Source organism: Triticum aestivum, chromosome 7A (assembly GCF_018294505.1).
Source record: "Triticum aestivum cultivar Chinese Spring chromosome 7A, IWGSC CS RefSeq v2.1, whole genome shotgun sequence".
In the NCBI taxonomy this organism is placed as follows: Eukaryota; Viridiplantae; Streptophyta; class Magnoliopsida; order Poales; family Poaceae; genus Triticum; species Triticum aestivum.
Genome location: NC_057812.1, coordinates 606,814,134 through 606,886,222, shown reverse-complemented (window position 1 = coordinate 606,886,222; position 72,089 = coordinate 606,814,134). Strand labels below are relative to the sequence as shown.

Below are 72,089 nucleotides of genomic sequence, written 5' to 3'. Positions count from 1 at the left end.
GACTTTTGGAGAAGCCTGTATTTACAAGAAAGTGAGTGGGAGCTTTGTAGCATTTCTAATATTATATGTAGATGACATATTGTTGATTGGAAATGATATTGAATTTCTGGGTAGCATAAAAGGATACTTGAATAAGAGTTTTTCAATGAAAGACCTCGGTGAAGCTGCTTACATATTGGACATCAAGATCTATAGTGATAGATCAAAATGCTTAATTGGACTTTCACAAAGCACATACCTTGACAAAGTTTTGAAGAAGTTCAAAATGGATCAGGCAATGAAAGGATTCTTGCTTGTGTTACAAGGTGTGAAGTTGAGTAAGACTCAATGCCCGACCACTGCAGAAGATAGAGAGAAAATGAAAGATGTTCCCTATGCTTCAGCCATAGGCTCTATCATGTATGCAATGATGTGTACCAGACCTGATGTGTGCCTTGCTATTAGTTTAGCAGGGATGTACCAAAGTAATCCAGGAGTGGATCACTGGACAGCGGTCAAGAACATCCTGAAATACGTGAAAAGGACTAAGGATATGTTTCTCGTTTATGGAGGTGACAAAGAGCTCATCGTAAATGGTTAATTGATGCAAGCTTTGACACTGATCCGGACGATTCTAAATCGCAAACCGGATATGTGTTTATATTGAACGGTGGAGCTGTCAGTTGGAGCAGTTCTAAACAAAGCGTCGTGGCGGGATCTACGTGTAAAGCAGAGTACATTGTTGTTTTGGAAGCAGCAAATGAAGGAGTCTGGATGAAGGAGTTCATATCCGATTTAGGTGTCATACCTAGTGCATCGGGTCCAATGAAAATCTTTTGTGACAATACTGGTGCAATTGCCTTGGCAAAGGAATCCAGATTTCACAAGAGAACCAAGCACATCAAGAGACGCTTCAATTCCATCCGCGGTCAAGTCCAGGTGGGAGACATAGAGATTTGCAAGATACATACGGATCTGAATGTTGCAGACTCGTTGACTAAGCCTCTCTCACGAGCAAAACATGATCAGCACCAAGACTCCATGGGTGTTAGAATCATTACTATTTAATCTAGATTATTGACTCTAGTGCAAGTGGGAGACTGAAGGAAATATGCCCTAGAGGCAATAATGAAGTTATTATTTATTTCCTTATATCATGATAAATGTTTATTATTGATGCTAGAATTGTATTAACCGGAAACATGATACATGTGTAAATACATAGACAAACGGAGTGTCACTAGTATGCCTCTACTTGACTAGCTCATTGATCAAAGATGGTTATGTTTCCTGACCATAGACATGAGTTATCATTTGGTAAACAGGATCACATCATTAGGAGAATGATGTGATTGACTTGACCCATTTCTCCAGCTTAGCACTTGATCATTTTAGTTTATTGCTATTTCTTTCTTCATGACTTATACATGTTCCTATGACTATGAGATTATGTAACTCCCGATTACCGGAGGAACACTTTGTGTGCTACCAAACGTCACAACGTAACTGGGTGATTATAAAGGTGCTCTACAGGTGTCTCCGGTGGTACTTGTTGAGTTGACATAGATCAAGATTAGGATTTGTCACTCCGATTGTCGGAGAGGTATCTCGAGACCCACTTGGTAATGCACATCACTATAAGCCTTGCAAGCATTGTAACTAATGAGTTAGTTGTGGGATGACGCATTACAGAACGAGTAAAGAGACTTGCCGGTAACGAGATTGAACTAGGTATTGAGATACCGACGATCAAATCCCGGGCAAGTAACATACTGATGACAAAGGGAACAACGTATGTTGTTATGCGGTTTAACCGATAAAGATCTTCGTAGAATATGTGGGAGCCAATATGAATACCCAGGTTCCGCTATTGGTTATTGACCGGAGACGTGTCTTGGTCATGTCTACATAGTTCTCAAACCCGTAGGGTCCGCACGCTTAAAGTTCGGTGATGATTGGTATTATGAGATTTTGTGTTTTGATGTACCGAAGGTAGTTCGGAGTCCCGGATATGATCACGGACATGACGAGGGGTCTCAGAATAGTCGATACGTAAAGATCGATATATTGGACGACTATATTCGGACACCGGAAGTGTTCCGGGTGATTTCGAAGAAAAGCGAAGTGCCAGAGGGTTACCGGACCCCCCCCCCCCGGGAGAAATAATAGGGCCTTATGGGCCTTAGTGTAGAGAGAGGGCTGGCCTAGGGAAGGTCGCGCGCCCCTCCCCCTCTGGTCCGAATTGGACTAGGAGAGGGGGCGGCGCCCCCCTTTCCTTCTCCCTCTCCCCCTTCCTTTCCCCCTTCTAGTAGGAGTAGGAAAGAGGGGAGTCCTACTCCTACTAGGATGAGGACTCCTCCTGGTGCACCATAGAGGGCCGGACGGCCTCCCCCCTTGCTCATTTATATACGGGGGCAGGGGGCACCTCTAGACACACAAGTTGATCATTGATCCCTTAGCCGTGTGCGGTGCCCCCCTCCACCATAATCCACCTCGATCATATCGTAGCAGTGCTTAGGCGAAGCCCTGCGTCGGTAGCAATATCATCACCATTAACACGCCGTCGTGCTGACGGAACTCTCCCGTGAAGCTCTGCTGGATCAGAGTTCATGGGACGTCATCGAGCTGAACGTGTGCTGAACTCGGAGATGCCGTGCGTTCGGTACTTGGATCGGTCGGATCGTGAAGACATTCGACTACATCAACCTTGTTCCCATAACGCTTCCGCTTACGGTCTATGAGGGTACGTGGACGATACTCTTCCCTCTCGTTGCTATGCATCACCATGATCTTGCGTGTGTGTAGGAATTTTTTTGAAATTATTACGTTCCCCAACAGGCCTCCGCTGATGGCATCAGCTCCTCTGCATCCTCTGTGCGTCTCCTCACCAACCCATATGTGTAATCTGTTAGTTCAGGTCGCTGCACGCCTCCAGGCTAGCTTGTTCAAGTCTGTTTCAGTTATCTGCATCTTCATGTTGGCTGGTTATGTTAGTCCTTGTCAGGTTGCTAGTCTCTTCCGGGAGTTTGTAGTGGTAGTTCATGTTGTATCAGGGTCGGTAGGCTTGTTCCTGCCTTGTTCGGTCTCAGTGTGTACCAGGTCTGCTATCATGTGTTTCAGCCCCCCCCCCCCAATGTTGTTTCTTTTTTGCATTGCTCTGTGCATGCATATGCATTTACCTCCTTGTTACTCCTATCTGGGCCGTGTGCTCTCTTTTACATCATGAAGATTCTAAATTGGAACGTCCGTGGCCTTGGCGATGATGACAAGTGCTCGTTGGTTCGTGATGTTATAACCTCTTGCTGCCCCAGCATTGTTTGACTGCCGGAAACCAAGCTGCCCTTCCTCTCCCACTACAAGTTGAGATCCTTCCTGCCTGCAAGTTTCAAAGACCATGTCGCCACGCCATCAAATGGAGCTGCTTGGGGGAATTCTGGTCACTTGGGATACCAACTGCGTCCTAGGTCAAGTTCTTGCAACACATCAATACCATGTCACCCTCCGGATGTCCTAAACAATATCTGACAGCTCCTTCATGCTAACCCCTGTTTATGCACCATGCTTAAAGTCTGCGAGGTCTGCCTTCTTTGAGTCTGTCACTGGTTTTGCTGCAGAAATGGACACCCCATAGGTGGTTTTGGGTGATTTCAACATGTATCGCTTCGCGCATGAAAAATCCCGTGGCAACATCAATTGGAATCTTATGAAGATGTTCAACTCTTGGATCAGAGAATATGGGCTGGATGATATTCCAATCGACAACAGGTTGTTCACCTGGACCAATAAGAGATCATCCCCTACTCTGGTATGACTGGACCGTGTGCTGGTGAAGACTGATTGGAGCTTAAAGTTCCTGCAGTCGACTGCTTCGCGTGTGTATGCCATTACATCCGATGACACACCACTTCTAGTGCAGTTTCAAAAAGATGCGATCAGAAACAGATTGTTCAGAATGGAGAACTTTTGGCTTGAAGTGTAGGAAGTTAGAGATATCATTCAGGAATGCTGGTCCAGGGGCACCAGGTCCTTCCAATCCTCTGCTTCACTCATCAATTTTAAGATGAGAAGGGTCTGAGCAGCCCTAAGGCAATGGTGTCGGCGCAAGTCCAGTCTCAAGTTGCTTATTGACAATAACAAGCATGTTGTGAACTATCTGAATGTAGTTGAGGAGAAAAGACAGTTGCCAGTGCTGGAGTTGGTCCTCCATGAGTTTGCCGCAGCCAAGGCTGAGCAGCTCATTTTGTGGCAGACTGCTATATGGCGTCGGAGGGCCAAGCTACGCCGGTGTGTAAACGAGAACTGCAAGTTTTTCCATGCGGCTGCCAACTTACAGGCACGCCGTAACAATGTCAGGGTTCTTGTTCATGAAGGAGTGAAGCATTTTCAAAACAGTCAGAAGCTTAGCATTGCAACTAGATACTTCACCGACATTATGAGCCAGCCTGCTCCCTCCTTGCCTACGGTTCTGCTTAACATCTTATTCACCCTAACCGATCTCTCTGAGCTTGCTGATGAGTTTTCATGGGCAAAGGTTGTCCAGGCCATTGATAAATCACCAGCCAACATAAGCCCTGGTCCTGACGGTTTCACGAATGAATTCTACAAGGTTTTCAAGCACCTGCTTAAGGACGACCTCCTCAAGTTCTTCACTGACTTTCATGGTAACAAGGTGGCTCTGGATGGCATCAACACAACTTTCATCACGCTGCTATCGAAGAAGGATACACCCTTGAAGATGCGTGACTTTTGACCCATCTCTTTGGTTCATAGTGCACCCAAGCTTGCGTCTAAGGTTCTGATGAACAGACTACAAAGACAGATTCCCACCTTGGTGCACTCATTGCAATCCGGTTTCTTGCGAGGGCGCTCGATCATTGAAATTTTGCTCTGGCTGCTGAAATGGTTCAAGCTGTACTAAAAGGGAATTGCCGGTGATAGCCTTAAAACTGGACTTTAAAAAGGTCTTTGATTCTGTTACTTGGGCCTGCCTCACCCAAGTTCTCAAAGCTAGGGGTTTCCCATCACGGTGGATACAATGGGTTCATGCGCTCCTCTCCACGGGTCGATCAAGAGTGCTCCTTAATGGGGAGCTGGGTGATCCCATCCTTGCCAAGAGAGGCTTCCAACAGGGGGATTCGCTGTCTCCATACCTCTTCATTCTTGTTGCTGATGTGCTCCAACGGTTCTTCTGTATGCACTTTCGAAATGGCACCTTGCTACACCCTCTCGGCTCGGATGATTTCTTCCCAGTCTTGCAGTATGCAGATGATACATTGATTATTTTCATAGGTGAGTTACAGTAGGCCATCACGATCAAGGACATTTTGACCGCTTTCTCCGAGTTCTCGGGGCTGAGCATCAATTTTCATAAGAGCACTTTGGTACCTGTCTGTGTGGAGCCGGATCTCACCTCTGCGATTGCTCTTGCGCTCGGCTGCCTGGTTTCCTCCTTTCCTTGCACCTACCTGGGGCTGCCGCTGTCCTTGCACAAGATCAAACATGGCATGCTTCTACCGGTCATTCACAAGGTTGATCGCCGTCTATCAGGTTGGCTGGCCACTTTTCTCTCTTTGGGGGGGGGAGGTTGACACTCATCAATTCAGTCCTGGCAGGCATACCTAGCTACTTCATGTCCTTCTTTCCTGGCCCAAGGAATCCCTGGGTAAGCTGAACGAAATACTCAGAGCGTTCTTCTGGCAGGGCAAAAGCAAGGTTAAGGGAGGTCATTGCCTTGTTGCTTGGGATACAGTCACCCTACCACGCTGCAATGGTGGTTTGGGGGTCCGGAATATGGAGGCTCATAACCAGGCTATGCTTTGCAAGTTCGCGGCCAAGGTTCTTCAGCCTTCTGATATCCTCCGTTGGTTTGCGTCACAGTACTGTCAGGGTTCTCTACCACATGGGGTTGGTTACAAGGACACATCCATGTGGAAGGGTTTCAAGGGCTGCCCCCCTTTGGTCATCTCCTCCTCACACTGTTCTGTGGGGGCTGGCTCCCATGTCTTCTTTTGGCATGATCAATGGTTGGGCGCTGGAAGCTTAAGACATAAGTTCCCGATCTTGTGTTCGTTCGCCGTCAACTAGTTCCGATCTGTTCGGTCTCAATTCACTGAAGGAAGCTGGAATGTGCGGCTACGAACAAATTTATCCCGCATGGCTGCCCAGGAACTCTTGGAGCTCAATCAGCTGCTTACTAATGTGACTCCTAACAGCCAGCACTCGGATGCCCGTGTTCCCTCGCTTGCCAGCAAGAAGCTTAGCACAAGTTACTTCTATCAGTTGCTTATGTTCTGGGGTGTGCGTTGGGCTTTTGAGTCATGGATTTGGGACCCCATTATTCCCATTAAACACAAGTTTTTTCTATGGTTGTTCTTCTGGGGCCGCCTGAACACAAAGGATAACATGGTCAAAAAAGGCTGGACCATGGCTGCTCCAAATGCTGGATGTGATCTCTGCCCGGGCATGGAATGAGCTCATCACTTGCTGCTCCACTGCCGCCCTGTCAATACTCTTTGGGAGAAGCTTCTGTTGGCTCCTCTGGCGTGTGACTCGCCTGATGTTAAGCATTTTGTATATCATGCTGCTGCTCAGCTCGCTCACAAGCGTAAGTGGAATGTTGCGTTCACGTCTTGCGCTGGAACTCTTTGGCACGCTAGAAACGATCGAGTCTTCAACAAAAAATGCTGGATGAAGCCTTACTTTAGGTTCTATGCTGCTGGTTTGATTCGTCTTTGGTGCAACAGAGCCGCAAAGCAGCAGGATACGGAGAATTTGCATTCTTGGGCTAATATGATCGACAGCTAGTTGTTTTCTTCTTCCATCCCTCCTTCCTGTCCATCTCCCTTTCTCTGACTCTGGGCTGCTTGTGACCTTTGCACCTGGGTGCACAACGCAAGCACATGTACTTGTACCTTTTCCAGGCTCGCGCCTATTTTGAAATATAAGGTAGGCCTCGAGCTACCTTTTATCTTCAAAAAACAGGATCGCGTGAGCGCCGCTTGGATAAATGGCGCAGAAGGTGCTGCATAGGAGCTCTCTGCTGGAAATGAGACATATCCCATCCATGATCAACTGCGAGTTGCGGACATGAGAAGTCAGATGTAGCTGCACAGGCGTCCGACTCTAGGCCCTGAAGCTCCTGGTCGTTTTAGATAGAGTGACTACTATCGCTCAAAAACAGATAGAATGACCGCCTTTTGGGCACGAATGTTGTGCATCGCTTATAGCAAGCAATAGGATACTACTCGCTAACAGTGATCACTAGTGGGTTGTGCCGACAAATTAAGGTAGAGCTTCATGAGCGAGCAGTTTACACAAGGATAGATTACTTCTTCCCGGGTTTCTTTTTTTTTCTTCATTTTTTATTTTTACCGTTTCTCATTTTTATTTTAAATTTATAAACCTTTTAAAAATCATGAACAATTTTAAAATTTATGAACTTTTTTAGGAACTACTTGCAAAACCACAAACTTCTTTGTAACTTGCGAACTTTTTTGAATTTGCAAACATTTTCTGAATTGATGAAGAATATTTCTGAAATTTACAAACATTTGTTGGAATTCATGAACAATTTTTGTTTTCATATATTTAAATTTTGAGATTTTTTTTGGATTCACAAACTTTGGATTTCATGAACATTTTTAAAAATCCAGAATAGTTTTGGAATTCATTATTTTTTGAATTTGTGATATTTTGTGAAATCCCTCAAGGTTTTAAATTTTTTAAACTTTATTATAATTCATCGTCAAGAACCTCTTAAAACTTTCTGAATTTTTAAATTCATTAAAACAATTTAAATTAATCAAAAATTCAAATTGGTGAAATTCTAAAATTAGAAATAAGAGTTGCCAAAATAAAAACAAGAAGTGAAAAATGTCCAATGCTTCCCTCTCTCACTGCCTCTGTTGTCGGTCCCTCTGCGCGACGTTCTCCGGCTTGCAGGACGAAGCCGAGGAAGGGACACCAATGAACGACGTGGACGCAACCTCTATCGCGACGGTTGGGGATGGGCTAGACGACATCTAGGGAGGCAGATCAAGGCCGACGTCGAGGATGGGGAGCAAGGCCGATGGGCGGCAAGGGCTCGGACGTGAGAAAGGTTGGAGGGGCGGGAGGAGGGGGAAGGGGGTTAGTGGATTTGGTGCAATTTGTGGCGGGGTAGGCCTGTCGGGTTCGACGTGGCGGACACGCTCGGGCGTGCCCGGACCTCCCCATATCCGTCCCATATTTATATGAGGGGTGCTAGTCAGCCTAGGCGTTTGAGGCCTATTTGAGACACCCATCTGGATCTATTTTTTTAAGTAGTTAGTGACCGGGCCAGACGATCGAGCATTTGAAGCTAGTTTGGAGCGCCGATTGTAGATGATCTTGGTGGTCATAGAGATCACACCAAATGGCATTGCCATGACTACCAATAAATAACAGGCTTCGTTGCCCCATTTGTCAACGAAAGTTGACTCTGGTACCGTTCAAAAAAGAAAAGTTGACTCTGGTAGGCAGTTGGCAGCTCAACCACTGGAAGCCTCAAGATGGTGATGTACCTGCGATCTGCCAGCCGCTGCAGAGTCTGTACCAACTACCAAGTAGTCAGAATACAGAAGTTGCAGCTTGGTGGGTTTGCAACTTGTCAGTGATCTGCACAAAGATAGCTCGGTTTAACCGAAGAAAGATCGGCAGCAGATCTTGTAGCTAGCATGCTGCACGTGCTGACACTACTTGACAAGTGACAGAGTTTAGAAGCTGACTAATTCGAAAGCCACGACCCACGAGGTTCAGTCTAAATTTGTAAAATTTGATCAAGCACGTAGAAAAAGTTACCAATATTTAAAATACCAAATCAATATCATCGGATTCATCATAAAATATATATTTTATATTAGTGTTTAATTAGTATTACCTCGTTCTTACAATATAAGACGTTTTTGTAGGCTAGTATTACGTCTCATATTTTGAGACTGAGGTAGTATTTTTTTTATAAACTTTGTAAAACCTTGACACGGGACAAGCACTATGTTTTGGCACTAGGAAGTACTTCTAATAAGCAATTGTGCAGTGAGCTCGCTCCCGTGCGGCTCTCGGGCCACACCGGGGGCGCCCCCATTCCGACAGCATAGGGCCCCTCCTCGTCCTCCCCTCCCTCACCGTTGACTGAGGGCGTCGCCGGGCAAAGCCCGGGCAGCGTTGATGGTGGTGGGGCCTTTTGGTGGCGCGGTGGGAGCAGATCTAGCTCCCCTTATTGCTGGGTGACGGGTGGTGGTCCTCGAGCTGCACGCGCCGACAACAGGTTGCCGACGACCGGAGGAGGCAGCCTCGTCCCGTGGCGGTGCGAAGTGGTGGAGGCGCCGCGTGAGTTGTTGGGGGCATGGCCAGTGGCTCTTGGCCTGCAGCGGTCATCCATGGCGGGCGACGGCGGGTCTTCGGGCCTGCATCGGTGGCGCGCTGGTGCGCGGTGGATGTGAGGGTTCTGCAGTCGGACGGATCCAGGGCTGCCGGCCAGATGTAGGCTCGGTGGTGCAGCGCCATGATGATGGAGAAAGATTGCCATGCGAGGAGGCGATAGAGGGTGGTGAGGAGGTGCTGGGAGAGGGTCGGGTGCGCCGTGGGCATCCGGCTTTGCGGAAGGACGGACGATGTCCTGTGCAAGAGGCGCGGCAAGGGTGCACAAGGGGCTGGGCAGCACAGTTCTGCGCCGGTGGTCACGTGTTGGGCGAGGCACAGGCGAGTTGGGTGCTGCTCTCGCGGATCTGGCGAGGCGCGCACGGCACAAGGGACCAGACGTGAGGTTGTTGCTCGGGCGGCGCGGCGGTCCGAGATGAAGTGGCTCATAGTGATGGAGCAGATCGCACCTGTGGCTATTAGATCTCTCGCGTTTTCCCGCGGGCGTGCGTGGTGCGTGTGCACGTGGAAGCTTGGTCACAGCTGGGAACCGAAGTGGTTCCTGGCCTCGGGCGGCATTTCTCTGGCCCTTGTCAGCGTGGTGCTCGCCAGGCATTGGTGGTTTGTGTTGCATCATTTTTGTTTGGCGGTTGGCGGATCTAGGTACGATTGGCTACTCCGACGAGAGGCTTCTTCAACTAAGAGCTAGCTCGGTGGTGGTTCTAGGTGTGGGGTCGTTGTGAGATGATGTGCGGATGAGATGGTGTCAGGAGCTTGGGTGAAAACCTTGTCTCGGTTGTGGCCGTGACCAGCGATGGTGGCGGCGGCTATCGACTACCTTCTTGGGGGCATCCCTATATTGCTGCCGCAATACTCCCGCGTGGATCACTGCTGCACCTGGAAACCCCTGGTCTTGTTTGATCAGACAATGGCGGCGCTTTGGTGTTGTATTCCTCCCTGGGGGGGGGGGGGGGGGGGGGGGGGGGGGGGTCGTCTTTGGAGTTGGGTACTGGTGAGTGGGAGTAGTGGAAGACGATGGTGTTGGCGTCGAGGCTTCCGTGGCAACGATGATGAGAGGAGCAATATTGAAGACATGACTATAGTTGTGGTAGTCGGCTCTTCTCGAGCATGTTCGCGGGATTGTCTCGACTGGTTTTGTTGCTGCGAAGTCGAAGCTGTGGTGGCGGGGCCCCGTTGGTGTACGATGACGGGCAACAGGCGGTTTCGTTCGATGATCTTCTGTTGCGCCAGCCGTGCCTAGTCTCTCCTTCGTGATTCTTCGACAGAGTCGGAGCTGCGCTGTCTGGTCGTAGGTGGCTGAGTCTAGCGTGGATCTTCATGCATCTCCATTCGGCCGCTACAACGTGGGTCTGGTTGACAATCGTCTACGGCGAAGTCAGAATCATTTGCACAGGGTTTAGGGATAATAATGAGGCCTCTAGGGAAAGAGTGATGACGATGACACATGTGTGGTATCTCGGCGAGACTCTCTTTGGAGTGGTGTGTGTGAGATATTGTTTGTGTCTCGTTCACTGGTTGTGATGATTTTTGCTTGGTTCTTCGTAATTAACTGGGCACTGCGGTTTTCGTTTGGTTTTTCTTAATTAACCAAGTAACTCTTTATTTTAATGAATGCAGGAATCGTGCCATTTCGGAAACATAAAGTGTGCAGTGCCGCGTGGAATGTTGGTTGAGTTCTTCGGGGTTCAGACTTTCCAGAGAAATTTAAGGGCGATGTTCATGACTGAAGAGGAGAACATGTCGGCCTGTATCTTCATGGCCTATGACTAAAATATGATACGTTTGGAAGATCTGGACAAAGACAACCTTCCGACAAACAAATACATCAACAGCCCAACCTAATATCACTACAAGTCAAGTGAATAAATGCTTAGAATCTGGGCACACTTGCTTTGACTTTTGAGTTTTGAACTTCTGAACTGCTCTCCTAGCCCCATGGCGTAAGGTGTATTGACGAAAATACTGATACAGTACATTATTTTTTTGTTTCACGAATCGCTGTCTATGAAAATGAACCGTAACTTGCAACTCCCTCTGTATCAAATATAAGATGTTTTTAATCACTATGAGAGTGTCAAAAAACGTCTTATATTTTGATATAGGGGGAGTATCATCGTAGCTGGCGTTCCCCACCTTTAACACTATGGCGTTCAATGATGTAAAGAAACTACTTCCTCCGTCCGAAATAAGATGACTCTCAAATGAATCTAGACATATTTCAATATTAGATAAATTCGTTTAAGCATCAACTAATGTACTGTCTGACTCTGAACTCGTTTTTCGTGTGTGTCAATCTTTCTATTCCCCACCTTTTCGTTTGACGACTAAGATACTGAGCGAACTATGGGAGGCACAAAGTACAAAAGTCTGAGTTGCAGACATCAACAAAAAGGACAGGGATTCTGACTTGTGAGAGGTGAACAATTCAAAAGAATACGACGCCTGTCAAATCAAGGAACCTTCTTCAAATTTGGTACTGTGAAAGACGTTGGGGAAGAGAAGGCAAGTCAACTGAAGCCCTGCAGCGTGCACGGTTGGTGTGAATATGATCTAGAGCATAATTGTCTGCCTGGCTTAAGATGGTCACAATCAGGGATGCAAGTGGGATACATACTTGTATACGTGAAAGATGATAATTGACGTTATATGGCTTTTATTGGATTATTAAGTCTTCTGGGCAGTATGTATAGAGCACACGGTGACTTTTTAAGGTCCGAATGAACTGACGTTCGTTGGAAGAACCACCCAGCGCGAACCAACTGCCCCATCAGGCGTTTTTACGGGCCTCCTCCAATTTTTATTTTGTTTTACACAAAAAAAACAGTAAGAAAAAATAAACAGAAAACCCTTGCAAGCAAACAAAAAAAATCCGATATGCCTTGATCTATAGAAAGAATTTGCCCATTGTCTAAAAAACACATATATTATAAAACTACTAGCGTGTTCATAAGGAACAGATAAAAAATGCCTTAAAAATGAAATTTGCAATGGCTTAAAAATTCAAACAACCAGCTAGCTGCATATATGTTTGAACATAAGTTTGCCATACCAAAGTGCAATACATCAAAATTTATAAATTGCCAAGCATGAGAAACTAAATCTGCCATATCTTAAAAACAAACAAGAAAACTTAAACAATTTTCCATGGTACAGAAAATAAATTGATGTATACTGTGGTACAGAAAATAAATTGATGCATAGAAGAATGTGCGCAAAAAAGAACATATTGTGGTTTGTTCAACAAATGCCATGTTCCAAAAAATAATTGACCATGTCTCAAAATTATCGACCATAGTCAATTTTCCATGGTACAGAAAATAAATTTGGCGTGGTCCAAATATAAATTTTTCGTAGTTGAAATATAAAACAATTCTATGGTACAAAAATAAATTTTCCATGGTCGAGAAAAATAAATTTGTCATGGTAGTGAGCGAAAAACAATATACCATGGATTGTTAAGTAATTTGCTATGATCCAAAAAAGAAACTTTTCCATGGTCCAAACGAAATAATTATTTCATGGTCCAAAGAATAAATTCTGCCATGGTCCAAAAAATCATGGCAAAATACCTTTGTAGTCCATGGTATAATCAATGCAAAATGTTCTATTGAGTAAGTTTGATGAAAAACCATGGTAATTGCTAAAAATAAAATTGTCATAGTCCATAAAGTAAATTTGCCATGGTCCATAAAGTAAGTTTATCGTGTCCATAAAGATTTCTTTTTACACAATTTGATATGAGTTGGAAATGATTTTTGTTAGAAAGGTGCAAAAAATATGTAAAATTTCCATGTGGGGAAGTACAATTTTTTACATAATAATAGAAATATAAGAATTTTGTTTCTTTTGGAAAATATGGCAAATTTAGGAAGTTGCCATGGGCACAAGGCAAAATTTAAGAATTTTGTTTTCAAAAATGGATTTATTTTAGAACATTGTTCTAGAAAATCAAGGCAAAAATATGGATTTGCCAAAGCTGCAGAAGATAAATTTGCCACATGTTCAATAATTGTCGTGCTATCTACAATAAAAATGCCATGTTAGAGAGAATTTGTCATGATAATAAAAATAAAAATGACATGGTCCATTCGAAAATAGAATCCTACAAAACTTGGAAATGGTGTATTTTTCTATTGATATGGAATTGCAAAGGATAAACTATATGAGTTGTCCTGAAAAACATGGCTTCAGAAAAATTATAAAAAAAGTCTCAAAGTTGCCATCCTTGCAATGTACAGTAAATAGCCACATAGAGAGTGTCGTAGGCGAGATGCTCTACCTAGATCAGTCCCCTCCGAGCTCACTTGCAGAGTATGATTTTCAAACATTGCCATGTGTTTGTACAAAATAAGTTCACAAGGTATTATTATGATCATGAAAAAATGTACAAAAATTTGGACACATGGTAATCAATAAAATATTGTTGTTTCGTAAGAAAAAACATGGCAATTTCGTAGTGGGAACGCATATGATCTTGCCACCTATTATGATCATGGTAAGTGTACAAACAATTGTAGTGGACACATGCAATGAATCCAAATCTGTTGTTTCATAAGCAAAAAATTAGGGATCCTGTTCTTTGAAAAAGATGGAAAATTGAGGCATTATGTTCTTTGAAAAGGATAGGAAACTTAGGAATTTTGCATGTGCACAGGACAAATTTAGGAAATTTGTTCTCCAAAAAATATGACAACTTTTGAAAAAACAGCAAACTTTGAAGTGGTACAGTAATAATATTTTTTAAATAAAAGGCACAAGTGCGCCTGACATTAGAGTAATAAGGACAACAAAGGCCATGAGACATACAAGGTCTTAGATAAGTTTAATACAGGTTTGAAATCGTCTCAACAAGTGTGCAAAATAGAAACAAAACAAAATATGGCGCCAACTTAAGGTAGATAGTTGTTGGCAGTGCTCCTGTTGCTTGCATGGACTTGCTTGATGAGTTGAGTCATTACTTCAGCAACATCCGCGCCCTGCCTTTCCCTATAAGGCTCATTGGTGCATAAAGAGATACCATTCAAAATGTAGTCAATCGGGTATTTTGGGAACCTGTTCTCGAATGCAAGCTTTTTATGGCAGGTCCATAACGTCCATGCCTTGACTGCAAAAGTTCGTCGGGCTAGCATACGGTGCAGGCCCATGGCAGAACCAAGATGTTGAAGAAGCTTGAGGTATGGGTGAGTGCCCCAAGTACATCATAAACCTTGTCGGACGCAGCTCCATAAGCCGACAGCCAAGGGACACTTGAAAAGGATGTGGGCAGCGTCTTCAGTCACATTGTACAGAGCACATTTGTCGTTCCCTGGGCCATGTCTTAAGGATATTATCAGCTGAGGGAAGAAGGCCTATCCTTACTGGTTTTCCAGAGAAGTAGTCATGGCCCATAGTGGTTCGACAAAAGGTACCCGAGGCCCCCGGATAAGCTTATAGTAGGTTGACTTGACAATGAAGAATAACTTGGGGTTGAGAGACCAAACCACCTTATCTGGCTCATTGGGTACATGGACTTGCGGAGCATAGACGAGGATGAATCCCTTGCCGTCCTTTGATGATGGTTTAGGTTTCTTAAGTAAGAAATGTTGATCTAGTCGTTGGCGAGAACATCTTGCATGAGGATGTTAGGACCAAAGGCAATGCCAATCAAGATCATGTGGGATACAGTGGCATGTTGGAGATCCATTTGGCTAGCCAAAATTTAGTGTACGCCCCATTCCCTACCTGCAGGCGGGCTCCTAGTAGGAAAACCTCTCGATAGTTCCATAGCCCATTCCAGATTTGCGAGCCCTGACCCAAGGAATAAAGAACGAGGAGTTTGGGAAATAGTTTTCTTTTAGAATCTTTACCCATAGGGTTGTAGGTTGTTGGGATAGCTTCCAAATCCATTTGGTGATGATGTCTAGGTTCATAGTTTGGAATTGGCAATGCCTGCGACCCCTTGGCTTTTAGGCTTGCAAAGATCCTCCCATCGGATCATGTGGTATTTCTTTCTAAGGCCATCATCCTCCTAGAAGAACCTAAAGCGTAGTGTGAAGTTGGTCATGGATACCTTCCCCAAGAAGGAACAGACCCATAGAAAACGAGGGAATCACAGAAAGACAAGCGTTGGTGAGGGAAATATATGCTCTTGACAGCACGAGTTTGCCTTGCTAGGGCACCACTCTCTTTCCCGCCTTCCCCACCACGGGAGCCCAGTCAATGTTGGTTAGTTCTTTGTCGGATGCCGAGAGGCCAAGGTAAATAATTAGGAAGTCTAGAAGTTTACATTTGAGAAAATTGGATATATATATATATATATGTATATATATATATATATATATATATATATATATATATATATATATATATATATATATATATATTCGGGTTCCTTCCGCTCAATCCATCCACATGGCTACAACTTCACTTTTAGAGGGTTAATCTTAAGGCGTAACATGATTCTGAAATAGATAAGGAGAGTTTCAAAATAGATGGGGAGAGGTTCCCCCCTCCTGTCCTTGGCCTATATGGCTCCCGGAGGGGCGAGAGCCCCTCCGAGATTGGATCTCCACTCACTCTTTCTGTTTCTCTCTGTTTCAATATTGTTTTTAGGCCGAGCATCATTTCTTTAATATTCGGAGATCCGTAATTCTGATTGGACTGATATTTTTAACATGATTTTTTTCCACAATATTAGCTTTCCTGCGGCGAAAGTAGGGCCCCAACAGACATAAGAGGTATCCACGCAGGCACCCCATGCAGGTAGAGGGGTGGGCGCGCCAGCTACCCTTGTGGAGCCTCCATCTTCTAGCTATGAGTGTCTTTAATTCCAAAAAAATCCACCTCACTCTGGCTCCGTGAATTTTTGACCTATATTTCCAAAACACTAGAAAATAGGAACCGCCCTTTGGCATTGGATTGATAGGTTAGTTGTAATGCCCTCGATGCGGCTATATCTCCCACATGTCGAAGCACGACTTAGAGGCATAACCGCACTGAAAGCAATGTCGCAAGAGAGGTAATCTTCACACAACCCATGTAATACATAAGGGAAAAAGATACATGGTTGGCTTACAATCGCCACTGCACACAATACATGAATAAAGCATTACATCATCCAGATACAATCAAGGTCCGACTACGGAACCAAAATAAAAGAAGAACCCCAAATGCGACAAAGGTCCCCGATCGACCCCAACTGGGCTCCACTACTGAACAACTAGAACGAAACAACACAAAGGACAAGATCTTCATCAAGCTCCTTCTTGAGCTTGGTTGCGACACCTGCTCTGTAACATCGGCACCTGCAAACTGGTTTTGGAAGTATCTGTGAGCCACAGGGACTCAACAATCTCGCACCCTCGCGATCAAGACTATTTAAGCTTATGGGTAAGGTAAAAGGTATAAGGTGGAGTTGCAGCAAACGACTAGCATATATGGTGGCTAAACATACGCAAATGAGAGTGATAAGAGAAGGCAAAGCACGCTCGATAAAAGTATGATCAAGAAGTGATCCTATAGCAACCTACGTCAAGCATAACTCCAACAACCGTGTTCACTTCCCGGACTCCGCCGGAAAGAGACCATCACGATTACACACGCGATTGATTCATTTTAATTAAGTTAAGGTTCAAGTTATCTACAACCGGACTTTAACAAATTCTCATCTGCCCATAACCGCGGGCACGGCTTTCGAAAGTTCAAATCCCTGCAGGGGTGTCCCAACTTAGCCCATGACAAGCTCTCACGGTTAACGAAGGAATAGACCTCCTCCCGAGACGTTCCGATCAGACTCGGTATCCCGGTACAACAAGACATTTCGACAGGGTAAAACTAAACCAGCAACACCGCCCGAATGTGCCGACAAATCCCGATAGGAGTTGCACATATCTCTTTCTCAGGGCACATTCAGATTGTCTTAGGTACGGGTAGGCCAGCACAGAGTTGCCCCTGGTGGCCACCGGCAGCTGACAGGTTGGACCAACACTCAGAGGAGCACTGGCCCGGGGGGTAAAATAATGATGACCCTCAGGAGCGCGACTCCCAAGGGAAAAGAAAAGGCTAGGTGGCAAATGGTAAAATCAATGTTGGGCATTGCTGGAAAAGCTTTACTTAAGGCGAACTGTCAAGGGGTTCCCATAATAGCCCAACCGCGTAAGGGACGCAAAACCCGGGAACATAACACCGATATGACGGAAACTAGGGCGGCAAGAGTGAAACAAAACACCAGGCAAGAGGCCGAGCCTTCCACCCTTTACCAAGTATATAGATGCATTAATATAACATGACAATATAATGATATCCCAACAAGTATATTAATGTTCCAACAAGGAACGGTCTCCAATCTTCACCTGCAACTAGCAACGCTATAAGAGGGGCTGAGCAAAGCGGTAACATAGCCAATCAACGGTTTGCTAGGACATGGTGGGTTAGAGGTTTGATATGGCAATTTGGGAGTCTTGAAAGCAAGTGGAAGGCATCGTAGCATTGGCATAGCAAAAGAGCGAGCATCTAGCAAAGAAAAGATAGTAGTGATTTCGAAGGTATGATCATCTTGCCTGAAATCCCGCAAGGAAGAAGAACGAGTCCATGAAGAAGACTAACTGACGTAGTCGAACGGTTCCTCACAAACGCGACGTTACCGGAACCAACCCGAAGAAGCAAACACCGGAAAAAGCACACAACATATTAAACAACCACCACATAGTCATGGCATGATGCGCAAACAAGTATGATGCATGTCCGGTTTAATGAGGCATGGCATGGCAAAGTGCACAAGCAATCCTACAAATTAAATGGAGCTCAATATGCAACTCCGTTGCACATTGACGAAACACCACATTCAAGTTATTTAGATCGATCTCGGTTAGGTACCCAACAATATTAAATGTTGTTAAACATGGCAAGAGGTGAGGCATAACAAAACTACATCATCTAAACAATTTAATTGGGGCCAGATATAACAAATAACGAATCTGGTAAATCCACATATGCCTATTTAAGGTTTGTTACTGTTCTGCCCTAAACCATATTTTATAGTTATTAAACATGCAAGATGATGCCACCAAGTTAAACTAGGCAAAATTCTACCCCATTTACATATAAAGTTTGTTAGATTCGGAGCTACGGTTAATTAGTTATGAATTAAATCATTTTAACATGGCATAGGAGCAAATTTATCTAACAACATTTTAAGCATTTTAAACATAGATGAAAGTTGGATATTATTAATCTACACAAAATTCTAAGCAACTTTCATGTATAATTCATTTTAAACCGATGCACCAATTGTGAGTTATTATATGCATGTAGCACAAGGGGTTTTCTGTAAAACATGCAAACACTGGATAAATAGACAAATCGCAGAATGGAAAAAAACATGACATGGGCCGAATCTGGCTGGCCCAACCGCACGGAGGTCTGAAGGGGGGGGGTTCTCACCATGGGCTTGGCCCAGATCTGTGGAGGAGGCGGCCTAGCAGGGCACGCTGGCCTTGGACGGGGTCGGCCCACACGCACGCAAGGAAAGTGGCCCTGGGGGCGGATCTGGGCAGGTGAGGCCGGCCCGTGCTAGCGAAACAGGGAGCGATGCGGTCAACGGGGCGGGCGAGGCGCTCGTCTCACGCGAGCGAGCAGGAACAGGGGAAGCGGGCGCCTGATGAACGTGCCTCTGCTCGTTGCAGAGGAAGCGGAGGCGGGCGACCAGGACGCGGGCTGGCGACGGCAGAGCTTGGCGCGACGACAGCAACCGGATCAAGGTGGAAGGAGTCGGTCCCGGAGCGAAGTAGGCGACGCAAGGCGCTGGAGAGACGCTGTCGACGGCAGAGGAGTTCCACGGGCGGCGGCGATGTTCAGTTCCTGCAGGGAGGCGAGGACGACGCCGATGTGCTCAATGGCCACGACGGACGCGGGACTTGAGGAGCTCAGCACGAGAGGCGAAACAAGGGACGGATCCGAGGTGCGGACGAGGTTGCAGGACCCGGGCGCGGGACAGCAGCGTCTTGGAGCTTCGGGGCAGCCATGGCGTCCTGCGAGGCACACAGAGAGAGAGTTGAGAGTGCAGGAGAAAGAAAGAAGAGAAGGAGGGACCAAGGGAGAGGGCTCGGGGTCGGCCTGGAGCTACAGCGTGGAGCCTTCAAGCGGGAGGGCCTATGGGCGCGGAGGAGCTCCACTCCTCTGGATCGAACAGGGAGGAGGAGGTTGTTTACGGATTTGGAGGGGATCGAGGGATACTCGAAGGAGCTAACTAGTTGGGTGAGAAGGGGATCTAGGATGATCCCGATGAGAGAGTGGCGGCGGGTGAGGAAAAAGAGGGAGTTGGTCTAGGGTTAGGCTAATATATATAGCGAGTAGGATAGGTTAGGGGCTATCTCGTCCCTCCAATCGTAATCAGACGGCCGAAAAAAAATAGATAGGGAGTCCAAACAAGAAAACGGTGACGTTTTGTAGATGTTTGGGGATGATCCGGACACAACGTTGATGACTCCTCGGGTCGGTTCGGGACAACTTTCGGACGCACGCGAGGGGGGCTGCGGGCTGACAAGAGAGGTTAGGTTGGACCTGGCGGTAGGTAGTGAGTTGTGTAGACGGTCTCGAGCTGAGAGAAGGGAAGAGAGGAAGGCCCGGCGACTGTTTTCCGGTGACCGAAAACGTCTGACGTTAGACCGGCTATATTGCCGCTATAATTTAACGGTTAGGCTATCAAACGAGCTTCGAATGCGATGAAACTTGGCAGGCGACCTACTAACAACATAACAACACCACATGCCAACTTTCACCCCATTCCGAGAACATTTTCCGGCCACTTATAAAATAATATTTCGGACATGCCGCGGGCGCGTGCAAGTGTGTCTGGGCTCAGAACGGACAACGGACGGAACGAGGAGACCGAGACAGATACATGTTTTGAAAACATGATGATGCAATGCACATGATGACATGATGAAATGCAACACGCAAGCAAATGACCTGGCAATAGCAGCGAATAACTCGAAGACACCTGGCACAACGGTCTCGGGGCGTCACAACACTCCACCTCTACGAGTGGATCTCGGCCCGAGATCTAGAATGGCACCGGAGGGCAAACGGAAGAGAAAGAGGAGAGGTAAAACTAAGTTGCTTCTTTGACAATTGAGTGAAACCAAAGAACCTTGTGAGGTTGTACACATTGAAAGAAAGAATACAACGGAGATGAACAAAGTTGAAAACACTCCGTTAGAAAAGAGGGACAAGGAAGAACAAATTCGGACAACACTCCGGTAGAATGAGATATGAAACTTGATAAGACGAAAAGAACTTGAGCAGAGGACACAACGCTCCAGTTAAATGGATAGGCATGAAAAGAACATGATCTTTGACAAAATGGGATGATGGGTTGAAAAGAGCAACATGACAATGCCTCCGGAACAAAAGAATAGAAGATAGATAATTGAAATAGGAGAATGGAGAAGAAAATGCCAACATCTACCACAAACGAGTTTAAAAAGGCATCTTTAGGAGAAGGGTCGAACGGAGTTGTTGGAAAAACAACAACAAAAAGAATAAGTTTGATATGGTCTTATGGAATACATCTCAAATTATGAGGTGACAACATGCCACTCACGGAAAAAAATTGGATTGGAATGAACAAGGAGACGAGAAAATATTTCACCGGGAGGTTAAAAGAAGAACTTGGGTCACTTATGAGCACCATAGATAGCAACAATGCTTAGGGAAAGCTTTAGGTGACATATAACCCAAGATAATTCAATGACGAGATTGATGGATTTAAAATATCTCATTCTTAATAATATGTGAATCATGAAACATGAACTCAAATTATCAAGAATGACATAATACCACCTCAAAAGATAAGGAAGAACAATTGCACTCCAGATTACAAAATGAAGAATGATTGAGCTCCTTAGAAAAGAATGTTGATGAATGCTTCGAGAAGGAAAAAAAACCTCGATGAACCATCATGTAGAACATCCATGAGGAACTCCGGTAAACAAAATGATGATAAAAGCAAGAGAAGTTGAAAACACAAGGTGAATCCTTGTAATGATTTAGATGAATCTCCGTGGTGATATAATTGCGAGAGGTAGGAACTCCGGGACAAAGATAAGATGAACAATTGAGATCAAGAATTTTGATGAACCTTCGGAATAGGGAATTAAATCACTTGGATGAAACAAAGAATAAGAATTACGTTGTGCGCATCCTTCAACAATTTAATTGCTGACAAGCAATGGATTTGGCCTACTACTTATCCTCGAAGAAAGATTAAGATATATATAGTGCAAACTTGAGAAAGTCTTCAACGATCCACCGGTAGAATTTGAAAAGCACGAATGCATAGATATGATACACAAAGGAAGAAAACTCTTGAACGAACCACCGTAAGAATTGAAAAAGAACGAATAAAACATAACGAAACACCGGGAAGAATGAACAAATGAACGAAGATGCTTGGAAGTATTTAGATCCATGAGAACGAAGAGATCACGAGCCGATTAAAGATCACTTGCATGAAGCACCGGTAAAATTTGGAGAATGATAGCTGAAAGGTGAGAATGAATAAACCTGCATTGATGGACTCCGGATGAACAAACTGAAAGGCTCCTGAATTTCTCTGGATGGATAAAAAGAATTTTCACAATCGAACAATTATGAGAGGATGGCAACAAGCTAGAATCACGAATCTTGAGGAGAGTGGAGCAAAATATAGAGGTAAAAGTCTTCTTTGGTCTTCAAATCTCCGAGAATGACGACGAGAAACACCACCATGAATTATTTAGAAACTCCGGAAGAATGAAAACGAAGAGGTTGAGCCAACGATGAAAAGAATTGTGAAAGATCTAGGAGATGGCATTTGACTGATGATAACTCATTCTTACGTCAAACTTTAAAAGGAATTTAGGATAGCTCCGGGAAAATAAGAAGAGTCAGGTAAGATCCTGGGAAAAGACCTGTGGGTTAGGGCCCACTCAAAAGATACACCGTTGAAAAGATTGCTTGAAAAGGAGAATGCACCGGTTGAATTAAATGGCTTGAATGAGATAACAGACTCGAGATATCTTGAACACACCGGAAAAATGAATAGTGAAGAGTGGATGATTATGAGGTGCACCGGTATGATAAAAGCATTTGAAATACAGAAAAGAATATGATCAACACCGAAAGCTTGAATTAGATCCATCGGAGAAGAAAAATAATGAATAATGGTGAACTAGAAACTTCGTTAAAATCTTCATGAGCATCACCGGATAAGAACATTGAAGGAAAAGAATGGAGAGGCTTCACATCAATAAGATGGATACTCGATTAAGAAATCTGAGTCCTTGAAGAAAACAAGGGAGGGAGGGCGGGAAAACAAAGACAACTTGGGATGGATGAACGAACACCGTTGAGAAAGCTGAGATTGGATCTTGCGGATGTTGAAATGTTCGGATCCACTTGAAGAGAAACACACCGGTGAAAAGGATTGACATGACAATCTCGATTATCATGAAGGATTGGTATTCACATCGGAGTATGAAAACACCATTTGGGGAAGGTATGGAATCAACATTTGACTTCGAAGCAACTCAAATACCACAACTCAAAAACAAAACAAAGGATTGGCTTGCAAAATAAGCCAGAACAAACATATGACTGAGATTTCGTCCGAAGTTTTCGTGGTGGGGCCTACACGGGCTCGATCATACAGCACCATCATGTACAAGGCAGTGCACATGACATATGAAGCGTCCCCGAGTCGGCATAGCCAAGGACTCTTTATGACACAACGAGACCACTGTAAAACCGACCGTGAATAGGCGGACCACTAGACGTCGAACCCCAATTTCATATCATACATATGTCGGAAAGATATCCTAAGAGCTACATGAATTCCCACTTATAAACTCCCGAAACTTTTCGGTTATCCAATCAGGTGTTGGGGATACAGGGGAAGCATAATATCTCACCCAAAACTAACAAATCCTACATCCAGTTGTATCCATCCTTCAACACATAACCAAGAAACCTTCGAAAATCATCTACCTCAACCTTCGAAAAGCATCCGTTATACAAGCTATGGCAATACTCCCGAACTCCCGCCCCAGTACTAGGTGGCGTCGAGGTTATCTCACCAACGAACTGCATAAAAGAGATTTTCGATGTCGGCGTACTAAACTCTGGTATTCCAGAATTGCAACGATAAAATTATGACGACAACACCTCAGAGCTCAACTCCCCGGGACACTTCCACAAAACCCCTGACAGGAGGCACCAAGACAATGTTCTCATCATAAAACCATCGGAACGATTCCAAGATACCCGTGTGATCCTAAATTTTTTTAGTGAAATTTGAGAAGAGAAGAGAAGAGTCAAAACTCTACGTCAGGATGCCTTACCAGAGCGATGAGGAGACTGGGGAGTAAAAAGAATTCCTAAACTCTTCGATATATAATTCCTAAATGACTCAAAACATTTTTCTAGACACAACTCGGCCGCTAAAAACGATCAAGCAATGGGGCTCCTAAGGTCGGGGAAGGCTCTGATTACCAACTTGTAACGCCCTCGATGCGGCTATATCTCCCACGTGTCGAAGCATGACTTAGAGGCATAACCGCACTGAAAGCAATGTCGCAAGAGAGGTAATCTTCACACAACCCATGTAATACATAAGGGAAAAAGATACATGGTTGGCTTACAATCGCAACTGCACACAATACATGAATAAAGCATTACATCATCCAGATACAATCAAGGTCCGACTACGGAACCAAAATAAAAGAAGAACCCCAAATGCGACAAAGGTCCCCGATCGACCCCAACTGGGCTCCACTACTGAACAACTAGAACGAAACAACACAAAGGACAAGATCTTCATCGAGCTCCTTCTTGAGCTTGGTTGCGACACCTGCTCTGTAACATCGGCACCTGCAAACTGGTTTTGGAAGTATCTGTGAGCCACATGGACTCAGCAATCTCGCACCCTCGCGATCAAGACTATTTAAGCTTATGGGTAAGGTAAAAGGTATGAGGTGGAGCTGCAGCAAGCGACTAGTATATATGGTGGCTAAACATACGCAAATGAGAGTGATAAGAGAAGGCAAAGCACGCTCGATAAAAGTATGATCAAGAAGTGATCCTATAGCAACCTACGTCAAGCATAACTCCAACAACCGTGTTCACTTCCCGGACTCCGCTGGAAAGAGACCATCACGATTACACACGCGATTGATTCATTTTAATTAAGTTAAGGTTCAAGTTATCTACAACCGGACTTTAACAAATTCCCATCTGCCCATAACCGCGGGCACGGCTTTCGAAAGTTCAAATCCCTGCAGGGGTGTCCCAACTTAGCCCATGACAAGCTCTCACGGTTAACGAAGGAATAGACCTCCTCCCGAGACGTTCCGATCAGACTCGGTATCCCGGTACAACAAGACATTTCGACAGGGTAAAACTAAACCAGCAACACCGCCCGAATGTGCCGACAAATCCCGATAGGAGTTGCACATATCTCTTTCTCAGGGCACACTTAGATTGTCTTAGGTACGGGTAGGCCAGCACAGAGTTGCCCCTGGTGGCCACCGGCAGCTGACAGGTTGGACTAACACTCAGAGGAGCACTGGCCCGGGGGGGTAAAATAATGATGACCCTCAGGAGCGTGACTCCCAAGGGAAAAGAAAAGGAAATGGTAAAACCAATGTTGGGCATTGTTGGAAAAGCTTTACTTAAGGCGAACTGTCAAGGGGTTCCCATAATAGCCCAACCACGTAAGGGACGCAAAATCCGGGAACATAACACCGATATGATGGAAACTAGGGCGGCAAGAGTGAAACAAAACACCAGGCAAGAGGCCGAGCCTTCCACCCTTTACCAAGTATATAGATGCATTAAGATAACATGACAATATAATGATATCCCAACAAGTATATTAATGTTCCAACAAGGAACGGTCTCCAATCTTCACGTGCAACTAGCAACGCTATAAGAGGGGCTGAGCAAAGCGGTAACATAGCCAATCAATGGTTTGCTAGGACATGGTGGGTTAGAGGTTTGACATGGCAATTTGGGAGTCTTGAAAGCAAGTGGAAGGCATCGTAGCATTGGCATAGCAAAAGAGCGAGCATCTAGCAAAGCAAAGATAGTAGTGATTTCGAGGGTATGATCATCTTGCCTGAAATCCCGCAAGGAAGAAGAACGAGTCCATGAAGAAGACCAACTGACGTAGTCGAACGGTTCCTCACAAACGCGACGTTACCGGAACCAACCCGAAGAAGCAAACACCGGAAAAAGCACACAACATAGTAAACAACCACCACATAGTCATGGCATGATGCGCAAACAAGTATGATGCATGTCCGGTTTAATGAGGCATGGCATGGCAAAGTGCACAAGCAATCCTACAAATTAAATGGAGCTCAATATGCAACTCCGTTGCACATTGACGAAACACCACATTCAAGTTATTTAGATCGATCTCGGTTAGGTACCCAACAATATTAAATGTTGTTAAACATGGCAAGAGGTGAGGCATAACAAAACTACATCATCTAAACAATTTAAATGGGGCCGGATATAACAAATAACGAATCCGGTAAATCCCCATATGCCTATTTAAGGTTTGTTACTGTTCTGCCCTAAACCATATTTTATAGTTATTAAACATGGAAGATGATGCCACCAAGTTAAACTAGGCAAAATTCTACCCCATTTACATATAAAGTTTGTTAGATTCGGAGCTACGGTTAATTAGTTATGAATTAAATCATTTTAACATGGCATAGGAGCAAATTTAACCAAACAACATTTTAAGCATTTTAAACATAGATGAAAGTTGGATATTATTAATCTACACAAAATTCTACGCAACTTTCATGTATAATTCATTTTAAACCGATGCACCAATTGTGAGTTATTATATGCATGTAGCACAAGGGGTTTTCTGTAAAATAGGCAAACACTGGATAAATAGACAAATCGCAGAACGGAAAAAAACGTGACATGGGCCGAATCTGGCTGGCCCAACCGCACAGAGGTCTGAAGGGGGGGGGGGGTTCTCACCATGGGCTTGGCCCAGATCTGTGGAGGAGGCGGCCTAGCAGGGCACGCTGGCCATGGACGGGGTCGGCCCACACGCACGCAAGGAAAGTGGCCCAGGGGGCGGATCTGGGTAGGCGAGGCCGGCCCGTGCTAGCGAAACAGGGAGCGATGCGGTCAACGGGGCGGGCGAGGCGCTTGTCTCACGCGAGCGAGCAGGAACAGGGGAAGCGGGCGCCTGACGAACGTGCCTCTGCTCGTTGCAGAGGAAGCGGAGGCGGGCGACCAGGACGCGGGCTGGCGACGGTGGAGCTTGGCGCGACGACATCAACCGGATCGAGGTGGAAGGAGTCGGTCCCGGAGCGAAGTAGGCGACGCAAGGCGCTGGAGAGACGCTGTCGATGGCGGAGGAGTTCCATGGGCGGCGGCGATGTTCAGTTCCTGCAGGGAGGCGAGGACGACGCCGATGTGCTCGATGGCCACGACGGACGCGGGACTTGAGGAGCTCAGCATGGGAGGCGAAACAAGGGACGGATCCGAGGTGCGGACGAGGTTGCAGGACCCGGGCGCGGGACAACAGCGTCTTGGAGCTTCGGGGGCAGCCATGGCGTCCTGCGAGGCACACAGAGAGAGAGTTGAGAGTGCAGGAGAAAGAAAGAAGAGAAGGAGGGACCGAGGGAGAGGGCTCGGGGTCGGCCTGGAGCTACAGCGTGGAGCCTTCAAGCGGGAGGGCCTATGGGCGCGGAGGAGCTCCACTCCTTTGGATCGAACAGGGAGGAGGAGGTTGTTTGCGGATTTGGAGGGGATCGAGGGATACTCGAAGGAGCTAGCTAGTTGGGTGAGAAGGGGATCTGGGATGATCCCGATGAGAGAGTGGCGGCGGGTGAGGAAAAAGAGGGAGTTGGTCTAGGGTTAGGCTAATATATATAGCGAGTAGGATAGGTTAGGGGCTATCTCGTCCCTCCGATCATAATCAGACGGCCAGAAAAAAAATAGATAGGGAGTCCAAACAAGAAAACGGTGACGTTTTGTACTCCCTCCGTCCTAAAATACTTGTCGGGGAAATGGATAAAATTGGATGTATATATAACTAAAATACGTCTAGGTTCATCCATTTCTCCGACAAGTATTTTAGGACGGAGGGAGTAGATGTTTGGGGATGATCCGGACACAACGGTGATGACTCCCCGGGTCGGTTCGGGACAACTTTCGGACGCGCGCGAGGGGGGCTGCGGACTGACAAGAGAGGTTAGGTTGGACCTCGCGGTAGGTAGTGAGTTGTGTAGACGGTCTCGAGCTGAGAGAAGAGAAGAGAGGAAGGCCCGGCGACTGTTTTCCGGTGACCGAAAACGTTTGACGTTAGACCGGCTATATTGCCGCTATAATTTAACGGTTAGGCTATCAAATGAGCTTCGAATGCGATGAAACTTGGCAGGTGACCTACTAACAACATAACAACACCACATGCCAACTTTCACCCCATTCCGACAACATTTTCCTGCCACTTATAAAATAATATTTCGGACATGCCGCGGGCGCGTGCAAGTGTGTTTGGGCTCAGAACGGACAACGGACGGAACGAGGAGACCGGGACGGATGCAAGTTTTGAAAACATGATGATGCAATGCACATGATGACATGATGAAATGCAACACGCAAGCAAATGACCTGGCAACAGCAGCGAATAACTCGAAGACACCTGGCACAACGGTCTCGGGGCGTCACATTAGTCCAAATAAAAATTATATAAATTGTTACCAAAAGTATGTAAAAGTGGTATGATAATAACATGAAGCAAGCAAAAATTATATATATGTTTGAGACATGTCAGTCCTCGATCTAAACTGAAGGATTCGTCAAATTATCATATTTCTCAATATTGATGACCTTGAAGCTCATCTGGAACTGGTGAGTCATCACCCCATCCAAAAAATAGGGCAGATACATTGCAGGTGGATCACCTCAGTCCTAGGCGGTGTTGATGGCATGCCGCGGATCGTAGATACCCACATCTTCATTTTTAGAGTAAGTATGTTGGTATTTTTAATTTTTTTCCATCTAGGTTTGTCGTCTTGCCTGCTCACTGAACGTTTGTGGGTGACGCCCGGACTGGTATATTGTCTAAGGAGGTAGGTCCTCGGCGGAGGCCGACGCTTATCCTTGGTGTGATAACTAGAGTTCGGTCTTAGGCTACTCATATTTTCAGAGGGAGCAACACATGTATGTCGGTGATGCGGCACCTTGTGAGTGTGTGCACCGGTATCGTTCCTTCGTCTGCCTTAACGGTGAGGCCACTCTTCTGCAATCTTACACAGGTCTTTTGCCCACTGGTAAATGGAAATTGTGTTGTGGTCAACAGCAACGTCCAAATCCTTTAGTAGTTTCTTGCGATAGCTTGGTGGCGCTTTATTTGTCGTCGCACGCTCCATCTTGGTTCTGAGCTCTTGTTCCGCCTGGAAGAGCTCATTCCAGTGATCCTCGAGGTATTGCACATACTCACGAACGCGTTGCTTCTTGCTGGTCAATTTTCTGGCAATCTCGACCAACCTCAACTGCAACAGGTCATGATTTGGGCTTCCAAGCGACTCATTCAAGATGTCATGGTCTGCGAGACTGGGATTGCTTTGAGGCTCGCTTGCGTTGTCTTCAAGGTTGCTATTGTCTCCATTGTTGTTGTTGTCCTCACCTCCCCTTTTGTTATTTCTGTTGTCATTGCCACCTCCCCCGTTGTTCCAATCGGGGGTGCCTACCATATAGATAGCGTAGGTCGAGGTCGCCGTCCACTTGTCCGAGGGCATGGTGGCTGCTCATGGACTGTCCGAAGACTCGCCGATCTCTTCTTCCATTTCTTCAACTTCATCGAAGGCGCTTTCGAGAACTTGACGTTAGCAACGAGATGGGTGGTGGGCGGGTTAAAAAATCTAGCTTTCGCAGGGACTCTTAGATCCAATCATACACCAAGACCGGGTTGTACGTGTTGGGATCTATGGTAGGGTGCATCAACTGCAAATTAAAATTTCCTACACGCAGAACAACCAAGAACATGCTACGGGAGATGGATCACAGTTCGTTACCACTAGACGCGCAGTGCCGTGCAGCGGAAGAAGAGTTGGGGCAGCGCGTCCGCGTGGATCATCTCCTCCTCGTCCGATCTCCCTCGTACAACCGGTGGTCGGTTCCCACGTACAGGTTCACCGGAGTGGCGCAAGTGCACCGCCTATAACGGTATCCGCGCGTGCAGGAGGAACGTCATGCAGTGGACTCCTAGGTCCGATCACACAACCGTCGGCAAGTGGAGGTGTCTATTTGCAACACATGCAAAACCCTAGTGACAGCGCCGAAGCCATCAACCGTGTGAGTGTGCGGCACCTCCACTATATATATAGGCGTCCGTCACGGGCTCAACACTTGGGCCTCGCACGGACCCTAAAGCCCATAAGTCTACTCGGCCACAATCCGAATACAGTTCGGATCATGTCCAACCAGTGTCCTCGGATCCGACCTCGTAGGTTCCTTCCCTTAAGCACGCGACCCCTTAGGTTCAAGTCGGCTTGGTTGCAGTTCGGATCACCTCCGAACTGCATGGTTGGTAGCGGCCTCTAGCAAGGCATGCCGAACACCAAGCAGACTATGAAGCTGGTTAGCGAACCTGTACATCACACTTCCATTTCTTTTGCCACACGATATATGTTGTCGAGCTCAAGGCGAGTCTGTCATCCTTGTGCTAGCCCGACCTCTTTCTCGTTCCAGTGATGCCGACCACAAACCGGATTATCTCATAATCCTTGTTGCATGGCCATGCTTATCCTGGTCGGATCACATGAGGGGCCCAGAGTATATCTCTCCTGATCGGAGGGGCAAATCCCTTCTTGCTCAACCACGTCTCGCAGCATGGTTCTGGACAAACCCGAAACCTACCTTTATAACTACCCAGTTACGGAGTAGTGTTTGGTCAGCCCAAAGCAAGTCTGTCACCATCCCGAGTACATGCGTCAGCTTAGGTCTTAGGACATAGAACATATGTTGTACTAGAGACTCACAGATGACATATCGTTGCGTCTCATAGTTGGGTCTGTCCAACTTGGATCCGACTACGTCGAATCCAACCAGATCCTTCCTAGTCCATATTATCCGGTTAGCATCCAATGCTCCATGGCTAGTGAGACCAAGCCATTGACCATGTCATATGCTAGTCTAGTTGGCTACGCGTCCACACAACCCTTTCGACTAGGGACCTTTTAGGATAGTCGTCATACAATGCATAGTTCCACAAACAAGTCACGTACTTGCTGATACACATCATTGATAATGTCCAGGGACCATCTTTATTCATAAACACATAGGAAATATCATCATACATGATTGCCTCTAGGGCATATCTCCAACAGTCTCTTACTTTCGCTAGAGTCAATCAAATAGACATCGAATGCCCATAGCTCTAACGTGCCCCTCATGCTTGGGTTGTGGAAGCGGCTTAGTCAACGGATCCGCAACATTTGCATCCGTGTGAATTTTGCATAACTCTACATCACCACTCTTTGCGATCGTTCGTATCAGGTGATATTTCCGATCTATGTGTCTGACCTTGTGGTGATTCCTCGGCTCCTTGGCTTGTGCGATGGCACCAGAATTATCACAATAAAGGTCCAACAGTTTTACCGAGGCTGGGAAAATACCAAGATCATCCAGAAAGTTCCGGATCCAAACACCTTCCTTTGCAGCTTCACAAGCCGCAATCTATTCGGCTTTTGTAGTAGAATCGGCCACCGTATCTTTCTTGGAACTCATCCAGCTCACTTGTGACGCCCCCGATTTGACCGTACACTAATCATACACACAAACGTGTACGATCAAGATCAGGGACTCACGGGAAGATATCACAACACAACTCTACAAATAAAAATTAAGTCATACAAGCATCATATTACAAGCCAGGGGCCTCGTAGGCTCGAATACAAGAGCTCGATCATAGACGAGTCAACGGAAGCAACAATATCTGAGTACAGACATAAGTTAAACAAGTTTGCCTTAAGAAGGCTAGCACAAACTGGGATACAGATCGAAAGAGGCGCAGGCCTCCTGCCTAGGATCCTCCTAAACTACTCCTGGTCGTCGTCAGTGGGCTGCACGTAGTAGTAGGCACCTCCCAAGTAGTAGTAGTCGTCGTCGATGGTGGCATCTGGCTCCTGGGCTCCAACGTTTGGTCGCAGCAATCGGGTATAGAAAGGGGAAAAGAGGGAGCAAAGCAACCGTGAGTACTCATCCAAAGTACTCGCAAGCAAGGAGCTACACTACATATGTAAGCATTGGTATCAAAATGGAATAAGGGTATCATATGTGGACTGAACTGTAGAATGCCGGAATAAGAGGGGGATAGCTAGTCCTATCGAAGACTACGCTTCTGGCCACCTCCATCTTGCAGAATGTAGAAGAGAGTAGATGGTAAGTTCACCAAGTAGCATCATGTAGCATAATCCTAACCGATGATCCTCCCCTCGTTGCCCTATGAGAGAGCGATCACTGGTTGTATCTGGCCCTTGGAAGGGTGTGTTTTATTAAGTATCCAGTTCTAGTTGTCATAAGGTCAAGGTACAACTCCAAGTCGTCCTGTTACCGAAGATCACGGCTATTCGAATAGATTAACTTCCCTGCAGGGGCGCACCACATTTCCCAACACGCTCGATTCCCTTTGTCCGGACACACTTTTCTGGGTCATGCCTGGCCTCGGAAGATCAACACGTCACAGTCCTACCTAGGAACAATAGAGAGGTCAGCATGCTGGTCTAAATCCTATGGCGCAGGGGTCTGGGCCCATCGCCCTTTGCACACCTGCACGTTGCGAACGCGGCCGGAAGCAGAACTAGCCCCCTTAATACAAGAGCAGGCTTACGGTCCAATCCAGCGCGCGCCGCTCAGTCGCTGACGTCACGAAGGCTTCGGCTGATACCACGACGTCGAGTGCCCTTAACTGTTTCCGCGTAGATGGTTAGTGCATATAGGCCAGTGGCCAAACTCAGATCAAATACCAAGATCTCGTTAAACGCGTTATCTTGAAATAACCGCGAACTCGACCAAGGCCAGGACCACTTCTCTCCTAGGTGGTCTCAACCTGCCCTGTCGCTTCGCCACAAAGATCCACACAAAGTGCCTTCGGGAAAGTATGTCCTTCCAGCCCCCAATTCGTGAATCAACCGCGGGTACTCCTCGAGCCAACCCGACTTTAGTCATCACATGCCTCGATGATTTGTGTTATCAACGGTAACTTTATTGCCCTCCCTCCAACACAAACTTGTTCGTGTTTGGTGTAGTACATTGATTTCCTTTTTATCTAGCTTGTGATATGTTCTCCCTTGGAGTAATACCATCTTTTATGTCGAGGATGTTGTGAGGATTGCTCCACCTCTTAAGAATTCTTGGTATAGTGATACTGCTCACCATCGCCATTCTTTCTCACGTTGTTTCTAACTGAAATGCCGACAAATGGTCTGTGATGTGTAAAATTCAAAAATTCTAGCAACCTTATTGCTTTGACATTAATGGTCGATGGCTTCATTCTAAGTCTATTGCTTATTTGAATCTATTCGAATAGCCATGATATTCGGTAACAGGACGACTTGGAGTTGTACCTTGACCTTATGACAACTAGAACCGGACACTTAATAAAACACACCCTTCCAAGGGCTAGATACAACCGGTGATCGTTCTCTCACAGGGCGATGAGGGGAGGATCATCGGTTAGGATTATGCTACATGATGCTACTTGGTGAACTTACCATCTACTCTCTTCTACATTCTGCAAGATGGAGGTGGCCAGAAGCGTAGTCTTTGATAGGACTAGCTATCCCCCTCTTATTCTGGCATTCTGCAGTTCAGTCCACATATGATACCCTTATTCCATTTGATACCAATTCATACATATGTAGTGTAGCTCCTTGATTGCGAGTACTTTGGATGAGTACTCACGGTTGCTTTGCTCCCTCTTTTTTCCCCTTTCTATACCCGATTGCTGCGACTAGACGTTGGAGTCCAGGAGCCAGACGCCACCATCGACGATGACTACTACTACTCGGGAGGTGCCTACTACTACGTGCAGCCCGCTGGCGATGACCAGGAGTAGTTTAGGAGGATCCCAGGCAGGAGGCCTGCGCCTCTTTCGATCTGTATCCCAGTTTGTGCTAGCCTTCTTAAGGCAAACTTGTTTAACTTATGTCTGTACTCAGATATTGTTGCTTCCGCTGACTCGTCTATGATCGAGCTCTTGTATTCGAGCCTACGAGGCCCTTGGCTTGTAATATGATGCTTGTATGACTTATTTTTATTTGTAGAGTTGTGTTGTGATATCTTCCCGTGAGTCCCTGATCTTGATCGTACACGTTTGTGTGTATGATTAGTGTACGGTCAAATCAGGGGCGTCACATCACTGCTCCTTCGTTCATGACGTACACGAATCCGGACTGTGATCGACAATCATCTCTGTCGGTTTGGAAACTAGCATCGGCGTAACCCCTTACGACGAGCTCTTCCTCACCTCCATAAACTAGGAACATCTCTTTATCCTTTTCAGGTACTTCAAAATAGTCTTTACCGCTGCCCAGTGACTCTCACCTGGGTTAGCCTGGTATCTACTTGTTAGGCTTATTGCAAAAGCAACATCGGGCCGCGTACATATCATGGCATACATGATGGATCCGATTGCCGAGGTATATGGAATCCTACTCATCCTGCTTCGCTCATTAGATGTCGAAGGACTCTGAGTCTCGCTTAGCCTTATACCATGTGAGAGTGGCAAGAACCCTTTCTTTGCCTCACTCACGTTGAACCGCTTCAACACTTTATCTATGTACGTGCTCTGGCTTAAGCCGAGCAGCCTCCTTGATCTATCTCTATAGATCTTAATGCCTAAAATGTACATTGCCTCACCAAGGTCCTTCACCGGAAACTTGCCATTTAATGACTCCTTGACCGAGTTCAGCATCGAAATATCATTTCCGATCAGTAGTATGTCATCCACATACAAGATCAAAAACACTATCGAGCTCCCACTTAACTTCTTGTATAAACAAGAGTCCTCTTCGCTTTTGATGAAGCTGAAACCAGTGACGACCTCATCAAAATGAATGTTCCAGCTCCGAGATGCTTGCCTCAACCCATAAATGGATCTCTTGAGCTTGCATACCTTACTAGTGCTAGTCAGATCGACAAAACCCTCGGGCTGTATCATATACACGTCCTCGGTTAAATTTCCATGAAGGAAAGCCGCCTTGACATCCATCTGTCATATCTCTGAAGGAAATATGCCCTAGAGGCAATAATAAAGTTATTATTTATTTCCTTATATCATGATAAAAGTTTGTTATTCATGCTAGAATTGTATTAACCGGAAACATAATACATGTGTGAATACATAGACAAACAGAGTGTCACTAGTATGCCTCTACTTGACTAGCTCGTTAATCAAAGATGGTTATGTTTCCTAACCATGGACAAAGAGTTGTTATTTGATTAACGGGATCACATCATTAGTTGAATGATCTGATTAACATGACCCATTCCATTAGCTTAGCACCCGATCATTTAGTATGTTGCTATTGCTTTCTTCATGACTTATACATGTTCCTATGACTATGAGATTATGCAACTCCCGTTTGCCGGAGGAACACTTTGTGTGCTACCAAACGTCACAACGTAACTAGGTGATTATAAAGGTGCTCTACAGGTGTCTCCAAAGGTACATGTTGGGTTGGCGTATTTCGAGATTAGGATTTGTCACTCCGATTGTCGGAGAGGTATCTCTGGGCCCTCTCGGTAATGCACATCACTGAAGCCTTGCAAGCATTGCAACTAATGAGTTAGTTGCGGGATGATGTATTACGGAACAAGTAAAGAGACTTGCCGGTAACAAGATTGAACTAGGTATGGGATACCGACGATCGAATCTCGGGCAAGTAACATACCGATGACAAAGGGAACAACGTATGTTGTTATGCGGTCTGACTGATAAAGATCTTCGTAGAATATGTAGGATCCAATATGAGCATCCAGGTTCCGCTATTGGTTATTGACCGGCGACATGTCTCAGTCATGTCTACATTGTTCTCGAACCCGTAGTGTCCGCACGCTTAAGGTTTCGATGACAGTTATATTATGAGTTTATGAGTTTTTATGTACCGAAGTTAGTTCGGAGTCCCGGATGTGATCACGGACATGACGAGGAGTCTCGAAATGGCCGAGACATAAAGATTGATATATTGGACGGCTATATTCGGACACCGGAAGTGTTCCGGGGAAGTTTCGGATAAAACCGGAGCACCGGGGGGTTACCGGAACCCCCCCCCCCCCGGGGGGGTTAATGGGCCTCATGGGCCTAAAGTGGAGAAGAGGAAGGGATGCTAGGGCAGGCTGCGCGCCCCCTCTCCCCCTAGTCTGAATTGGACAAGGAGGGAGGGGCGGCGCGCCCCCTTTTCCTTCTCTCCTTCCCCCTCTCCTACTTGGACAAGGAAAGGGAGGGGAGTCCTACTCCCGGTAGGAGTAGGACTCCTCCTGCGCGCCTCCTACTAGGGCCGGCCGCACCCCCCCTTGGATCCTTTATATACGGAGGCAAGGGGCACCCCTAGAGACACAAGTTGATCCACGTGATCATATTCTTAGCCGTGTGCGGTGCCCCCTTCCACCATAGTCCTCGATAATATTGTAGCGGTGCTTAGGCGAAGCCCTGCGACGGTAGTACATCAAGATCGTCACCACGCTGTCATGCTGGCGGAACTCTTCCCTGACACTTTGCTGGATCGGAGTCCGGGGATCGTCATCGAGCTGAACGTGTGCTAGAACTCGGAGGTGTCGTAGTTTCCGTGCTTGATCGGTCGGGCCGTGAAGACGTACGACTACATCAACCAAGTTAACGCTTCCGTTGTCGATCTACAAGGGTACGTAGATCACACTCTCCCCCTCTCGTTGCTATGCATCACCATGATCTTGTGTGTGCGTAGGATTTTTTTTGAAATTACTACGTTCCCCAACAATCTCGTAATCGAAATATGCAGCTATAGCTAGTACGATCCTCACCGACTTCGGCATCGCTACCGGCGAGTAAGTCTCGTCGTAGTCAATTCCTTGAACTTGTCCATAACCCTTAGCGACAAGCCGAGCTTTGTGGATCTGAACATTTCCATCCACATCGGTTTTCTTCTTAAAGATCCATTTGCAACCAATGGCCGTTACGCCAGGTGGCGGATCAACCAAGTCCCAAACTTGATTCTCATCCATGGACTTTAACTCGGATCTCATGGCCTCCAGCCATGCCTCGGAATCTGGTCTCACCATCGCTTCCGCATATGTGGTCGGCTCGTCGCTTTCTAGCAACAATACATCGCGCACTCTGCACAATCTTTCCGACCTCCGTGGTTCCGGTGCCGCTTCCACTACGGGTTCCCTGACTGACTCCGGTATGATCTCATCACTAGCTGAGCCGTCCCCGAGTGGTCCTCGAATTTCTTCGAGTCGGACCGTCCTCCCACTGGCCTCCCGACTGAGAAACTCTTTATCAAGGAAAACCCCGTTCCGAGCAACAAACACTTTATTCTCTTCCCGGTTGTAGAAGTTATATCCCAAAGTTTCCCTCAGATATCCCACGAATATGCATTTATCCGACTTGGGTGTAAGCTTGTCTGACATAAGTTTCTTGACAAATGCTTCACAACCCCGAATCTTTAGAAAAGACAAACTGGGACTCTTCCCGGTCCACATCCCATGTGGCGTCTTGTCTACGGATTTTGATGGTACCCTGTTAAGTGTGAAAGCTGTCGTTTCTAGAGCATATCCCCAGAATGACAAGGGTAAATCCGACTTGCTCATCATAGATCGAACCATGTCCAACAAGGTGCGATTCCTCCGTTCTGATACACCATTTCTCTGTGGCGTACCTGAAGGTGTGAGCTGAGGTACTATACCTCTGCTTTTCAGATGATCATCAAACTCCTGGCTCATGTACTCACCTCCACGATCAGATCGCAGAAGTTTTATAGTCTTGACGAGCTGATTCTCCACCTCGTTTTGAAACTCTTTGAACTTTTCAAAAGTCTCTGACTTGTGCCTCATCAAAAAGATATATCCGTATATACTCAAGTCGTCGGTAAAAATCACGAAGTACTGATAGCCACCTCTAGCAGTTGTGCTCATTGGTCCACACACATCACTGTGTATCAGTTCCAACAGCTCAGATGCCCTCTCGCAACTCTTTGCGAAAGAAGACTTAGTCATCTTGCCGAGCAAGCATGGTTCGCATGTCTCGAACGACCCAAAGTCGGTCGAAGTTAGGAGTCCATCATCATGGAGCTTCTTCATGCGTTTCAGACTAATGTGTCCAAGCCGACAATGCTAGAAGTATGTCTTATCTCATTGGGCTTATGCCTCTTGACATTCACGTTATAGACCAGTTCCTCTTCTAGATTCAATATAAATAACCCATCAACAATAGGTGCATAGCCGTGGAACATACAATTCAAATAAATCGAACAACCATTGTCCTTTAAATTGAATTCATAACTCTGACTCATCAAGCATGAGGCAGAAATAATGTTCCGACTAAGTGCAGGAATGTAATAACAATTATTTCCAAAATAAATCCAGAAGGAAGCTGGAGCTGCATCGTGCCGACCTCCAACGTAGCAACTCTTGCTTTGTTGCCGACCCTGATGTCAATCTCCCCTTGTGCCACACGCCTAGTTCTTACCAGCCCCTGCATTGAGTTGCAAATATGAACAACCGATCCGGTATCAAATACCCAAGAGCTACTAGGTATGTCAGCAAGGTAAATGTCTATAACATATGCAACAAGTGTACCTTTGCCTGAAGCAGCATTCCCGGCCTTCTTGCCATGCTCTGCAAGCCACTTGCTACAGTTCCTCTTCCAGTGACCAGTTTCCTTGCAATGATAGCAAATGGTCTTTGAGTCCGGTCCAGACTTCGGCGCAGCGGCAAAGGTTACCATCTCCGTGCCCTTTGCCTTAGCCTTCTTCTTAGACCAACTCTTCTTGAACTTAGCCGATTTCTGCACCATCAACACTTGATGCGTGCCTTTCTTAATATCCTGCTCTGCCACTTTGAGCATCCCATGCAATTCAGTGAGCTTCTTATCCATGCCATGCATATGATAGTTCGAGATGAACGTCCCATAGCTGGGCGGAAGAGAACCCAGAACTGCATCAGTAGCCAGCTCATCCAAGAGCGGGAAGCCCAACCGATCCAAAGCTTGCACATATCCGATCATCTTGATCACATGCGGGCTCAGTGGATCACCTTCCTTCAGCTTACAATCCATCAAGGATCGCCAGACGTTGAACCTTTCGGTCCTAGCCTGCACCTGAAACATGCTCTTGAGACTCTCGATCATATCGAAAGCCCCAACGTCTTCGAAATGCTGCTGCAAATCGGGCTCCATACAAGCCAGCATGAGGCAGCTGATCTCGTTTGATTCATCAACGAGTTTCTGGTAGGCATTCTTGGTTGTGGTACTAGCATTATCGGCAGGTTCCTCTGGAAGCGGATCCTCTAGAACATGTTCCTTTTTATCATGCTTGAGAACAATTCTCAAATTTCTATACCAGGTAGTAAAGTTTGTTCCATTCAGTTTATCCTTTTCCAGAATTGATTTCAATGCAAAGTTGGGTTGAGCAGGTGGTGCCATTGATCTACAACAGAAAAATATGCAATCACTAAGCAATGTGTTTATGTAGAGTAATTCTAGCCTTAAACAGAAATACTCCCACTGAAGTCAGCATCCCTCCGCAAACTCTCAGTGATTCAGGATCCGACTAGCACATGCGACTAGTGAGCTTTAGCATCACTGCTAGACAACATGCCTATCCGGTAAGCAACTCCTTGCTAATCGTATCTCTATACGACTCCTGTCGGTCGGGTAGGTATCTCATACCCCGGCTCCCGACCTCTTTTGCCACAAGGCCCAAAACCGTTTTGATAGCCTTGTCAAGTCAACCTAATGCAGTGCATGTCCGTGTCCGACACGAACCCTTCAGTTCAAGGACACCTAGCAGCACCCCAATTTTATGAGCCCACTACTAGACGTACTTGACGTGCGAAGGTGCAACATCGGGGATGGCAATTCGCTTGATATTCATGAGGGATCTTTCTATCATTCTAACATGCATAGAAAACAAGAAAGCATAACAATCACAAATAAACACATATTGTGAAATAGTATGGCTCCTTCATGGATGTTCTTCCAGGTCGGCTCCGACTCCGATGACCATCTAGAAACTCCATCTTGTTTGTCACGCCGGGACGCCAAGCCACCAACCTGATCTCTATTATCCAACTACTACAACTAGTAATGAATTTTACATAGAGTCACAAGTCAACACGCAGGTCGTTATACAATATAATAACAGCACTTTGGCTCCTGCCGGCTGACAAACATGACACGCAGGCCATGTATAATTTACACACATGCATCACATACACATGAGCCATACTATTCACATCAAACCCTGCAAAAAAAGTTATGCATAGAATCGTATTCTACCGGTTTGAGTGATCGTGTATGAAATACAAGGCACTACGCACACGGCAGTCCCCGATGGCAGATAACCGACCGGTAGGGGTAGATCGTGTCACGACCTCATCGATCCCAATCAACAGAAAATATAACCACATCGATCCACATGTGCAGTTGATCTCATCAACCGTGCACACAGCCAATCTTATCAATGACAACAGATCTCATCTATTGCCTCCTCATATCTAATATGCATATGATCTGAATCTAAATCCTATAACCTGGCTCTGATACCACTGTTGGGATCTACGGTAGGGTGCATCGACTGCAAATTAAAATTTCCTACGCGCAGAACAACCAAGAACATGCTACGGGAGATGGATCACAGTTCGTTACCACTAGACGTGTAGTGTCGTGCAGCAGAAGAAGAGTTGGGGCAGCGCGTCCGCGTGGATCGTCTCCTCCTCGTCCGATCTCCCTCGTACAACCGGTGGTCGGTTCCCACGTACAGGTTTGCCGGAGCGGCGCAAGCGCACCGCCTCTAACGGTATCCCGCGTGCAGGAGGAACGTCATGCGGCGGACTGCTAGGTCCGATCACACAACAGTCGACGAGTGGAGGTGTCTATTCGCAACACATGCTAACGCTAGTGACAACGCCGAAGCCATCAACCGCGTGAGTGTGCGGCACCTCCACTATATATATAGGCGTCCGTCACGGGCTCAACACTTGGGCCTCGCACGGACCCTAAAGCCCATAAGTCTACTCGGCCACAATTCGAATACAGTTCTGATCACATCCGACCAGTGTCCTCGGATCCGACCTCGTAGGTTCCTTCCCTTAAGCGCACGACCCCTTAGGTTCAAGTTGGCTTGATCGCACTTCGGATCACCTCCAAACTGCACAGTTGGTAGCGGCCTCTAGCAAGGCATGCCGAGCACCAAGCAGACTATGAAGCTGGTTAGCGAACATGTACATCACACTTCCATTCCTTTTGCCACACGATATATGTTATCGAGCTCAAGGCGAGTCTGTCATCCTTGTGCTAGCCCGACCTCTTTCTCGTTCCAGTGATACCGACCACAAACCGGATTATCTCATAATCCTTGTCGCATGGCCATGCTTATCCTGGTCGGATCACACGAGGGGCCCAGAGTATATATCTCCTGATCGGAGGGGCAAATCCCTTCTTGCTCAACCACGTCTCGCAGCATGGTTCTGGATAAACCCGAAACCTACCTTTATAACTACCCAGTTACGGAGTAGTGTTTGGTCGGCCCAAAGCAAGTCTGTCACCATCCCGAGTACATGCGTCAGCTCAGGTCTTAGGACATAGAACATATGTTGTACTAGAGACTCATAGATGACATATCGCCGCGTCTCATAGTTGGGGCTGTCCGACTCGGACCTTATCTCGACTCGGATCCGACTACGTCGAATCCGACCAGATCCTTCCAAGTCCATATTATCCGGTTAGCATCCAACGCTCCATGGCTAGTGAGACCAAGCCATCGACCGTGTCATATGTTAGTCTAGTTGGCTGCGCGTCCACACAGCCCTTTCGACTAGGGACCTTTTAGGACAGTCATCATACAATGCATAGTCCCACAAACAAGTCACGTACTTGCTGATACACATCATTGATAATGTCCAAGGACTATCTTTATTCATAAACACATAGGAAATATCATCATACATGATTGCCTCTAGGGCATATCTCCAACAGTACAAAATCGTGAGCTTCTAAATTTGATCTACCATCTCATTTAGAAGAAGTTTATGATGCTCTTCTTGGGCATGATCTGACACCAAGACAAGAGGACGCTTCTCCAAGATCCGATCTGACATGGATCTCAGTTCTTTACTTTCCACTATGGCCTGATCTAATATTCAGACCATAGGGAACTATTTTGGAACTGAGGGATCATAGCGTGATCTTCATATTTACCCTGCAACTAGAACCCATGTCTCATTGGGTCATAGGTTCTTCCCTTAAAAAGGTTCAGAAGAACACAAGTTGTAAAGTTTGAACATCTTAAAATGTACTCCCTCTGTCTGTAAAGAAATACTTCCTCAGTTCCACAATGTAGTATGTATAATTAATCAGAAAAATCAAAGTTTACAAATTTTGACCAAGTTTCTAGAGAAACACGTATACATATAGAATATCAATACATATCACTAGATATATGACAAGACGTATTTTCATATTGTATATAGCTGGTATTGTAGTTATAAACGTTTTTCTCTGCAAACTTAGTCAAAGTTTGTAAAATTTAACTTTTCAGAAAATTCATATGCACTACATTACGAAACTGATGGAGTATAAGAGTGTTTAGATCACTTCACAGAGGGAGTAGTACCTGGAGTGAAAGAAAATGGAGACCGGCCTGGCTTCATGACCGAGCAAGTAGATCAACCTTCTGTGCTCGCGACTCAGATTACTGCATTCGGCATCACAAGTGATACCAGATCTGTTCAGAAACCAACGGGGGCCAGTTGTGCACTTTCTGAACTTGCATCTGGAGAAGATATTGCTGCCCGCCTCGCATGGGCTGATCCACCCTGACCCAGCTCACACTTTCCAACAGCAAGTCGGCAATACAAAATTGCATCTAAAGGTAAGGCACGGGCAACTATCCACCGAGAGTGTGCTCATCTGATCGTTGACCCAACCTCCCTATCCCACCCACTCTTTTATGGCTTCACTTTCGCAGCCAGGACATTGCTGATCATGGACATTGCACTAGCAGATAAATATTCCCGGCGCTTGTCTTCTCCTGCTCCAACCCAATCCCAAATTCGCATTGGCTTCTTCTTCTTCCATATACAACTCTACTCTGTGCTCTTCACTCTGTCTACTTCCATTTTCAAGAATTCATACTCAGATCCTGAGTCTCTGAGCAGAAGTATCACTGGAGGGAGCTAGCGAGCTAGCTAGCCGCACGATGGCGATGGCAGGTGGGCGTATTGTGACGATGTGCATGGCGGCTGCGGCGCTGCTGGTCTCTTTGACCGGCGGCGCGGGCGTGGCGGCGGCCTCAGCGAAGGAGCTACGGCAAGGCTTCTCGGCCGCCCACGACACGTCCTACTCGCACTTCCAGCCGGTGCTCACCGACCCCACCGGCGTCTTCGCCCTCGGCTTCCTCCGCGTCAACTCCACCACGCTCGACCTCGCCGTCCTCCACCTCCCTTCCGCTTTCCCCCTCTGGCGAGCCATGCCGGACCGCCCCGCGCCGTGGTCCGCGGCCGCGTCCCTCTCCTTCAACGGCAGCCTGGTGCTCACAGACGGCGCCACCAACCAAGTGATCTGGTCCACCGCCGCGGCGGCCGGCGACCGCGCCGTTCTCCTCAACACGTCCAACCTTCAGATTCAGAGCAGCGGTTCGCCCGTTGCCGTGTGGCAAAGCTTCGACTACCCTTCGGACACCATTGTCCAGGGCCAGAACCTCACCTCATCGGCGGCGCTTCACTCCATCGACCAGCGATTCGCCATGCGGCTCGGGAGCAACTACTTCGCGCTCTACGTGGAGCCGCCACCGTTGTCGTCGGGCAGCGTCGCCGCCGCCATGTACTCCAAGCACACGGCTCTGGAGGCCAAGGCCCGGATCGTGGCCGGCGGCGGCCCGATATACGTGCGCGTGGAGCCTGACGGTTACCTCGGCATGTACCAGAAGGAGGGAGCCCCCGCCGACGTCATGTCCTTCGACACCTTCAACCACGGCGTCCGCGCTCTCCGCCGCATGACTCTCGAGCCCGACGGCAACCTCCGCGCCTACTACTGGGACGGGTCCCGGTGGGTGCTCGACTACACCACCATCACCGACTCGTGCGAGCTGCCCACCACCTGCGGCGCCTACAGCGTCTGCGTGCCGCCCAGCGGCCGGTGCGCGTGCCTGGCCAACGCCACCGACGGCCCGGGCTGCGCCGCCCCCTCCGTCGGGAGCGGGCTGTGCGGCACCACGGGCGGCGAGGTTGGCGGGCTGTACTCGGAGGTGCGGAGACACGGCGTGGAGCCGGCGAACAAGGAGCTGCTGGGGTTCGAGCACGCGCCGTCCGCGGGAGACTGCGAGGCGCTGTGCGCGCGCAACTGCAGCTGCTGGGGCGCGGTGTACAGCAACGGGACGGGCTACTGCTACCTCATGGACTACCCGGCGCAGCTGATGGTGGCCGCCGACGAGAAGAAGCTGGGCTACTTCAAGGTGAGGAGCGTGGGAGAGGCGGCTGCGCGCGGCGGGAGGGCGACCGGCGTCAAGGCGGCGCTGCTTGCGGTCGGCGTCGCGGTGGTGGCTGCCGCCGCTGCGTTCGGGGCGTACAGGGTGTGGGACAGGAGGCGCCGTGCGGCAGCGGAGACGCGGCAGCATTTGGGCGCCGACGGTGATGGGCTCTCGCCGGGTCCCTACAAGAATCTGGGATCCTTTAGCTCCGTCGAGCTCTCCAGCAGCTTCAACTCCTTGCGGAGGTAGCCAGCCAGGATGGTGAGATCCAGCAACCAGATCGGCACGACGTACGGGAAAGATACACGGCAGCACGGGTGAGGGAAGTAGGCTCGACGGCGCCCGCTGATCGGTGAAGAAAACTAATCCGACACGGTCGGCGGTGTCTGGGCGAGAAAAAACTGCCAATCTGGTCAGGGCGGCATCTGCTGGAGGCGAACGTTTGGTCTATGGAGACATATGTCCTTGTTATCAAATCCGTCAATAAGTGCATCGCGATTGACAGATAAAGTAGCGGTTCAGCATATACGATGTGAAGGACAAGTTCGAAAAGGGAATATACAGCAGAAGAACAGTGCTGTACTAGGCCGGGAACAGGTCTGCACAGGATCTGATAGCAGGCAAGACGCGTTTTCCATCCTGCATGCATAAATGTTGTACGGCTAGAACAATTCACCTTTTTGGAGAACCGAGATCGTTGTCAGAGACCTGTAGTCAAGGTAGCTTGGTTAGTGGCGATAGGAAAGTAACTAAATTGTCAAGTTTAGCAGCGATAGGTAGGAAATGGAAATAAGTAAGATAGTTGTGAATAGTAAGTGAAATTATATACGGAATGAATAACATTATTTTACTGAGGAGATTTTAGAAAACATATTCAGAGTTACTAACATGATGTTAAATGAAAAAAAAACTGATGGTTTGTGAAACGACTAGCATAAAATCATTGAAAAAGTAAGAGTAATGGTTAGCAGGTTTACAAAAGAAGATAAGGCTGGTCACAATGGGGAGGAACTTAGGAGTAACATCACACACTCCAATACAACTTTGCTTATGTGTCACATATTTAATGAAGAGAGATGTGCTTGTGGTAACTAGCTAAGTTACCGGAACATCACACACTCCAAGAAAGAATGAGTCTATAACCTAATAAATACATTGTTGCATGACACTACATAGATGTTTCTACCCACTGTGGAGGTAGTAACATAGTCTAGGGAAGTGTGTAAGTTGTACTAGACTATGTTCTTGCCCATTGTGACCAGTCTAATTATAATGGATTTTTTAACTGCAGTTGATAAATCTAACATTTTGGAAAAAGGGAAGGTATGTCAATTAAGTGGACTTGCATTTATTTAAAGATATTCCCAATGTGTATGATATTCTAGCAGTGACAGCGTGTTTGTATAATATGCATTCAAAAGTAGGTAGTTGGCTATCACTGAAGTAATGTTGGGGCAGTAAATATTGGTTGTTGGCTGGTGGTGAACCTTTTACCGTATCGTCGGTGCAACTGTTGGGGTAAAAGCTAGAGCCAGCATTCAGTCTATCCATTTTTTCTGAAGAGCCACCTCCTCCCAAGTGAAGCGAAGAACAGCTCTGTGCCTAAAGGAGAGGGAGAAATATCAAGGTGATGGATGGAATGGACGGACTCACTTCATCTATGGTAACATATTCTCCATCTATATGTTAGATATTGTTAGACATGTAGGCCGGTCTCATGAGTAATCTGTCGAAAACTACCGTTCAGTTTGCGCTAGCAACTGGCAGAGATGACGAAGAAGCTGATGAGAAAGAGATATTCCGTGAAGATGTTTTGAGTAGTACTAGCCCGGTAGATCTTACTAAGGACTCCTCCGCATTAGAAGAGTGTGGAAGCAGAAAAGGAGCGTTCGTTGGTGCTTTGAACAAGTCCAAGGGGCATGTCAGATTCGGACCATCGGATCTGCAAAAATTGTATCTTGCACTATCTCCAGAGCAGCAGGGAATAAAAAAATAGGAATTGAAGGAGTAGAGTGGATTAACAAGATGGTGCACACAGATCTTAATCATTCAGCTTGGTTAATGCTTAATGTCATGCCTGATGACTGTGCTCTAAGAATTGGCGTAGATGATTGTGACACGGTTCATATTACAGAAGCTGCGGCAGCAAACATAACGGGTAACAGAACGGGTGGTTCAATAACTATTCCAATTTCTGAAGGTGCCCCAATGCATAGTGAAATAAAAGTTGTGCGAACCATACTGAAGCTTGCTGATGTAACTGAAGAAATAACAGTTTCTGAACTTGTTGCACTTTTGTTGGGAGAAAGTAAGAAGGGGGGGGGGGGGGGGGGTGAATTAGATGAAGAAGGTGCATCACGCACAGAGAGAGCATTTGCAATGCTGTACCTTTCTGTACACTTGTTCCGGTGGAGAAAAAATGCTGTGTCAACAGGAGGAGTTCTTATATGATGGTGATACTCTATCTGGATTTGAAAGATGTCAATTGGGGAAAATATGCTATTGATGAGATAATAAGCGGTGCAAGGAAACTGAACAGGGATAATCCACTTCTTAACATCACACTACATGGGTGCCCTGCTCTGCTTGAGGTAATTTAATAATTCAATAGGTAGACTAGGTTGCTATCTTCAAATTGTGGATGTACTGACAGGATTCTGTATAACAGATTCGTTATTTCGACTCGGTGGACACTGGTTTCATTCAACTAGATCCAAAAGCTTTACCAAGGATCAAGCACTACAATAAACAAATTCTAAGTGCACTGGTGAAGGCAAACAGCAGAGTAGATGGCGGGCGTATTACATTTGGAATAATGAAGATATATGTTTCAGTATGAATAATTAATAACTTTTGTATGAACATTCTGGAAATGAACTTTTATAAAAATGATAGATATCTAGGTTTACATAAATGAACATTTCGTAGCAGCTAACATAAAAAAGCATGCTGACAGGTAAAAGGATCGATCAAGCATGCTGAGAACTTACCTTACGATTTAACAAAAGATTCATGCATGAAGGTAAAAATACTAAACCAGATTTAAGTTTATGAAATGGATTTATTATGGTATACTGAATGTTCAGAATGTGTATATAGGGGAGGAATTGGATATTTGAAGAACTAGCACAGCGGGCTGAAGGTAGGATCGATAGATCAATGAAGTTACATGCATATCTCGTGAATGAAACCAGTCTGACTGAGGAAAGGAAGAAAAAACTATTTCAGACACATAGATCAGTAGAGAAATTGATGTTGACAGTTGGAACAGTTAAGATTCTGCGTTATATTCAGAAAAACGAGGTAGAGGGGGGTGGTTTGGTAAATGAAACTGTTTCTTGTCTGGACAATGTTTTGGCTGGTAAGTAATTATCTAATTACATGTAATGTGAAATTCAATGTCATACGCACGACGGTGCTAAAATACTAAATTTGTAATCAGGGTCCGTGAAAACTTTGCGAAGAGTACCAAGAGGAAGGCAAGTCCAAGTTTAGATGAGGGGGCAGAGAAAGATAAAGGTATAGCAAATCGTTACTCTTTTCTTTGTAAGGAACCTGAATGCACTAAATTGTGTTGGCAGGGGCTATGGTGCCAAACTTGAACATGCCGTTGATGGGTAGCACAGAATGTGTTAAAGGGAAGGAAGTTCTTTCAGAAGGGGGGGGGGGGCATGTTCAATCAAGGGATGCAGGTGCTTTACAATCCAAATGATGATCTGCATTGCGAAGCTGAACAATTACACACGAAAAAGATTCATCTAGAAAGCAATTTGAAGAAGGTGGCATTACCGATAATCAGAGCATCATGTCCTTGCTAGTTCCGATCACTGTATCCTACTGTGAGTAATGGAATTTTGGGAAGAGGGTTAGAAAACATGATGATATGTTTCAAGAAGACATTGAAAGCGTAAGTTTCGATAGAACAAATCTCCTCGTTACATATATGTTTGGAATAACTGATTATTTTAAATAGCAGGGCTTGGCTGATATATGTTTCGAACAAATCTTCGTGATCAAGAAGCTTGCATCCATACAACTGGTCGACGATAGTGTTACCAGTAAGAGAGCAATAACGGGGGGTCACATGTGTGATCCACGGGCTGTGAAAAAAAATAGCATGAGGGCAACTGAAATGTAGCACGATATATTGCAGCAGTAATAAGGAATATGTCGTACCAGCTAAGGTCACTTGTTGGGTGGTTCCGAAGATATGAGTCAATCTCGATTAGAACGTCAGGTGGTGGGTGAATGTGTAATCTACCATCAGTCCAATGAGAATCAACATAAGATGTGTGCAAGGTAGTAACAGGGGTGGGTTTGAATGGTGAGATATGAGCAAATAGGACAGCATCTTCAGGGGGGTCAGTCTCATTGGTGAACATGAGGATGCCACCTATTAGGCTGTCAGCCCAACATTTTGACTCTTCATGTTGTGCTTGCAATTTTGAGTTCTTTGGAGTAACCTCGTCATCGGCGTGATATGCTGAAAAAAAGCATGGAGAGGGAAGGTTAAAAATATATAATAAAATATTGATGAATTAATGCATACCACTGGATGAAAATGAAAAATTAGTGACTTACAGTTTATCCTGCTTTTCTTGTGTGAGGGTGTAACCTCATTGATAGTGTGAGACGAAGTGGCAGGGTTATGTTTATGCTTTGGTGCTGCGGAGGTGGCACCTGACATGGAATAAGATGTGTTAATATGTGTAACTTGTGATCAGTACTGTTTATAACTATAATAGTCACCTTCAGACTTAGACTGTTGCTTAGAATGATGATACAAATTAGATAAAACAGGGGTTTCAGGTGGCTGCAGTTCTTGTGCAATGCATGTTGTACCACGGAGCGTGCAACAGACGCAACTCTTAGATAAGGTTGACACAACACTGTGAAGAAATCGAGTGTTCTCTTCATGAACGGATCGCTTCAATTCATTGCAGGCTTTAAAGGAAACAGCGTTGTGCTGATTGAGGAGTATGCCAAGCTCAGAATGTGCCTCTACATAAACTTGAATTATATACTGTGTGGGGAGAAATTGTGGTGGTGCAGAGTGGTATAAAAACAGTGTTATATGTTTACCAATTGTGGATAGTTATGCTTGAGGATGCTGGGGAATTCCGAAGGCGTAGGTATGTTGGTCAAAAATAAAGAAGTACCAACAGAAATAGGTTGAGGGGTATCTGTAAAGGTCTTTTTTGGGGACGGAATAACTGGTTTCTTTGATGAGGATGTATTTGCTTCAGTCTTTGAATCCCAAACGGAGCGCATGTAGCATATCTGAGAATGGTGACGGATCTAAAAAACAATAAGAGAGTTAGTGCATTCATATTTCATCGGCTTCAAAATAATGGATTGGCAAATTAGTACAGAAAATACCTGACCTAGGGAGAAATCAGGGGGGCCAGGGCCAATTTTTGTGCACTGGATAATCATCTGCTTGATCCTTGCTTCGTCGAAACAGGATATGTGTGGGTATGAATTGTGAGGGAGGTTTAGCATGCCCAAGGCTAGGTTGTCGAGATAGAAAATATGCAATTCAATGGAATTTCAAATTATGGCTGTTTGGATGAAGCAAACAAGAATCTTGTATGTATTGGAGAGAAAAAAATTATGATTGACAGCAGTGAATACCTGGAAAAAAGATGGCATCCCATCAAGTGAGTAACTGGTCTATTATTTTGAATGTCTTGCTTTACTTTCCAGCAAGCTGCCAGTAAATCAGCAAACACATAATCACAGAAGTTGAAGTCTATAATTTAGTCCGTGTTTGCAATAGCTGACCAGTAATCAATGATGGCCTGGTCGTGTTTAGTGGACGGTGTCAGGATGTGGCCCATGGAAAAAATCATTAAAGCCATCTTGAAACAGTCAATCTCTAAATTACTGGCAGTTGATTCATTCAGATCTTTCATTATAACCATTTCGACACATTTCATCACTTGATTCCCTTTGTCAGGCATACCAAGCACAGATCTAAAAAACTGAACGGAACTTTCGGTTTGTTGATATTCAAGACTGTGTATGTCTAGCTTGCCATAGGGGATACCGAAAACTTTATCGATATCCCCTGGCCAGAACCTAATAGATCTATCATGAGATAGTTTAATGTATCTGTTTAGCCCATCCACCATGCTCATGAGCCATGTGCTAAACTTCAAATTAGCTTAGAAATAGCGGGCAGTCGCAACATGCCACCAAATCCAATTTCTACGACAAGTCTGCGTTTGAATTCGTTGAATGTAGATATAATGGAACAAACTTTTAGAAGTGAAGTCCTGGAACTTGGGGTGGGGCAAGCGGGGTCAAGGGATCAAAGGTTGACGCCGGGGTGATCGACATCTTCATCGGGGTCCATCACGGCTGCTGTGAGGGTGAATAAAACATAGGAAAAAAATAGAATACAGCCGGTGCGAGAGGGGGAGAGGAACAAAGAAGGAAGGGAGAGGGGAGGGGATGAATGGAGATGGGGAGCTGACCTGACGTTCGGGCGGATCGTAGCAGGAGACGTCCAGCAGTTGAAGGCGGCGAGAAGAGGGGTAGCGAGGGTTCTTACTGGAGAAGTACGGCGCGGTGCCTGGGCTTGGGATGGGGACTCTGTTTTGTTCTGCTCGGTTGATAAGTGGTGAGAGGGTGAGGAAAGGAAGATGGATAGTAGATGATGTCTCGGGTAATCATGTTCATCAGCGAGTAATCCATCCCATTATCCTTCACTGTGTATATTAGTCTCCATGGAGAACCAATTAAAAAACAACAAACATCATTGAAAGGGGCAGACGCGGTTTGAACCCCTGCTGCATTCCGACACAAACAATGCGCAAGACAGAGATGGGCGGGGAGGTAGAAGCTGGTTAAATGCAACCGGGCCAGGCTGTGCTGCTGGGTGAGGAACAGTTAGGAAGGAATCAAATACTACACACCCATGCTGGTACAGGTAAAGTGCTAATACGAAAGAAGACCAGGTCATATACTAATAGGCAGGGCTGGATCAGCGGTGAGATTCCGGGGACAGATGTCCCCAGGAACCATTGGGTATTTCCCGGCATCTGCTGCCGGACCATCGACGGCTCGGGGAACTTCAAGATCCGGACACTCATCTAGCCGTTTGGATTGAAATCCAACGATTGCCATGCGCCTTTCAGCTCAAGCCTTTCCGTCTACAGTGTTATTCCTTCTCGCGACCGTCATGCGTGACGCAGCACGCCGCCTCTTAGATAACTACCGGATCATCAACATACTCTACCTCAATTCATCATTTCAAACTTCATATTGGCCTTCTTTGGTTTAAAGAAATTTTGCAGAAATTTCATAGTATATGATTTATATAGAAAAAATTTCTTTGAAGCCCTTTGGTTTGTTGGAATGAAATCCTATTTCTATGAAGGAATTCTTCCCATCCTCCATATTTCATAAAAAAAATAAACATTAGCCTAGACTTAATGAAAAAAAATCATATGATGTGAATTAAAGGGCATCTCCTTTCCTATTCCTCCTCATAGGATTTGAGATACATCTCATCTCATTTTCTATGACTTTTTTATTCCTACGATTTTCCTACTCTATGAACCAAAGGAGGCCTGAAGGTTTTTCCGTATCAACTCCTTCTATCTACTAGTAAGCATGCAAGTGCAACACACGTCTCGCTTAAATATGTTCTACTATGAAACTTAATAATTCTGTCATAACATAAATCTACATTTTTAGCAGCTGCAATCTCACGTAAAAAGCATATAATTCCGAACTCGTACAAATGACTGGAAATATTGTGCTTTATAAATCAACAGGCCCATGTCCATTGCTTAGCAAATACCTCAGTCCGCCAAGAAAATTTAATTGTGGCCTATGGCCATGCATGCACCCCTAGCTAGTGCATCTCGACAACAAGGCCATGACCAACATCTCGCCAGCATCCACAGTGCCATATAGATATTCATGTATCACAAACAAAATTGTTTCTCATATATCACATCCATGACCTCTTAAACTATATAATTGACATAATTCACCAGTTATTTCAATCTTAAAGTCATCATTGCATCCAAACTGAAGTAAATTTGAGTTGCTCAAAAAAAGTTGCTCAAAAAAAACTGAAGTAAATTTGAGGTGTAATATTTCCAACCAAGAAAAATACATTTTCATTCTTATTTTCTTCTAGGTCGTGCCTATGAGTGGGCCATTGCCAATAAGCACCAGGAAAAAAGATATGCAAGTGTGTGTACAGAGGCAATGAAAATTAATTAGTAGTTTCCACATAAGCTGATCAAATAAAATAATCCGTCAACGTTCTGAGATACAAGTTTGTCCACCAAAGAAACAAAACATTGCTAGTCAGCAAACCAAGCTGCAGCACCTGTGGTTGTTCCAAGCAAAATCAGGTACCCGTGAAACCAGCCACAGAGACAAAGCAGATGCCCAAACCGCTGAAGGTAGAAACATGCTTACTCATAATCTAGAGGCATTTTGTGGTCATTTAGTGTTCATCCTTCCATGGCAAGGTCCAAAGCAACGAAGGTACTTGCAACTTGATATTTGGAAGCTCGCCATGTATCTGGCTCCTTTTTTTGCGATCGCAAAAAAATCAATCTCTAGGAGAGTATTAACACATATCACTGATAATGAACATAACTCTGCAAAGAAAAAGGAAAAAGTGAGAAGGAGATTAATAAACGTAGCTGTACATATGCTACATAAATTTCCATCTAATATTCTCACCTTGGTCCCGGTCTGCAGTATGTCGTCTTGCCCATCCAGCCTGAACTGATAGAGAAAGTTCCATGTGGCACTTTATTTATGAGGATATAACATGAGTCAACAACAAATTTATCATTGTTATTCATGGCAAGATAATAGATCATTCATAAATATATATTTTGTTGGATGTTGATTACTGGAAAGTAATACCAATATGGGCTTACAAATTTGGGCATGCTTCTTTTCACCGACGACACCTATTAGCAGAGGTAAATCATAATATTATAGACATATGTTACTAATAGAAAATACTACTTTTCTTTTTATATTACTTAAATTAGAACAATCAATTTCTTCCATGTCCCGAAACTTCTCATTGAGCCTCTCCATTTAACTCAGTAATTTTGGGTTATGGTAAAATCATGGGTTTTCAACAAAATAAAAACAAACAAGACCAATAAGAAAGAAAACTTAAAAATTCAAGCCTATCAGACAATCATGCACCTCCGGTGGCATGTCGACAATCAGACATACCAAAACCTTTGGTCCTAATTTTTTCCCCAATACAATGTGTGAAACAACAAATAATAACCTTGTGTGTGTGTGAAACAACAAATAATAACCTTCATACCAGCAATGCATATTAATATTAGAAGATCAAAATGTGCTTTACTGTGTAACATTTCCATTGCATGTACATAACATGCTATGCATCAAATCCCCCTGCACAAGATTTCTCTGTCATGGCCACACTCGTATCCAGTGGTGGTGGAGTAGCCTAGGACGTGAAGCAGGGAAAGGGGCACAACATACCGGTGCGGCCGGCGACGGCGGAGACACAACGGACTGCTCGGCCTCCTCGTCCCCACAATGCTTTAACTATCTTGGATATCTTTCAAAAAGAATGCCAATGAGGGCGTCAGTTGCTACAAATCCATGACTTCAAAGAAACACAATAACCCATTAGATGGTTCAGTACAAATCATTTCTTCACTTGCAGTACCATGTAAAACATTGAATAGGTATGCATCACTCATCATTTCAAAAAGACTTCGAACAAAAACATTCAACACCTCTGACTCCACAAAGACTTAAGAAATTAGGGTGCCTAAATCTTTATGCAGAACTGGGTACATCTTACTTATTAGTTAGCCAACCACCGTATCCAAGTGGCCCAATTACGTGAATACAATCAGTATCAATCATAAGTATGAAACATGAAACTTTCTGAAATGATCAGTACTTATTAGGTCTCAAACTATACATATAGAAACTTGAGACTGCAGACATGAACGGTCGACTCTGAAACTCCACTCAAATCACCACATTATCTAAGCATGCTCAGTTAGCAACAGTAAAACAAATTACAGAATCTGAAACCTCACACATTATTTAGAGAGTACCTTATTTTCTGTTCTTGCTACACTGGAATCAATGTACACTCTGAATGAAAAATAACAAACACTTGATTGATATGGTCATCATATATGAAATAAGACAGTATGTGACAAACTATATAAAGCCGTAGATTTTGATGTACTACTAATATTTGGTCATCCAAACTCATATAATAGTTCCTCACCTGCAAATCCTCCAGTAGTTGTGCTGACATATGAAACATCTTCTTGATCTCCCTAAGCTGAATTCTATGATAGCACAGAGCTGAACTCGAAAAATAAAATCACACCACAGGACATCTACAGGCTATTTTTACATGAAATGAGACTCGAAAACACATACAAAGGAAAAGGGGACACCTGTTTAAATAAGCCATTGAAAGCAGGCTACACAGAGCTCGACATATCGCCTTGCGAACCTAGCTCAATATCAGCATTTCTTCGGGCCCAATCCTCTTTGCTGGTCTCAAATTAGTCATGTTAAATTTCACAAAATAAATGTCCTTGCAAGATTCACAATTCAAATCCTTTGTGCATTCTAACCAAGAAGATGGAATTCAATCTTCGGTGAGGATTGAATCCTAGTGTCATAAGTAATACATATATAAACATCAGTAGCATCAGAGATTGCTCACAAGGGCAACGCTGCACACCATGCTATTTCCGTACTCAAGGATCACAAAATAACATCATATAAAGAATACAGAGGAAACCACATACAGGGAGCAAATCATCATCTAGTCGACATAGAAATTAGTCTGCTACTTCTCTTTGCCAGCTCAACATTACCAATGTTCTTCTGTGCCATCAGCAGAAAAAAGAACAAAGAGAGATGAAATTCAGTTTGCATCCAAAGCTCTCTTCATTCCCCACGGCCGGAGGTCTCCCCGTCCCCAAAACATGCCTCCGCCAGCAGAGCACCCGTGCTTGCCGTTCCTCGCTGTCCCCTTGCCGTTCCACCGGAGTTCCCCACCAGTCCACCGTCACGGGCTCACAGCGACCCCGGCGGGGCAGAGAGAGGGAGGGAGGAAGGGAGAGAGGGAAGATATGTACCTAGACAGCACCGATGCCCTTGCTCAGCCGCCGCCGCCCGGATCCAAATCGCCACTGCTGCCCCGATCCAGGACAGTAGGATGAGATCCCGAGGATAGAGTCAGGTGGCAACGACTGCCATGGCCGAAGTGCATTAGGCACGCCGGAGTGGGGCGCAATGGTGATAGCCTTGTGTCAAGGAGGCGGTGGAGATGGCGGCGGCGGCACGGGAGATCGGCAGCGCTGGGCTCGCTTGGTGGCAATATGGTGGGGGGGGGGGGACTGTGGGGGCGGCACGATTTGGGAAGATGGAAAGGACGGACGAGCAGAGGAATTAGTGGGATTCTCAGATTTGATCCGCATGGTAAGCGGGCCGTGCGGATCGGGGGCGCGGAGCGCTTCGACGATTGGCAGACCACCGGCGTCTGCTGGCAGAACGTTTGATCCTAGTCGTCGATCTGGTTAATAGATTATTGACGTAATATGGGCGGTAGGATATGTGTAAGTTGATTTGATCCGAAGGCTCTGATATCTTGTGTACAGTTTGTTGTGTGGTTTTAGAAGAACTTATGTTTGCTCTTTTAATAGTAGTAGAGATACTGCAGTTGAAGCACCTACATGAAAATTTTGTGTCTTTCTTGTCTGTAATGGGATTTGTCTCGAGGCTCAACTGCTAATCATGGCCACACGGTCCATGGAGATTGATTCAACCAAAAAGCTAATAAAATAAATTTCTTCAAATTAAGGTCACATGTAGTGATTTATCCCGTTGGCCAAAGAACAAGTACATAGCTCGAAGAATACATATTTTTGAGAGTTTCTTTTTTAAAGGAAATAGATTTTTAGTTTTGGACAACCTAACGAGGTAGGAGGGAAAGAAGAGGGGGCTATGACATGTCTATGCGTGTGACCGGGTGATGGCAACTTAGGAACCCATGACAAGCAGACAACATGCTTGGGTCATTACCACTTAAGGAGATTGTTTTTTTTGAAGCTAAAACGCCTTCCGGCTCTTTATTCATTAGGCGCTAGCATGTCTGACTGCAAACAATCAGTCAGCCACCCAGGGATTGTATCAAAAAATTGCATAACAACAGAAAGGTTTATCGAATGCCTAGCTAGACGGTGTGCCGCCATGTTAGTCTGGCGACATGCAAACCGTAGCCTAAATCCCTGGAAGAAAGTAGACATCTCCTTCATCTCCATGATGAGGTGAAAACACGTCGACCTCTGAGGTGCTTCCCAGAGTCGCTGGATCTCCTGACAATCCGTCTCCAACACCACCTGTTGCAAGCCCATGTCACGTGCCATTATGATCGCGTATCTGCATGCAAGTAGTTCAATGGATAAGGGATCAGTAACTCCATCATATCGCGATCCTCCCGCTCTAACGAGTGCTCCATGATGATCTCTAGCAATGAAGCCCGCCCCGCCACATATTTGACCCGCGTCCGTAGCTCCATCGGTGTTGACCTTTATCCACCCATCCTCAGGTGGTAGCCACCTCCGGGGAGTAGTAACTTGGGTCTTCCTCCTCTCAGGGATTTCCAGTGCCCTGATAATCTCTTCTATAATCACCATTGATTTGACCGGCTGGTATACTAACTCACCATGAGTATAACTGTTCCTGGAGTGCCACACAGCCCACATCACAGTGATCATAATAGCCGCCACCTCCTTCTTGAACAAACGTTCATCTAGTAGATCTCGAGACCATGACAATGGGTGTAACCGTGGTATGTCAATACCAAAGAAGCGCTCAGCTGCTTCCCAAAAACGTTTTGCATGGTCACACTCCATAAGCGAGTGAAACAGTGTTTCATTGTCATGTCCACACATCGGACAATGTGGTAGCTGCTTGATGTGTCTCCTCTTGAGCTCACCAAAGGAAGGCAAGAACTCCTTTAGCACGTGTCACCAAAACACCCGATCTTTGGAAGCACATTGATCTTCCATAATGCCTTCCACATGATCGATTCACCCGAAGATGAACCAACTATCTCAGCCACCTGTAGCTTAGATTGCACCTCATGTCTGTATGCCGACCGGACCGTGAAGATACCAGACTTTTCCCGTGACCATGCCCACACATCCGCGCCTGCCACACGCGGTCTTGCCATGGCAAGAATAGCTGCCGCATCTGGGGCATAGAAAATGCTCTGAACAAGCTCCTTATCCCACTGATTTGACACTGGGTCAATCAAGTCCGATACTAACTGGACTGAGTTTTGCTTGAGGGCTCCCAACGGTTTCATAGATATAGTTCCATCTATCCATTGATCATGCCACACTTCGGTGGTCTCTACCAGATCGAGACTTGCCTCTAAAATAGAGTGGTTGTCTTGTGCTCGTCCAATCCGTTCTAATATGCATTACAATTTTCCATTTCATTTCTCTTGACGCCCCTCTTTGGATGTTTAAGAAAATTGGCGAATTCATTATGCCTTCCTCCGGAAGGGATCTTATGAATTTGTTGGAGGGCACTACCTTATCAACTGGGAGGTTGTTTGCACCCGTAAGGAGTTTGGGGGTCTCGGGGTTGTGAACTTGGCAGGTGAGAGTATCGTTACGAAAGTCCGTCGTGCATGGATTGCTAGGACCGAACTTGATAAGTCTTGGCAATGATTGGGAGTTCCCCTAAATCCAAACGAGGTGGCTCACTTCAATTATGCAGCTTGTTTTTTTAGAAATGGTAGCATCGCCTTCTTTTGGTACGATGTGTGCCTTGAAGGCTCTTCGTTGCTGACATTGCCCCTGATATTGTCTCATTAGCCTCAAACAACACCAAACCAACGTGCATGGTGGATGATGATGGCCTTATTGATGGATGTTGCTTGACAGACACCGGTACAACGATGTGCTATACAAACGATTTTTAACCCCCTTTCCGCGTCGGCGTTTGGAACCGTCGCCAATTGAGTGTGGGCGACAGGGGAGTCCTTCCCACACGACACATAAACCGTCGAGGATAGGTCCTCCTGGCTCATGGGCTGGGGGCAAAATGAGCTCGTGTGCGATCTGGCGGGGATCAAAACCCAATTGTTTCCGTTCGTATGTACACCCCACACGGTGAATCCCAGAAAATCATTTCCGTTCGCATGTATATCACACATAGTTTTTTGTGTGGAAACGTTTGTGCAAGGTGGCCAAATGCAAACAATTCTCTGCCGGAAGCCGTGTGTGATTGTTAGTTGATCGAACACTCCTACTTTCTATAAACCGTGTGGGTTGTTTGAGTTCATTGCCCACGGTGCTGTCTGAGTAACTGTCTACAATAGAAACCCCCAATAAGCAGGGCAATTAGCCTATTATTGATAATCCATGTACTAATCAAATTGATATTTCTTATAAAACACACCAGATATTTCATATCCGTATGACAGCAACCAGGATTTCATAATCGAATTACATCAGATAGCTTCGGCACTCAGTTACGCCATTACACAACAGCACCAAGTTTCACATGCAACATAAAAAACCTTTCGAAAGTAGCATCGTACATGGTGAATAGGCAGATGAATCTCATCTGGGAAACTGCAGAAGCGGAAGGCAAATATTGAGCCTTCAGTGTTGTTGATTGTCCTTGCAACTTTAGGCTAGTAGCTATGGATAATTGCCCGCCCAACCTTCGTCCTCTTCAGCAAGACTTCAATATTGTACCGTGGGTGTTGAAGGAATACCTTCCTCGCATCTTGACCATGTGTGACGCCCCTAGACCGGAGCTTCAGACGCCTTCCATGTTTTCCGAGTTTCGTCGTGTGAGTTGTTAGTTTGTTGCATTCATCATTGCATCATGTGCATTGCATCATGTCATCATGCCATTTCATTTTTTTAAAAACTCAACTAAAAACTGCATAGATCTTTTGATCTATTTAAATCGAGGGATATTCACAATGGTGATTTCTCTTTAGAACATTCACTCCCAATATTATTATGCAGCTATTATAAAATATTCCATTTATTTGGAATTGACCATAATACACTTGCAAAACAAATTCCATGCCTTGTCTATCTCAGTTTTTTCTTGACCTCAAACTTTTCCCATAAATCCTTTCGACACTTTCCCGACCTCCACTAAAATTCCCAACATTTTTGGACTCTTCAAAACCTTGAACTTACTCAAACCATTTGAATTAAATTCAAATAGATTTGAATCCAGATCTTTCAATCATGCCACTTTTATTTTCTGGATCGAGCTCATTTTTTTGAGTCCGGGAAAATAATCCCCATGCCCAAATTCTTGTCCACTCATTTCTTTCTTTATCTCTTTTCACTCATTTCTTCCTTTCTCTCTTTTCCTTCTTTGTCTTTTTCTGTTTTTAGAGAGAAGTAAGAAGAGAAGAGAGAAAGAGAGAAGGGAGCCCGCAGCCCAATTTGGCCCAAGCCTCTTTCCCTCGTCTCCTCTCTCCCTCTCTCCTCTCTCCCTCGTCTTCACCTCGCGCCGCCAGCCTCTTTCTGCTCGATCCCCATCTCTCTCTCCCTCGTTCACTCGTCTCCCTCTCCTCCCGCTATCGCCGCGCCTTTCTTCCCGTTCCCCCGCGCTCGAACCCCCACTCCTCCGTCTCGATCTTCAACACCAGCTAGCCACGCCACCGCGCCTCCTGCCACTCCACCTCCGACCTCCTGCCATGGCCTCCTCCTCGCCTTGAAGCCCCGCGCCCTGGTCTTCTTCCCCGCCTCCTTGCCATGGCCACGTGCCCCTCGAGCCAGCAGGTCGATGCCCTGCCTCGCCGCCGTTCGCCTCCGGCGAGCAGCCGCGCCATGGCCTTCCTCCTCCCACGCCCTGCTTGTCTTGCTCCAGCCATGGCCATGGCGCCCGTGCCAAGACCAGCGAGCAGCTGCCCGCGTTCCACGCCCAAGGCCTCCTCCTCGACCTCGCCTCCCTCCTCTGCGCCTCCTGCCCGCCGGCAGGGCCTCGTCCCTACCTTCGGATGCGCCAAGCTCGTCATCGTCCTCGCACTGCGAGCTCACCACCACACCGCTGCCACACTGCAGTTGCTGCTTCGTCGTCCCGTTCCGCTGCCTCCCGCGTCCGGTCGCCGCCGGTGCCCACGGCCAATGATGTGCCTCTACTCGCGGATGCCGCTGCCAGTGTCCGCACGTTGCTGCTGCTTCGCCGCCCACCTCCCGTCATTGACCGCCAAGACCGTTCTGTGCTGCCACATTTTGGTTTCACCAAGTTCCATCAAGCCGGCCGTGTACGTCTACCATCACCGTGGGTTTCATCAAGTTCGACTACAGCATGAAGATATGTACAACTACGTGGGTTCGCCGAGTACGACTACTCACGGGATCCGTCAAGTTCATCTGCGTGCGTGTACGATTACTCATCCGGGATGCGTCGAGCTCCTCTCAGAACGAACGGGAACGACTACTGTCGTCGAAGACCCGTGTAACGGAACCGTCAAGTTCGACTACCTTCATGTGTACCTTTACTTCCCACGATGACCGTGTACAACTACCATCCCGTGCATGTCGCGAGAACCTCTACTTCCCCTTCAAAACGTGTACCACTACCGCCGACCGAACGTCTACATAACATGTACCACGACCATCGCTGAAGACCCCGTGGACGTCAAGTTCCGTGTCGTGACCCCGAACATCTACGGACATGAACTACTTTCCTCGACGACCCGTGAACGACTACTTCCTCTACGAACCGATCCACTTCAAAGGTATAACCGCGGAGAACGACCGCCCGGGGACGAATGCTTGTGTTGTATGAGATGCATGGTTGGTTGTTGTATTCGCACGTGAACGTTAGTTGTTCCTCCTCATTGCCATCGTCTCGTGGGAACCCGGTAACCGGGATCACTCCCCGTCACTCTTGCATGTTCCGCACACTTGTTCTTTTCCACCGGCATCTCAATCGAGTTACCGGAACCGGAACGTTGCCGCGGCACCGTTTTCGTTATTGTCGCCGTGGCACCCTTTCTTTCCACCACGGTGACAAATGCTTCATATCATGTTCATGTCAATATTTTCATAAAATTGCATATAACTTGCACATGTCATCCGCATCATATGATAACAACATCAAGAGTGTTTAAAATTGTTGTTTGCATTAAATTGCTAAATGCACATGGGATTTTACCGGACTTGTTGTTTGTTGTTCCGGCCTCATTTAAACTTGCCTAGTTAAGTAGTTTTATTATGCTTCACCCCTTGCCATGCTAACCAACATTTAATATTGTTGAGTACTTAAACGGGAGAGAACTAAATAATTGTTGTGGTGTTTCGTCAGTATGCAACTCGTTGCATATTGAGCTCCACTTAACTTGTAGTTTTGCTTGTGCACTTTGCCATGCCATGCATATTTAAACCGGACATGCATCATACTTGGTTGTGCATAATGCCATGATTATGTGATGGTTGTTTACCATGTTGTTTGCTTCTTTCTGGTGTTGCTTCTTTGGGTTAGTTCCAATTACGTCGCGTTTGTGAGGATTCGTTCGACTACGTCCGTTTGTCTTCTTCATGGACCCGTTCTTCTTCCTTGCGGGATCTCAGGCAAGATGACCATACCCTCGAAATCACTTCTATCTTTGGTTGCTAGTTGTTCGCTCTATTGCTATGCCGCGCTACCTATCACTTGCTATATCATGCCTCCCATATTGCCATGTCAAGCCTCTAACCCACCTTTCCTAGCAAACCATTGTTTGGCTATGTTACCGCTTTGCTCAGCCCCTCTTATAGCGTTGCTAGTTGCAGGTGAAGATGAAGTTTGTTCCATGATGGAACATGGATATTGTTGGGATATCATTATTATATCTTATTTACTTTAATGCACCTATATAGTTGGTAAAGGGTGGAAGGCTCGGCCTTATGCCTGGTGTTTTGTTCCACTCTTCCCGCCCTAGTTTCTGTCATATTGGTGTTATGTTCCTTGATTTTGCGTTCCTTGCGCGGTTGGGTGTTATGGGAACCCCTTGACAGTTCGCTTTGAATAAAACTCCTCCAGCAAGGCCCAACCTTGGTTTTACATTTGCCTAACAACCTAGCCTTTTTCCCTTGGGTTTCCGGAGCCCGAGGGTCATCTTTATTTTAACCCTCCTGGGCCAGTGCTTCTCTAAGTGTTGGTCCAACCTGAGCGATGTCCGGCGTTCCCTGGGCAACCAGGGTCTATGCCAACCTGATATCTGGCTCATCCGGTGTGCCCTGAGAACGATATATGTGCAGCTCCTATCGGGATTTGTCGGCACATCCGGGCGGCTTTGCTGGTCTTGTTTTACCATTGTCGAAATGTCTTGTAACCGGGATTCCGAGTCTGATCAGGTCTTCCTGGGAGAAGGAATATCCTTCGTTGACTGTGAGAGCTTGTGGTAGGCTAAGTTGGGACACCCCTGCAGGGTTTGAACTTTCGGAAGCCATGCCCGCGATTATGTGGCAGATGGGAATTTGTTAATGTCCGGTTGTAGAAAACTTGACACTTAACTTAATTTAAAATGAATCAACCGTGTGTGTAGCCGTGATGGTCTCTTCTCGGCGGAGTCCGGGAAGTGAACACGGTTCTTGTGTTATGCTTGAACGTAAGTAGTTTCAGGATCACTTCTAGTTCACGACCGTTGCGTTGCTTCTCTTCTCGCTCTTTTTGCGTAAGTTAGCCATACCCCGACGGCCAGAACAATGCCGACGGCCCCCGTCGGCTTCTTCGGAGATATGCCGACAGCCTGGTTCTGGCCGTCGGCGTACAAAGGCCGTCGGGTTACGCAGAGATAAGCCGACGGCACCCGTCGGCATAGAACGGCCGTCGGCCTAGCTACATATACGCCGACAGCTCCCGTCGGCTTACGAAGGCCGTCGGCATACACGTGGGGCCCGGCCACCCCCTGGCAAACGGCGTCAGAGCTATGCCGACGGCCTAGACGGGGGGCCGTCGGCATAGGTCCGCAGGCCACGTCATTGATCCAGGCCGCACCATGCAGAGCCTATGCCGACGGCTGCCGTCGGCATATCTGCCACGTCAGTGATCCGCGGCACGCTGGTCGGATCTATGCCGACGACAAGGCCGTTGGCATAGTTAGATTTTTTTCCGTACATATTTTTTAATGCTTTTTTGTGTATTATTATATCAACTAACATGTAGCATGTTAAATATAAACATACATATGAATATATATGTAGTTTGTATTTTTTCATATATTATGAATATATATATATATAGTTTGTATTTTTTCGAGCACGTTAATAATGTGCGGTCATGTTCTTTTAAATATAGATCCTTATATTTTATTAAAATCAAAAACAGCTATGCCGACAGAAGTTTTGTGGCAGTTGCAAACGCCCGACACCCGTCTCCAGAGAGTGACCCCCCTCACATCCGCGGTGTGCCCCCCCTCATGGACGGCGCCGCCGCCGGCACCTGGAGGGGGGAAACGGACGCGTCGGGTCTACACGGAGTGGATGTAGCTGTGGTTTTGGCCCGGATGTTGCTCCCGGGTGTCCCTCTGGGCCGACCTAACACAACCGGGTGGAGAGGTCCACTGGTCAAAGCCCGTCCGTGGGAAGTCAAAAGGCTAGATCTCGTGGTCAACCGCTCCAGGGTTAGGCGGGACGGGGGCCCTGGGGGTAGCAATGCCACCGGAGCGTCGTAGCGGGCCCTCATACATGCGGGGTGGTGTTGTGGCATGTCCGAAGAGGCGGCACGCGTCTCCGGTGCGTGCCCCCCCCCCCCACGGACAGCGCCGCCGCCGGCACCTGGAAGGGGGAAACGGACGCGTCGGGTCTACACGGAGTGGATGTAGCTGTGGGTTTGGCCCGGATGTTGCTTCCCGGTGTCCCTCTGGGCCGACCCAACACAACCGGGTGGAGAGGTCCACTGGTCAAAGCCCGTCCGTGCAAAGTCAAAGGGCTAGATCCCGTGGTCAAACGCTACAGGGTTAGCCGGGACGGGGGCCCTGGGGGTAGCAATGCCACCGGAGCGTCGTACCGGGCCCTCATACATGCGGGGTGGTGTTGTGGCATGTCCGAAGAGGCGGCACGCGTCTCCGGGTTGTGGCCCCCCTCACGGACGGCAATGAAACGGTAGTAGACGTTCTGCGGTAACGATGCAGCGTGAATATTATTAAATACTTGGAGCGCGATAAAATCATGAGTTTTTTACACAACGTGGGCACATGTGCTATAGGACTGATGGTAATTTTTCATAATTTTTTGTGATGGAGAAGTATCTGAACACTTCCCTCTACGCGGATTGCTCTTCGCACGTCTACGACTGTGGCCGGCGGCCTCCGGGGGCTAGCATACCGTCAAATCTTGCGTAGGCGGCCTCTCACAAATCTGGAAGTGTTGAGGCGGTTGCAAACGCCCAGCACGCATCTCCGGGGTGTGCCCCCCCCCCTCACGGACGCCGCCGCCGCCGGCACCTGGAGGGGGGAAACGGACGCATCGGGTCAACACGGAGTGGATGTAGCTGTGGGTTTGGCCCGGATGTTGCTTCCCGGTGTCCCTCTGGGCCGACCTAACACAACCGGGTGGAGAGGTCCACTGGTCAAAGCCCGTCGTGCAAAGTCAAAGGGCTAGATCCCGTGGTCAAACGCTACAGGGTTAGGCGGGACGGGGGCCCTGGGGGGGGTAGCAATGCCACCGGAGCGTCGTACCGGGCCCTCATACATGCGGGGTGGTGTTGTGGCATGTCCGAAGAGGCGGCACGCGTCTCCGGGTTGTGGCCCCCCTCACGGACGGCAATGAAACGGTAGTAGACGTTCTGCGGTAACGATGCAGCGTGAATATTATTAAATACTTGGAGCGCGATAAAATCATGAGTTTTTTACACAACGTGGGCACATGTGCTATAGGACTGATGGTAATTTTTCATAATTTTTTGTGATGGAGAAGTATCTGAACACTTCCCTCTACGCGGATTGCTCTTCGCACGTCTACGACTGTGGCCCGCGGCCTCCGGGGGCTAGCATACCGTCAAATCTTGCGTAGGCGGCCTCTCACAAATCTGAAGTGTTGAGGCGGTTGCAAACGCCCAGCACGCGTCTCCGGGGTGTGCCCCCCCCCTCACGGCCGCCGCCGCCGCCGGCACCTGGAGGGGGGAAACAGACGCGTCGGGTCTACACGGAGTGGATGTAGCTGTGGGTTTGGCCCGGATGTTGCTTCCCGGTGTCCCTCTGGGCCGACCTAACACAACCGGGTGGAGAGGTCCACTGGTCAAAGCCCGTCCGTGCAAAGTCAAAGGGCTAGATCCCGTGGTCAAACGCTACAGGGTTAGGCGGGACGGGGGCCCTGGGGGGGTAGCAATGCCACCGGAGCGTCGTACCGGGCCCTCATACATGCGGGGTGGTGTTGTGGCATGTCCGAAGAGGCGGCACGCGTCTCCGGGTTGTGGCCCCCCTCACGGACGGCAATGAAACGGTAGTAGACGTTCTGCGGTAACGATGCAGCGTGAATATTATTAAATACTTGGAGCGTGATAAAATCATGAGTTTTTTACACAACGTGGGCACATGTGCTATAGGACTGATGGTAATTTTTCATAATTTTTTGTGATGGAGAAGTATCTGAACACTTCCCTCTACGCGGATTGCTCTTCGCACGTCTACGACTGTGGCCGGCGGCCTCCGGGGGCTAGCATACCGTCAAATCTTGCGTAGGCGGCCTCTCACAAATCTGGAAGTGTTGAGGCGGTTGCAAACGCCCAGCACGCGTCTCCGGGGTGTGCCCCCCCCCTCACGGACGCCGCCGCCGCCGGCACCTGGAGGGGGGAAACGGACGCGTCGGGTCTACACGGAGTGGATGTAGCTGTGGGTTTGGCCCGGATGTTGCTTCCCAAGTGTCCTCTGGGCCGACCTAACACAACCGGGTGGAGAGGTCCACTGGTCAAAGCCCGTCCGTGCAAAGTCAAAGGGCTAGATCCCGTGGTCAAACGCTACAGGGTTAGGCGGGACGGGGGCCCTGGGGGGTAGCAATGCCACCGGAGCGTCGTACCGGGCCCTCATACATGCGGGGTGGTGTTGTGGCATGTCCGAAGAGGCGGCACGCGTCTCCGGGTTGTGGCCCCCCTCACGGACGGCAATGAAACGGTAGTAGACGTTCTGCGGTAACGATGCAGCGTGAATATTATTAAATACTTGGAGCACGATAAAATCATGAGTTTTTTACACAACGTGGGCACATGTGCTATAGGACTGATGGTAATTTTTCATAATTTTTTGTGATGGAGAAGTATCTGAACACTTCCCTCTACGCGGATTGCTCTTCGCACGTCTACGACTGTGGCCGGCGGCCTCCGGGGGCTAGCATACCGTCAAATCTTGCGTAGGCGGCCTCTCACAAATCTGGAAGTGTTGAGGCGGTTGCAAACGCCCAGCACGCGTCTCCGGGGTGTGCCCCCCCCTCACGGACGCCGCCGCCGCCGGCACCTGGAGGGGGGAAACGGACGCGTCGGGTCTACACGGAGTGGATGTAGCTGTGGGTTTGGCCCGGATGTTGCTTCCCAGTGTCCCTCTGGGCCGACCTAACACAACCGGGTGGAGAGGTCCACTGGTCAAAGCCCGTCCGTGCAAAGTCAATGGGCTAGATCCCGTGGTCAAACGCTACAGGGTTAGGCGGGACGGGGGCCCGGGGGGGTAGCAATGCCACCGGAGCGTCGTACCGGGCCCTCATACATGCGGGGTGGTGTTGTGGCATGTCCAAAGAGGCGGCACGCGTCTCCGGGTTGTGGCCCCCCTCACGGACGGCAATGAAACGGTAGTAGACGTTCTGCGGTAACGATGCAGCGTGAATATTATTAAATACTTGGAGCGCGATAAAATCATGAGTTTTTTACACAACGTGGGCACATGTGCTATAGGACTGATGGTAATTTTTCATAATTTTTTGTGATGGAGAAGTATCTGAACACTTCCCTCTACGCGGATTGCTCTTCGCACGTCTACGACTATGGCCGGCGGCCTCCGGGGGCTAGCATACCGTCAAATCTTGCGTAGGCGGCCTCTCACAAATCTGGAAGTGTTGAGGCGGTTGCAAACGCCCAGCACGCATCTCCGGGGTGTGCCCCCCCCCCTCATGGACGCCGCCGCCGCCGGCACCTGGAAGGGGGAAACGGATGCGTCGGGTCTACACGGAGTGGATGTAGCTGTGGGTTTGGCCTAGATGTTGCTTCCCGGTGTCCCTCTGGGCCGACCTAACACAACCGGGTGGAGAGGTCCACTGGTCAAAGCCCGTCCGTGCAAAGTCAAAGGGCTAGATCCTGTGGTCAAACACTACAAGGTTAGGCGGAACGGGGGCCCTGGGGGGGGTAGCAATACCACCGGAGCGTCGTACCGGGCCCTCATACATGCGGGGTGGTGTTGTGGCATGTCCGAAGAGGCGGCACGCGTCTCCGGGTTGTGGCCCCCCTCACGGACGGCAATGAAACGGTAGTAGACGTTCTGCGGTAACGATGCAGCGTGTATATTATTAAATACTTGGAGCGCGATAAAATCATGAGTTTTTTACACAACGTGGGCACATGTGCTATAGGACTGATGGTAATTTTTCATAATTTTTTGTGATGGAGAAGTATCTGAACACTTCCCTCTACGCGGATTGCTCTTCGCACGTCTACGACTGTGGCCGGCGGCCTCCGGGGGCTAGCATACCGTCAAATCTTGCGTAGGCGGCCTCTCACAAATCTAGAAGTGTTGAGGCGGTTGCAAATGCCCAGCACGCATCTCCGGGGTGTGCCCCCCCTCACGGACGGCGTCGCCGCCGGCACCTGGAGGGGGGAAACGGACGCGTCGGGTCTACACGGAGTGGATGTTGCTCCCGGGTGTCCCTATGGGCCGACCTGACACAACCTGTGGCCCCGCTCACGGTCGGCAATGACACGGTAGTAGACAGATCAGGCGCTCGTATAGTTACCGGATCAGGCACTCGGTAACGGTACCCCTCAGTCAGTTGCTCTCCTATGTATCACCTTTCGCGAGACCATAGAAAATATTTATATTATAATGAAATGTTGCTGAAGAAAAAATTCGGTTCAAAAAAAATTCAAGAACGTGTATTTGAAAATATTTAATATGTACGTACAAATATTTTATATGTATATGAAACTTTTCAATGCGTATGAAAAAAATATACACTAAAAATATATTTGAAGACAACTAATAATATATGCTGTAATTAACATGTATACGGCTAGTTTGTAATTAACATGTATAAAAAAAGAAATAAACCTATGCCTACGGCTTAGCCGTCGGCATATATGCCACGTGGCATTATTTATATATGCCGACGGCTAAGCCGTCGGCATAGGGCGCCTTATCCACTCGCCGGTCAACCCGCGCGCAGCCTCATCCACTCGTTCTCTCCTCCACTCGCCGCTCAACCCCGGCCGCACCGTCCGCCGACCCGCCGCCGCTCCAACCGCGCCGCTCCTCGCCGCCCGCTCCACCCGCGCCCCTCCCCTTCCCTCGCCCCTCCCCGCCTCCACCCCGACCCTCTCCGCCCCCTCCTCGCCGCCCGCTCCACCCGCGCCCCTCCCCTTCGCTCGCCCCTCCCCGCCTCCACCCCGACCCTCTCCGCCCCCTCCTCGCGGCGTCGCCGTCCACCCGACCCCGCCCCGGCCTCACAACGCCTCCGTCCAGCCGCCCCGCGCCGACCCCGTCTCGCGCCGCCGCCGGCCGCAGGGCTCCCAGCCCCTGGCTCGGCCTCCCGGAGCCCGCGGGCTGCCCCGACGAGCACGCGTGGGCGCGGCTTCGGCCGGCCCTGCTCGTTTCCTCCCGCGCCAGGGAGCACCTCCCTCCACCGCTGGACGCCGCCGTGCCCCCTCCCAGCCCCAGTGAGCACCCCCTCCCACAAATCGTTGTTGCCATTGCTTGTGTTCATGGTGGCTGGATGAATAGATAGATGCTAGATAGATGGATGGATGCTAGATGAATAGATAGATGGATGCTAGATGAATAGATAGATGGATGGATACATATTAGATAGTTTTGTGTAGTTTTATTAGGTATTTAGATACATACTAGATAGTTTTTACTAAGTTTGTGAATATAGATGAATTAGATGTTGGGCAAGTTTGTGATAGATGGATGGATATTGGTCAAGATAGTGTTTTGGTAATGTTGATTCATATATAAGAAGCAAATCAAGGCACATGGTTTCTAAAATACTTAATAAAGATTTTTTTTGCAATTTGACATGTTGTTTCATGTCGATTCATAATGTTGTGCCAAATGGTTAATGTGATATGATGACCTAATTTTTTTCACTCGGTGTAATTAACAGGATTTGTGGTGTTCCATCTTCGCGGAGTGATCATCGACGTTGGAGGTGTTGGTCCACGATCGTCCCTCTCCTTTGATCGACTACATCGGAGGGTGAGCAACAATTCCATGACCTCGTCCACTTTTTTTTCCATGTCACTAGATTGAATTTTCACATCAAGTCGCGTAACCTAGGTCTCCCGTCCGAAAGGGTTGCATCGATAAATATGCATTCAATTGCATATTTATCACCGCAGCTCTTTCGGATTGTCCAGCGCTTTCCACGGACAGCCCGAGGATGTGTAGATTGGGTACGTTGTTCATGCTCTACCCCGTTCCGAGACAGGATTTCGGCGGCGCCTCCCTGTTGTTCTCCGGATGCACATTCTCTCGGCATTTTGCCGAGACGTGTATTTGGAGAACAGCGGGGAGGTGCTGCCGAAATTTTGTCTCGGAATGGGGTAGAGCATGGACCGTACTCAATCTACACATTCTCGGGTGGGATTAGGACCCATCTTTACCTATTAGAGATGTAGGTGGATTACTCGTCAACCTTGTAAAAAATAAAATATTGATGTTGGTAATTAAAATGAATCCTTAATTTTGTTGTGTGGCTTCCAATAAAGCAGAGATGGCAGATAATCAGTGGATGTATAGTGGGTTTTTCCGTCGGAATCAAGTAACAACAGAGTGGGTCGAGAAAACTGATGTGTTTTTGAAAGAGATATTCCGTAGTCCAATGAGGATGGTGCCAGAATGCCCGTGTGCCAGATGTAAGAGACGTATCCGCAGAGATAAGAGTGAGATGACTAAGCACCTTCGCACGCATGGATTTATGCCCAACTTTAATATGCCGATAAACTTTGCCCAGCGGGACCGTGGTAGAGAGGATGTGATACGACAACGCATCGCTGGTTATGAGGACGATGGGGTTAGAGACATGCTAGATGATGTCTTTGCTGCACAGCCGACACCTCCGTCACATTCAGCGAATGAACCGGAGGAGCCGGAGGAAACCGCAAAGGCCTTCCTGGAAATCTTGGCCTCGTCAAAGAAACCTCTCTATGAGGGTGCCAAGCTGTCTGTGCTGGATGCCATCTCGCAACTGATGGCAGTGAAGGCTGAGTACGGCTGTAGCCGAGGTTGCTTCGAAGCATTTCTGGGAGTATGGGCTAACAGCCTGCCCGAGGGCCATGAACTGCCGAAAACCATGTACGGTACGAAGAAAATCATGAAGGCGCTCTCCATGGACTATGAGAAAATACATGTTTGTCCAAAGAATTGCCTTTTGTTTAGACATGAGTATGCGGATGACAACTACTGTAGGAAGTGCGGTTCCTCTCGGTATATTGAGGTGGTCGATAAGCATGGTCAGAAGCGGCAGCTAAAAATCCCTGTGAAGGTTCTTCGGTATCTTGATTTTATAAAAAGACTGCAGCGCCTTTTCATCACCGAGGAGTCTGCCAAAATGATGAAGTGGCACAAGGAAGGGAAAAGGTACAATCCAAAAAAAATTGTACATACATCAGAAGGTGAAGCATGGAAGTCATTCGATATAAAGTACCCGGAGGAAGCAGCCGAGGCTGGGAATGTCAGAATTGCTATAACAGGTGATGGGTTCAATCCATATGGTATGTCGTCTAATCCATACAGCTGCTGGCCCATATTTGTTATTCCGCTCAATCTCCCTCCCGGCGCCATAATGCAACGCAAGACCATGTTCCTGTCGCTTATAATTCCGGGGCCTGAATATCCAGGGAAGAATTTGAGTGTGTTTATGCAGCCGTTGGTGGATGATTTGCACCATTCTTGGTACTTCCCGAGGTTGACATATGACCGGCATCTGCAGAAAAATTTCTTGATGAAAGTTTGGCTACAGTATTGCATGCATGACTTTCCCGGCTATGCCCTGTTCTGCGGATGGTGTACAAGTGGAAAGATGCCTTGCCCAGTGTGCATGCAGGCCTTGATTTTCATTTGGATGAAGAAGGGTGGCAAGTATGTTGCCTTTGACCAGCATCGACAATTCCTCCCTCCAGACCATCCTGATAGGGAAGACAAGAAGAACTTCACAAAAGGCAAAGTTGTCCATGAAGTAAATGAGATTCCAACATTTTCTGGTGAGGATGTGCTTGCTCAGCTCAAAGCTCTTAAGCCTGCCTGTGAAGGGAAAGGCAAAGGGAAAGGGAAAGGGAAAAAATATTTTGAAGGATATGGTGAGACGCACAACTGGACTCACATTACCCCCTTCACGCAGCTTCCCTATTTTAAGGACCTCAAACTTCCATACAACATCGACGTGATGCACACTGAAAAGAATGTCGCAGAGTCCCTTTTTAACACGATCCTCAACATTCCTGATAAGACAAAGGATAATGTTAATGCTAGAGTCGATCAACAAAATATTTGTGATAGACCACGTCTTCACATGCAACCTCCCACAGGCAGTCAAAAATCTTGGTTCAAGCCAGATGCTGACTTCGTACTTAAAAAGGATCATAAGATGGAGGCATTCAAGTGGCTGAAACACGTCGTGAAGTTCACTGATGGTTATGCGTCGAATATAAGTAAGGGGGTCAATCTTTCAACGGGCAGAGTGACCGGGCTCAAGAGTCATGACTATCATGTATGGATTGAGCGGATTATGCCGGTGATGGTTCGGGGCTATGTTCCCG

At 47.0% G+C, this 72,089-nt stretch overlaps 2 protein-coding genes and 1 long non-coding RNA gene across 4 annotated transcripts; 2 read left to right on the top strand and 1 right to left on the bottom strand.

Annotated features, from left to right (window-relative positions):
• The first annotated feature begins 42,382 nt into the window (after nt 1–42,382).
• On the top strand, nt 42,383–44,979 carry LOC123148572 (PAN domain-containing protein At5g03700-like). Its single transcript, XM_044568008.1, has one exon. The coding sequence runs from the start codon at nt 42,828–42,830 to the stop codon at nt 44,343–44,345; it is 1,518 nt and encodes a 505-aa protein (XP_044423943.1). The 5' UTR covers nt 42,383–42,827; the 3' UTR covers nt 44,346–44,979.
• A 1,471-nt stretch (nt 44,980–46,450) lies between these two features.
• On the top strand, nt 46,451–47,841 carry LOC123148573 (uncharacterized). Its single transcript, XM_044568009.1, has 6 exons — nt 46,451–46,687; nt 46,765–46,929; nt 47,053–47,118; nt 47,196–47,457; nt 47,539–47,615; nt 47,678–47,841. Exons 1-5 carry the CDS (start codon nt 46,544–46,546, stop codon nt 47,589–47,591), a joined length of 690 nt encoding a protein of 229 aa, XP_044423944.1. The 5' UTR covers nt 46,451–46,543; the 3' UTR covers nt 47,592–47,615; nt 47,678–47,841.
• Nucleotides 47,842–52,542: 4,701 nt separating this feature from the next.
• LOC123152604 (uncharacterized) lies at nt 52,543–55,395 on the bottom strand. 2 transcript variants are annotated; one of them, XR_006476264.1, is made up of 6 exons: nt 54,545–55,395; nt 54,370–54,449; nt 54,191–54,230; nt 52,998–53,044; nt 52,809–52,878; nt 52,543–52,723 (listed from the first exon to the last, which is right to left on the bottom strand). It is a non-coding gene; the product is annotated as an uncharacterized lncRNA (long non-coding RNA). The 2 variants fall into 2 exon arrangements; XR_006476263.1 differs by having other exon boundaries at nt 54,191–54,449.
• Between the last annotated feature and the right edge of the window lie 16,694 nt (nt 55,396–72,089).

Bases quoted from the DNA above. Each gene is read 5' to 3' on its own strand.
- LOC123148572 (XM_044568008.1), top strand. From the start codon at position 42,828: ATGGCGATGGCAGGTGGGCGTATTGTGACGATGTGCATGGCGGCTGCG.
- LOC123148573 (XM_044568009.1), top strand. From the start codon at position 46,544: ATGATGGTGATACTCTATCTGGATTTGAAAGATGTCAATTGGGGAAAA. The intron at 46,930-47,052 runs GTATGAATAATT...GCATGCTGACAG, and splicing joins TAATGAAGATATATGTTTCA to GTAAAAGGATCGATCAAGCA. The intron at 47,119-47,195 runs GTAAAAATACTA...ATGTGTATATAG, and splicing joins CAAAAGATTCATGCATGAAG to GGGAGGAATTGGATATTTGA.